The sequence below is a fragment of the Mytilus californianus genome, unplaced genomic scaffold (assembly GCF_021869535.1).
Source record: "Mytilus californianus isolate M0D057914Y unplaced genomic scaffold, xbMytCali1.0.p SCAF_7, whole genome shotgun sequence".
In the NCBI taxonomy this organism is placed as follows: Eukaryota; Metazoa; Mollusca; class Bivalvia; order Mytilida; family Mytilidae; genus Mytilus; species Mytilus californianus.
This window is the reverse complement of record NW_026262723.1, coordinates 77,807,294-77,866,055: the sequence shown is the minus strand read 5'-3', so window position 1 is coordinate 77,866,055 and position 58,762 is coordinate 77,807,294. Positions and strand designations below refer to the sequence as shown.

Here is a 58,762-nt window from a genome sequence, read left to right as displayed (position 1 = left end):
AAGCAATAGAAAAGAGTCTCAAAAAATGGTGAAAGTTAGCGGTATGTATGAAACTGCTTTCATTGTTACTTGTTTCAATATTACTTATTTACCACATTTTATTTTTGCGGTCGTATAATGGTATGACTTGGTCGTTGTCTGAAAACATTTGGTTTCAGACAATAACTTCAGTATAAATGTATGGATCTCTATGAATTTTTACAAGGTTGGGATTGAATTTGGTGGTTATTGTTTTAACTGTTAAGGAATTAGAGGCCAAAAACAAGAATTTTTCTTGTTTAAGGACAATAAATTGAGTATAAGTCTACAGAAATTGTACCACAAGGTTCCAAACCAAAAAAGGAACGTTGGGATCGATTTTGGGGGTTATGGTCCTAACCGTTTATGAATAAAAGAACAGAGTTCCAATGTCCCCCTCATTGCACATATTTTGTCTATCCAAGGTACAAGGGCAATAACTGAAAAAAGCACTTTTTTTGGTTCTTTAAAATTCTTTATTAATATCTTAAGAGAAATGAAGGCTTCAGAGCAAATGCAATGTGATTTCCATTATGATTTATATTTCCAAAAGGGCATAACTCGTTAAAAATATTTGATCAGAACTTATTTTCGAAAGTGTCAAAGACATTGCTGATATAAACCTATGATATAAGTTTCATAAAATTCTGGCAAGAATTGAACACATGAGAGCGATAACTTTGCAATTTTCCATATAATCAATATTTTCAAGGGGCATAACTCTTTTAAAAATAATTGATCGGCACTGATTTTTGAACTCTTCAAGTACATTGATGATATAAACCTATAATATAAATTTCATAAAAATCTGGCAAGAATTGTACACATTAGAGCTCTCATAAGGCAATTTTCCATATAACTAATATTTCCAAGGGGCATAACTCTTTTAAAAATTATTGATCGGCACTGATTTTCAAATTCGTCCAAGACATTGTTAATATAAACCTATGATTTAAGTTTCATTAAATTCTGGGAAGAATTGTACATATGAGAGCGCTAACCATGCAATTTTCCATATAATTTAATTTTCCAAGGGGCATAACTCTTTTAAAAATAATTGATCAGCACTGATTTTCAAACTCGTCAAAGACATTGCTAATATAAACCTATGATATAAGTTTCATAAAATTCTAGCAAGAATTGTACACATGAGAGGGCTAACGATGTAATTTTCCATGAAATTGATGTGTCCAAGGGGCATAACTCTTTTAAAAATAATTGATTGGCATTGATTTTGGAACTAGTCCAAGACATTGCTGATATAAACCTATGATATAAGTTTCATAAAAATCTGGCAAGAATTGTACACATGAGAGCGATTAACAAGACCGGCCAGACGGATGGACGCCCTGTATTTCCATGTCCACCGCAATGCGTTACGCAAGGGACAAAAAGGAGCCAAAAACAATACTTTTCTAATACTTTGTATAAATTGCTTATTTCTTGACCAATTTCAATGGGGTAAATTCAAAGTCTTGAATTCTTGGTGTTCTTTAATATGCTGAATCTACTTGTATTAAGATTTTGGATTTTTTGGGCCTGTTTTTAAATTGGTCCACATTAAGGTCCAAAGGGTCCAAAATGAAACTTTGTTTGATTTCATCAAAAATTGAAAATGTGGGGTTCTTTGATATGCTGAATCTAACCGTGTTTAGATTTTAAAGTTTGTGCACCGTTTTGAAATTGGTCCACATTAAGGTCCAAATTTTTTGAGTTTTGGCCCTGTTTCCAAATTGTCCACATTAAGATCCAAAGGGTCCAAAATTAAACTTAGTTTGATTTTAACAAAAATTGAATTCTTGGGGTTCTTTGGTATGCTGAATCCAGACATGTATTAAGATTTTTGTCTCGCCTTGACGGAGTCAAAAGGCGAGACATAGGTATGCTGTTTCCGGCGTCAACAATGTATTTTTGATTAGGTCTAGTTTATGGGGAACCACTAGTGGTAGGTCAATGATTTTTGGTTTATAGTTGTATAAGCATTGGCATATCTCATTTCCATGGAGATTATTTGGCCTCTGCCCCTCAGTCAGGGTCTGTTGACTTTGAAACTTTTGCTTAGTTTACATGTATTAGTTTGTGATTAGGTAAGTTTAAGGGGAACCATTAGTGGTAGGCCAATGTTAACTGGTATGCAGTTGTATAAGCATTAGCACATCTCATTTCCACAGAGAATACTTGGCCCTGCCCCCTCAGTCTAATCTATTGACTTTGAAACTTTTGCTTAGTTTACATTATATTTCGACAAAAATTAAATTCTTGCAGTTCTTTGATGTGCTGAGTCTGTGTATTTAGATTTTTGAGTTTTGGCCCTGTTTTTAAATTGGTCCACCGTAAGACCCAAAGGGTCCAAAATTAAACCTAGTTTGATTTTAACAAAAAATGAATTCTTGGGGTTCTTTGATATGCTGAATTTATACACCTATTTAGATTTTTGATTTTGGGCCCAGTTTTCAAGTTGGTCCACACTGAGGTCCAAAGGGTCCAAAATTAAAACCTTGTTAAAAGTGTTTGATTTCATTAAAAATTGAATTCTTGGGGTTCTTTGATACGCTGAATCAAACTGAGTATCTAGATTGTGGATTTTTGGCCGTGTCATCAAATTGGTCCACATTGAGGTCCAAAGGGTCCAAAATTAAAATCTTGTTTGATTTCATTAAAAATTGAATTCTTGGGGTTCTTTGATACGCTGAATCAAACTGAGTATCTAGATTGTGGATTTTTGGCCGTGTCATCAAATTGGTCCACATTGAGGTCCAAAGGGTCCAAAATTAAAATCTTGTTTGATTTCATTAAAAATTGAATTCTGATTCTTTGATAAGCTGAATCTAACCCTGTATTTAGATTTTGGATATTGGACCATAATTGGTACATTTCAAATTTTTAAGTTCTTAGACCACATTCATTCTGTGTCAAAATAGAATTGAGAATGGAAATGGGGAATGTGTCAAAGAGACAACAACCCCGACCAAAGAGCAGAATACAGCCGAAGGCCACCAATAGGTCTTTAACACAGCGAGAAAATCCTGCATCCAGAGGCGTGCTTCAGCTGGCCCCTAAACAAAAATGTGTACTAGTTCAGTGTTAATGGACGTCATACTAAACTCCAAAACATATAAATGAACTAAAATTAAAATAACTATGCTGTGTCAAATGCTTTAATCACAATCCAAATTCAGAGCTGTATCAAGCTTGAATGTTGTGTCCACGCTTGCCCCAACTGTAAAAAAAAAAATGGACCTATGCGGCAGTCTGGGATCATATCAAGCTGCACCCTGTGGAGCATTTTATTTCTGGCTGAATTAATTAATATGGTCCTGCAGAGAATTCTAAATATTGAAGAGTTCCATCTGTTAGGATAATTTTTGTAACCAGCTATAGTTTTCCAACCATACACAGGTGAACAGACAGATGTTAAACCATGTCCTCAACTTTTTATTATTTCCACATAAGAACAAAATTCAATAAATCCAGACACAATAAGAGAGAATGGAAAAAATGTCACAGATATCAATTTAATATTGAATGGGGTAAATAATAAGACTATGATAACCATAAAAAAATTAACTGTTCGAATGGGACAAATATTGGGCTGAAGTGATCATTTAAATTAGGAGTTTGGACAAAATGAGTGTCAGGTTCTGAGGATCATTTTACATGTAACTGGTAAGGAAGAGCGGAACAATTATTTCTTTTTTTGTCAATCTTTGATATTGTTTTTTTAATTTACGCACAAAGTTTCAGGTGGACTAAATGTAAGGTTTTAAAATAGCATGGTGATATGGAAAAATATCAGGCCAGCTATTATTTTAAACACCAAATGGTAGGATGAACCAAATATCAGTCTATGATGATTGATGGCTGCATAACGTCCACCGGCAAATTGATATGCATCTTCAAGACGAGAACATGTTAATGTAATATGAATGTTAACCCTGCTTTGTACTAGACCGACACGCTGAGCCAGATATTTCACGTGCTAGTTCACAAGGTAAATGTCTGCAGGAAGACATTTCATCTTACCCGGGCTCATTATTCTGACTCCGAGCCAACCAGTCTTTGCTCTTACTCCTCAATGCTGCGTTCTTAGCGGAGACGCAGCAAATACCAATTTTAAAGTCTTTGGTTTGACCTGGCCGTGGTTCAAACCCACCACCTCTTGAGGCAGTTAAATAAATATCAGTCTATGAGGATCATTTTAATATTAAATGGTACGATAGAACAAATGATTATTTAACCAACTGAATGATAAGATAGAAGAATAAAGCTTGTAGTGACCATATTAACATTAAATTGTTAACACATGGATGGAATAACCATGAATATTGGGTTGGACAAAATTCAGGCATCAGAAATCATTTTAGCACAATGAATGGTAATTTACAGTCAATCAACAGGGTATTTGTGACGAACTCAAATGGGCATTATTCCTTGCAGCAAACATATTCAAAGTAAGAGATTATGCATGAAAATGTTACTACATATTTATACATTACAACTTTGTTCTGGAATATAAGTCTGACAGGTGTTGGTAGGAGTGCTTGAATTATTTCAACGTCCATCTCTTAGTTATAAATGAAGAACACAAATACATCATGAAATTTAATCTGCTATACAACATTTAACATGATGACATTACAAAATATTCTATGATGTAAGAATTAATTGAACTCTTGATAGTTCATAAAGTATTATGTTTATCATTTTTGATTAAGATATGCATTCTTTCCTTAATAGAATATATCAATAGCCATAGCATCAGTAGCAATAGTTTTTTTTTCCTTTTCAACTTCACCACTTATAACCCATATATTTAATTATATGACAGCTTAGTTCTAAGATAGATATTTGAATATTAAAAGTTCAAGTTCTACTTATTTTCTGATGATAAATAGTCACTCATTTTCTTAATAAGGGAGCTACCATTTGATTTTTATGGGGGGGGGGGGGGGGGGGGGGGGGGGGGCTAGGATGTAAAAAAGGCAGGATGACAATTTATGTAAAAAAAGTTAGGATAAACTAATAAAAAAAAAAGCAGGACCAAATAGAGTGAAAAATAAAAAGGCAGGACAGAGATTACAATTAAAAAAAATGCAGGACAACATTTTTTATCCTAGCCCCCCCCCCCCATAAAAATCAAATGGTAGCTCCCTAAAGGATGGCGGCTTGTTTTACTAAATAAGTTTACAATATGTACAAACAATTTACACAAGAATAAAAAGTTCTACAATGAAGGATCCCTGAATCTGGAAGCTTGTTCTTTTACTCGCCTTTCATATTCTGTACTTTTTTGACTAAAAGAAAACATAAGATATCTTATAAAAAAAATTATAGTAATAATTCACCCCTTTTTTTGTTGTTCTTTAAAAAGACCCTATAAACAGTAAATTAGGCTACATTAGAAACAACCCTCAAAACATAAATCTTGACAATATTCAGATTTTATTTTGTAAGTGTATAACATGATGGTATATGATCTAAATACTGTCGGTCAGTAGTGCATACTGCTCAATATAAGCTTGGTCTCTGCTTATCAATTAGAGTAGCTTTTGTCAAAAGCAAGATAAATCTCTATATCATAACATAAGAACATATAATCTTTTGGTCCATAATACTTGGTTTCTTGGTTGTATTAATAAATACAAAGAATTTTTTACTTTTTGTTAGTTTAACTAAGTTTATTTCATTTAGTGACAAAAAATTTAATTTGAAGGTACTTCTATTTTTATGAGTAACCAAACTTATGTCCATTCTGTATTGGACTGTCCTTTTCTGGTCACTATCCATGAAGATTTCCTTTTGGAATTTTGATCCAATCTAGAGACTTCTCTCATGCTTATAAGTCTTTAAGTTTTCTTTGGAAAATGCATGTGTCAAGTCAGGAATATGTTTTTTACTTGTGCTGTTGGTTGACAACATTTGATTTTGTCAGTTTTTATGGACTTCCCCTTTATGAATTTAGTGTTTTTTAGTTCAGTATTTTTGTTTCACTTTTCTTTAAACATCTTCATCAGAATTTTTTTTATACAAAAACATGCCTGACGGTTTTGGTAATTACATGTTATACCCGGGTGTAATGTAATTGAAATATATTTCAATATTGTACATATTTTTGTCATACACAATGTCACTATAATAAAAATATTTGCATTGTATTTATATTGTATACCTACCAATAAATTGTATATGCCTCTGCCTGTGCTGGATCTTTAATGTTAGGTTCATTCAATAATTCCTGTATACCCATTAAAATCTGTCAATCATAAATGTACCATTTATAATAATATTATTTCTCAAAGATTTCTTTCTAGTATTTTTAAGTGTTCAGCGAGCTTAAACACTTGATTTAAAATTGTATTTTGAAGTAATTGAAGTAATTTGGTTAGATACAGAAAGTGTAATACTTGCAAATTCTCACAAGTAAAGATTTTTCATAATAATTTTAAAATATTGATCTATCAAAATTTTATAAATGCCCATGTATGCTGATGACTATTAAGACCAAAAGCAATGTAGTAGTTTCCTGCCTTCCTACCTAACCTAACACATTTCATGCATACCCTAACACATTTGAAGTCATTTCTGGTCAAGCAGTGTTAAAGTCCAGACATTTTTGGTTAAACTTAAAGTCCAGAACATTTCCCTATATAGTCTACATGTATGTAAAGTATAAATAAACAAAAGTGTCTAAACGACACAAATGGCCCCGATCACAAAAAAAGCTTGAAGCCATTTTTAGGAGTGGAAATATGATAATCACATACTAAAAATGAGCTCAAGATGTGAAGGCGTTTAGAAAAAAGCCTGTATAACTCTTATTTTCAAGAAATTTTCAAAGTTCAAAGCCTGTAATTTCAGCAAAAAATCAGCATAATATGTGAAGATGTTTAGAAAAAAGTCTGTATAATTGTTTGTTGCGGAATGACAGGCAATGGTAAAATTATATGGCCCTGACCACTTAGTGGCGGGACTATAAAAATAAAAATCCCTTTACCTACCTTCCCTTTTTATCTGCCAAGTATAATTTTTTTGCCAAATTGCTGTTTAACAAACCTGTTTTATTGTAACTGCAGGCCTCCAATCTTTTTCTTCATCTAGCAGTGAAAGACAAACTGTTCCTGATGGATAAACATTGGGATGGAATAGTGGAGGTTCAAATTTACCTGTAACAGAAAACAATAAATTAAAGAAATAAGCAAGTTAATGTTATGATTATCAGGTTTTTTTGCATATTGATACAGTTATCGCGTAAATGTCATGTGCAAGTCACAATATGAAGCTTTTTGACGAGTGAGTGCAGCAAAGGAGTTCAAAAAGGCTTCATACTAGGTAGAGCAGCTGAAATTTGACAATATCAATATGATGAAAATCTTATAATTGATTTAGGCATTGTTTTTCATGACAGAATCAAGTTTTTCTTAGTTTTACCAGCAAAATGGAAGAGGACTTGATAATTTTGGGTCAAAAACATTCTTATAAAGCCATAATAAGAAATTAAAAGAAGAGCTGAACAGAGTTATATAACATATATAGTCACAATGAAGTTTGATAATCAATTTTTATTAAGTCCAAACTAATGACATTGATAATACAGACCAAAATGTTACCAATTCATCCATGTTAACATTTCAGCAGGAGTAAATCATCTTTTTTGATAAACTGTGATAACTACTGGTATTGTAGTTGTCTGTTTGACTATGGCAATTACGGAATACATGTTGTGTTTAACAGTTTCACTCAATTTTATAAAGAAGGGAAACTTTGTTCATCTGATGATTTAGTCACTAAGGTATTAAACACTCCCCAAAATAACATTGAGTTACCAAATGTTCAATTACAAATGCAACTAGCAGGCAGGGGCGGATTCATGCGGGGGCGTGGCAGACATGCGCCCCCTAAATTTTGCAAAGCATTGGGTTGTCCTCAGCTTAATAAAGAATATTTCGATAATTTTACCCAAAAAAAAATAAGTTGGCGCCTCGCTCAGCTCGGCAAAATTTTAACTTTGCACCCCCTCCCCCCTAACCTAAAATCCTGGACCCACCCGTGGCAGGACATGCATGGTCATTAAATTCACCCATGTCTGAGTGAAATAGTATTACTACATTATAAATACACCAAATCTTACATTTAGGAGGTGAGCTAGGATAGTCTTCTTTAAATAACATTCGTAATCTGTATAATCCTCCTTCCCATGGTGTCTGAAAATAATAATTTCGTAATATAATTTGATGATGATGATGATGAATTGGTGATTAAGGTCCAGTCCCAAATACGGCATGCATATATAAGGAGGAAAACATGTTAATGTGATATAAATATGAAACCTGTATAGTACAAAACTGAGCAGGATTTTTTACAATCTAGTTAACAAGGTATTAGTCAACAGGAAGACCTGTAATCCTACTCGACACATTATTTTTACCTAAAGCCAACCAGTCTTAGCTCTTGCTCCTAAATGCTGTGTGCAAAGCATAGAAGCTACAAATATCAATTTTCAAGTGTTTGGTTTGACCCAGTCTGGGTTAAAAAGACAAAACAAGGCAGTAAATTGACAAAACTAATAACATTCATTCTTAAAAAAAATGCTCTAAAGATGTAAACAAAATTTTTACAGTTCACTTGTGCATATTGACATAGACATGATAAATATTGAGAACTATTTGCCTAAGGACAATAAAAAGCTCCGCTGGGGCACAGCTTGATACGACCGCAGAGGTCGAACTCTGAACAGTTGGGGGAAGTATGGACACAACATTCAAGCTTGATACAGCACTGAATTTGGATTGTAATTAAATATTTGACACATAGGTTTCTGACACAGAATGAATGTGGTCTAAGAACTTAAAATTTTTAATTTACCTATTCAAACCATATCATTATTATTTGCTTTTATATATAAATCAGAAATAACCAATTTAAAATGGAAAATTTTAAAGAAAAAAAAGGAAAAAAAATCCCCCCCCCCCCAATTTTTTGAACCCCCTTATGATTCATCACCCCAAACTCAATCCCAGCCTTTCCTTTGTGGTATGGTACCTTGCAGTACAATTTCAGAAAGATCCATACACTTGAACACAAGTTATTGTCTGGAAATTAGAAAAATGCTTGTTTTTTGGCCCCTTTTTGGCCCCAAATTCCTAAACTTTTAGGGCAATTACCCCTAAACTCAAACCCAGCTTTCCCTTTGTGATATGGAACCTTGTAGTACAACTCATAAAGATCAATACACTTAGACACAAGTTATTGTCCTGAAACTAGAAAAATGCTTGTTTTTTTGCCCCTTTATGGCCCCTAATTCCTAAAATTTTGAGGCAATTACCCCCAAAATTAATCCCAGCCTTCCCTTTGTGGTATGGTACCTTGAAGTACAATTTCAGAGAGATCCATACACTTGAACACAAGTTATTGTCTGGAAACTAGAAAAATGTTTATTTTTAGCACCTTTTTGGCCCCTTATTCCATAACGTTTTGGGCAATTACCCCCAAACTCAATTCCAGCTTTCCCTTTGTGATATGGAACCTTGTAGTACAATTTCATAAAGATCCATACACTTTAACACAAGTTATTGTCATGAAACTAGAAAAATGCTTGTTTTTGGCCCCTTTTTGGCCCCTAATTCCTAAAATTTGGAGGCAATTACCCCCAAAATCAATCACAGCATTCCCTTTGTGATATGGAACCTTGTGTTACAATGTCAGAGAGATCCATACACTTACACACAAGTTATTGTCATGAAACTAGAAAAATGCTTGTTTTTTGCCCCTTTTTTGCCCCTAATTCCTAAAATTTGGAGGCAATTACCCCCAAAATCAATCCCAGCATTCCCTTTGTGATATGGAACCTTATGGTACAATGTCAGAGAGATCCATACACTAACACACAAGTTATGTCTGGAAGTTACAAAAATGCTTATTTTTGGCCCCTTTTTGGCCCCTTATTCCTTAACTGTTGGTACCATAACCCCAAAAATCAATCCCCACCATCCTTTTGTTGTATTGAGATCCATTCACTTAAACTAAAGTTAGAGTGCGAAAACAAATGTGTCTTCGGACTACGACGACGACAACGACGACAATGACGCCAACGTCATACCAATATACGACCGCAAAATTTTTTTGCGGTTGTATAAAAATTGGAACAAAACTTCTAACCTTTCCAAAAAACTATATAAAATCAATATTTACCTCTTTCTTGCCTGGTATTGCACATTCCCAATTCAATAAATTTAATGTTCCATCTGGATTTTTGGTTGGTCTGGCTACAAAACCCTGCAAAGGAAAAGAAAATGAAAACATACTATCTCAAAAAAGTATGTTAATTTGATACAGATTATTCAACTATATTAATTCCTACAGAATATTTGTTGCAGGCATACTAAAATGACAAATACAGCGCACTATTTTTAAATTACAGTACTTCCTGAACAACAAAACACAAAATTTAGTGTCATGAATGTAATTTTTTTAAATCATTTTCTTGATTTTCCATCCATTAATAATTTTACTTACAAATGGGTGATCTTTCCTCCAAGCTTTTCTTTCTTCACTTAGTCTTCCTACAGCTATGCCAGACATCTTACAAGTTCAACTGCAAAAGTACAGTACATACTGATTCATTAATAAATGTTGAAATTGGTTACATAAATTTAAACTTACTGTTGATTTAATCTACTATTTGTGGCGTAACAATTTTTGTAGATGTTGTGGATGTAGGTAAATCATGAATTTGAAGGTTCAAAGAAGAACAAACTTTTTATAGACTTTTTAGCTGACTTTGGCAACCTTGCACTTTGAACTGTAGATAATATTGCAGCAGTTGGTTTAAATTTCTGACCTGTTGAAGTTTGGTTTGATAAAACAAATTGCAATTTGGTCAGAATTTGATTGAACTGCAATAGGTGGAGAGCAACACTTACAGTCAAGTCACAGTAATAAGTTTGTTTACCCAAATTGTTAAATTATTAATAGAAGACATAAATAAACAAGTTGCTTTCTTTAATAAAAGAAATGTACCTGAACATGATTGCTTGTTTGGTTTGAGAGATCCGAGAATTATAATATAAAGATGTGTGGTTTAACCATCATTCTTTATAAACGCCAAACATTAAACAAATTATATTTTGTTGACCATAAGCAGGGGCGGATCCAGCCATTTTAAAAAGGGGGGGTTCCCAACCCAGGGTAAAGGGGTTTCCAACTATATGTCCCCATTCAAATGCATTGATCGTCCAAAAAAAAGGGGGGGTTCCAACCCCCGGAACCCCCCCTCTGGATACGCCACTGATAAGGTTTTAATAAATATAAACTGATCACCTCAATTCCAAGGAATATCAATCAGTCTCTAAAATAGTTCCACAATTTACACACCTAATAGGTCCTTTTAAATTTTATTGAATTTTCTGGGTTTAACTACAGTATGTCTTTCTTTACTTTATTTTCTTTTTATTCCTATTTATACGTTGATAATGATTAAGGATATTTACTGGATTTTTCTATTGAAATGATAATGTATAATCCATAAGGTTAAAAGTTATTCTTTTTGCAGTTTTAAATTATGGAAGAAATGTTGTAGTTTTGAATAAATATTAACCTTAACCTTATTTTTTCTATATAAGATTTTAAATTTTAGAAATTTCTTGTTTGTTGACATCGTGCAATAACATAGAATTTTATGTTTGCTTAAATGGGCTTTGCTCATTTTATTTTTAAATAAGAATAGCTTAAATTCAAAGAAATGCCCTTTTCATTTTTATTTAACCATAGAATAGTATATGTAAAGCAAACTCTACCTTTTTTCTCTTTAAATATCAACCACCTTCAACAGGATCCCTAACATGTGTCTCTAATTTAATTAGTAATGGTATGAGATATTTAAATAAGCACTACAGTCTGACTTTTATTACTCCAACCAACAGTCTTAAAGATTAAATACTCAGAAGCAACACAATGGATTTTAAATCTCTTTACATTACTCTTTCTAAATCTGTGGATAAAGTTTTTTTAATAATGATCAATTAAAAAATGTAGCTCATTAACTGCCAAATAACTACTCTGTCAATTTGAATGAAAAAAAGCATTATTAAATCAAAGGATTGTAAAAATTTGGTTTCATCCCTTTAATGTTCACAATTCACAAGCTACTAAAATAGTGTCTCATATTTTTTTATATATGCCTCCAGTTAGAAGATATACTGTTTTAACTGCTGGGTACCAAACTCCTTTCACCTTTCATCTATGGAGACCTATGCATTCCCTCAGAAACAAATTATCCAATAAATGGGACTTAGTTTTGTAAAGGATGCTCCCTTTAATAACAAATATCAAGGCCAAATCAAAGGGAAAACCATAGTTTCTACATGTATATCAATTTTAATTACAATTCTCATGAAAAATAGGTGTGAAATAATCACCTCAAAACTTAACAAGAGTACACAAGCTGAAATGTCTCACCTGCTTCACTAACCATGATTGATTTTATGTTGACAGTCCTAAAGATAAGCTTTTACTACAAGTATCACATAAACTTAACATTATCAATGATTCATGAATATGAGGTCAAGGTCAGATAAACCAAGCCAGACAGACATGTAGAATGCATGAGCAATATTCTTTACCAGATATCAATTTCAGTGTTTTTCACTTGAGAACTTTTGAAATGTGTGCCATGTGTGTTAATGTATGTTTGAGAGTTGTGGAGCAATTCTTTCTATTACACTATATAACATGAGAAGATAAGTGTCATAGTGTTAATATTATCTTCAGTTTATATTTTTGTAAAAATTTACTTTTCAGCAAAAAAGACCAGGGTGCAAGTTTTGTTCATTACTAAAAACTGTTTACACAATTCACGCATAATTACCATCAACATGACTAATAAATAAGTAACTAACTAGATTATAACAGAAAATTTGTTTATAAAACAATACTTGCCTCAACTGTTCAGGGTTCAACCTCTGCGGTCATATCAAGCTGCATCCAGCGTAGCATTTATCTTGCTTTGTTGGAGATAAACTGTCAACCCAGAGATGTGTCTTGCCTTTATGATATTATGATACATGTATTACAAACCAAATGTTGGGAACAAATGGCAATACTTTAACATGTCAACTATGCAAAATTTTCAAAGTCAGGAACCATGACTTGAAGGTGCAGTGCCAATAAACCTCTGTTGAAATGTTTCAAAGTCAAGGGTTCTTTAATATGCTGAATCTAACTGTGTATTAATATTTTGGATTTTGGGGCCTGTTTTAAAATTGGTCTACATTGAGGTCCAAAGGGTCCAAAATAAGACTTTGTTTGATTTTATCATAAATTGAATGGAGTTCTTTGATATGCTGAATCTAACCGTTTTTATATTTTAAAGTTTAGGCGCTGTTTTGAAATTGGTCCACATTAAGGTCCAAAGGGTCCAAAATTAAACTTTGTTTGATTTCAACAAAATTAAATTCTTAAGAGTTCTTTCATATGCTGAGTCTTAACTGTATTTAGATTTTTGAGTTATGGTCGTTTTCAAATTGTCCACATTAAGATCCAAAGGATCCAAAATTAAAGTTAGTTTGACTTTAACAAAAATTGAATTCTTGGGGTTCTTTGGTATGCTGAATCCAGACATGTATTTAGATTTTTGTCTCGCCTTGACGGAGTCAAAAAGCCAGACACAGGCATGCTGTTTCCAGTTTCAACAACGTATTAGTTTGTGATTAGGTCTAGTTTATGGGGAACCACTAGTGGTAGGTCAATGATGTTTGGTATGCAGTTGTATAAGCATTGGCATATCTTATTTCCATGGAGATTAGTTGGCCTCACCCCCCTCAGTCATGGTCTGTTGACTAAGAAACTTTTGCTTAGTTTACATGTATAGGTTTGTGATTAGGTCAGTTTAAGGGGAACCATTAGTGGTAGGCCAATGTTAACTGGTATGCAGTTGTATAAGCATTAGCACATCTCATTTCCATGGAGATTGTTTAGTCATGTACCTTCAGTCATGGTTCATTGACTTGGAATATTTGCATAACTAACGTGTTCAAGTATTGCTATTTTAATTTCAACATTTGCATTATCAAAATTACAAAAAAGGCGAGACATATCTCTGTGTTAACAGTTTATTGATTTTAGGCCCAGTTTTATAGTTGGTCAAAATTGGGATCCAAAATTAAACTGTTTGATTTCAACAAAAGTTGAATATATTGGGTTCTTTGAAATGCTGAATCTAACTGTATCTAGATTTTGGGCCCTGTTATCAAATTGGTCCACATTGAGGTCCAAAGGGTCCAAAATTAAACTTTATTTGATATCATTAAAAATTGAATTCTTGGGGTGCTTTGATAAGCTGATTCTAATCATGTATTTATATTTTGGATATTGGACCATAATGGGTATTGTCCCATTTCAAATTTTTAAGTTCTTAGACCACATTCATTCTGTGTTAGAAACCTATGCTGTGTCAAATACTTTAATCACAATCCAAATTCATAGCTGTATCAAGCTTCAATGTTGTGTTCACACTTGCCCCAACTGTTCAAGGTTCGACATCTGCAGTCGTATCAAACTGCACCCTGTGGAGCATTTTATTTCTGTCTGAATTAATTAATATGGTCCTGCAGAGAATTCTAAATATTGAAGAGTTCCATCTGTAGGGATAATTTTTGTAACCATCTATAGTTTTCCAACAGACAGATGTTAAACCATGTCCTCAACTTTTTATTATTTTCACATAAGAACGAAATTCAATAAATCCAGACACAATAAGAGAAAATGGAACATATGTCACAGATATCAATTTAATATTGAATGGGATAAATATTAGGCTATGGCTACCATCCAAACAATGACTGTTCGAATGGGACAAATATTGGGCTGAAGTGATCATTTAAAATTTGAATGTTTGGACAAAATTTTGTCAATCTTTGATATTGCTTTTTTAATTTACCCACAAAGTTTCAGGTGGACTAATTGTAAGGTTTTGAAATAGCATGGTGAGATGGAAAAATATCAGCCCAGCTATTACTTTAAACACCAAATGGTATGCATATTCAAGACGAGAACATGTTAATGTAATATGAATATTAACCCTGCTTTGTACTAGACTAACTCGCTGAGCCAGATATTTAACAAGCTAGCTCACAAGGTAACAGTCTGCAGGAAGACACTGCATGTCACCTTACCTTGACACATTATTCTAACTCTGAGCAAACCAGTCTTTGCTCTTACTCCTCAATGCCGTGTGCTTACCGGAGAAGCAGCAATTTCCAATTTTAAAAGTCTTTGGTTTGACCTCGCCGGGGTTTGAACCCAACACCTCCTGCGACAGTTAAATAAATATCAGTCTATGAGGATCATTTTAATATTAAATGGTAGGATAGAACAAATGATAATTTATCCAACTGAATGATAAAATAGAAGAATGGAGTCTCAAAGACCATTTTAACACTAAATTGTTAACACATGGATGGAATAACCATGAATATTGGGTCGCACAAATTTCAGGCATCAGAAATCATTTTAGCACAATGAATGGTAATTTAGAGTCAATCAACAGGGTATTGCTGTCAAACTCAAATGGGCATTATGCCTTGCAGCAAACATATTCAAAGTAAGAGATTATGCATGAAAATGTTACTACATATTACAACTTTGTTCTGGAATGTAAGTCTGACAGGTGTTGGTAGGAGTGCTTGAATTATTTCAATTTCCATCTCTTAGTTATAAATGAAGAACACAAATACATCATGAAATTTAATCTGCTATACAACATTTAACATGATGACATTACAAGAGATTCTATGATGTAAGAATTAATTGAACTCTCGCAGAGTTCATAAAGTATCATGTATATCATTTTTGATTTAAGATATGCATTCTTTCCTTAATAAAATATTTCAATAGTCATAGCTTCAGTAGCAATATAGTTTTTTTTTTCCTTTCCAACTTCATCACTTATAACCCATATATGACAGCTTAGTTCTAAGATAGATATTTGAAGATTAAAAGTTCAAGTTCTACTTATTTTCTGATGATTAATAGTCACTCATTTTCTTAATAAACGATGGAGGCTTGTTTTACAAAATAAGTTTACAATATGTACAAACAATTTACACAAGAATAAAAAGTTCTACAATGAAGGATCCCTGAATCTGGAAGCTTGTTCTTTTACTCGCCTTTCATATTCTGTTCTGTTTTGACTAAAAGAAAACATAAGATATCTTATAAAAAAAATTTTTTTAACAATTCGCCCCTTTTTTTGTTCTTCTTTAAAAAGACCCTAACAGTAAAGCCACATCAGAAACAACCCTCAAAACATAAATCTTGACAATATTCAGATTTTATTTTGTAAGTGTATAACATGATGGTATATGATCTAAATACTGTCAGTCAGTAGTGCATATTGCCCCATATAAGCTTGCTCTCTGCTTCTCAATTTATAGAGTAGCTTTTGTCAAAAGCAAGATAAATCTCTATATGATATAGATATATCATAAGATAAGAACAGATAATCGTTTAATCCATAATACTTGGTTTTTTGGTTGTATTAATAAATACAAAGATTTTTTTTTACTTTTTGCTATCAAAGTTTATTTCATTTAGTGACCAAAAATTTACTTTGAAAGTATTTCTATTTTTATGAGTAACCAAACTTATGTCAATTCTGAATTGGACTGTCCTTTTTCTGGTCACTATCCATAAATATTTCCTTTTGGAATTTTGATCCCATCTTGAGACTTCTCACATGCTTATAAGTCTTTAAGTTTTTTTGGAAAATGCCTGTGTCAAGTCAGGAATATAACAGTTGTTTTTCACTTGTGCCGTTGGTTGATAACATTTGATTTTGTCAGTTTTTATGGACTTCCCTTTTATGAATTTAGTATTTTCTAGTTGAGTATTTTTGTTTTACTTTTCTTTAAACATCTTCATCAGAATTTTTTTTATACAAAAACATGCCTGACGGTTTTGGTAATAACATGTTATACCTACCAATAAATTGTATATGCCTCTGCCTGTGCTGGATCTTTAATGTTAGGTTCATTCAATAATTCCTGTATTCCCAGTAAAATCTGTCAATCATAAATGTACCATTATTAATATTATTTCTCAAAGAATTCTTTTCAGTATTCTTCAGTGTTCAGCGTATTGTATTTTGAAGTAATTTAATTAGTTTGGTTGGATACTAATACAGAAAGTGTAATACTTGCAAATTCTCACAAGTAAAGATTTTTCATAGTAATTTTACATATTGATCTATTAAAATGACGTAAATGCCCATGTATACTGATGACTACTGAGACCAAAAGCAATGTAGTAGTTTCCTGCCTTCCTACCTACCCTATACATTTCATGCATACCCTAACACATTTGAAGGCATTTCTGGTCAAGCAGTGTTAATGTCTAGACATTTGTGGTTAAACAGTAAAAGTTCAGAACATTTCCCTGAATAGTCTATATGTATGTAAAGTATAAATAAACAAAATGTGTCTAAGCGACATGAATGGCCCCGATCACAAAAAAAACTTGAAGCCATTTTTAGGAGTGGAAATTTGATAATCGCATACTAAAATAGAGCTCAAGATGTGAAGGCATTTAGAAAAAAGTCTGTATAACTCTTATTTTCACGAAATTTTCAAAGTCTAAAGCCTGTAATTTCAGCAAAAAATCAGTGCAATATGTGAAGACGTTTAAAAAAAAAGTCTGTATAATTGTTTGTTGCGGAATGACAGACGAGGGTAAAATTATATGGCCCCAACCACTAAGTTGCGGGACTATAAAAATAAAAATCCTTTTACCTACCTACCCTTTTTTTCTGTCAAGTATAATTTTTTTGCCAAATTACTGTTTAACAAACCTGTTTTATTGTAACTGCAGGCCTCCAATCTTTTTCTTCGTCTAGCAGTGAAAGACAAACTGTTCCTGATGGATAAACATTGGGATGGAATAGTGGAGGTTCAAATTTACCTGCAACAGAAAACAATAAATTGAAGAAATAAGCATATTGATATGGTTAAATGTCATTTGCAAATCACAATATGAAGCTTTTTAGTGAGTGCAGCAAAGGAGTTCAATAAGGCTTCATACTAGGTAGAGCAGCTGAAATTTGACAATATCAATATGATGAAAATCTTATAATTGATTTAGGGATTGTTTTTCATGACATAATCAAGTTTTTCTTTGTTTTACCAGCAAAATGGAAGAGGACTTGATAATTTTGGGTCAAACTTATCAATATCAGGTCAAAAACATTATGATGTCATAAAGCCATAATAAGAAATTTAAAGAAGAGCTGAACAGAGTTATATAACATATATAGGCACAATGAAGTTTGATAATCAATCTTTATTAAGTCCAAACTAATGACATTGATAATACAGACCAAAATGTTACCAATTCATCCATGTTAACATTTCAGTCAGGAGTAAATCATCTTTTTTGATAAACAGTGTGATTACTATTTATCATTTGTATCTGGTATTGTAGTGTATTGTAGTTGTCTGTTTGACTATGGCAATTACAGAGTACATGTATTGTGTTTAACAGTTCCATTCAATTTTATAACGAAGAAACTTTATCTGATGATTCACAGTCACATAGGCATTTTAAAAACACTCCCAAAAATAACATTGAGTTTCCAAATGTTCAATTACAAATGCAATCTGCAGGACATGGTCATTAAATTTACCCATGTCTGAGTGAAATAATATTACTACTTTATAAATACACCAAATCTTACATTTAGGAGGTGAGCTAGGATAGTCTTCTTTAAATAACATTCGTAATCTGTATAATCCTCCTTCCCATGGTGTCTGAAAATAATAATATCGTAATATAATTTGATAATGATGATGAATTGGTGATTAAGGTCCAGTCCCAAATAAGACATGCATATAAAGGAGGAAAACATGTTAATGGGATATGAATATGAAACCTGTATAGTACAAAACTGAGCAGAATTTTTTACAATCTAGTTAACAAGGTATTAGTCAACAGGAAGACCAGTAATCCTACTCGACACATTATTCTTGAAATAAAATGCTCTGCAGGGCGCAGCTTGATACGACCGCAGAGGTCGAACCCTGAACAGTTGGGGCAAGTATGGACACAACATTCAAGCTTGATACAGCTCTGAATTTGGATTGTGATTAAATATTTGACACCAGGGATGGGCACGATTACTGACAAATGTAATCGATTAATAATTGATTACTTGAAGGATTTTTGTGTAATCGATTAATAATCGATTACTCTGATTTTTGTATGTAATCGATTGCAATCGATTACTTTAGCAAAAGTAATTACATTACTTTTCGATTACTGTCAATTACATGCTACAAAATTACAAATTAAAAAAAGTAAGTTAAACACAGAGTCAATTATGTTGTTCAATGTATGTATAGTGGAAATTTTGAACTTTACAAAAATAGCATTTAAAGCATTGTTTCCAAATTTTATGTTGACAGTTGTTTTCTAGATGGAAGCTCTTACTGTCTAAGGATCCGAAATATTCAAAAATTCTAGAAATTTTGGTTTTCAATATGACTGATTGGTGATAAAGTTCTTGCAATGGCATCACATTGCATCAATCACTTCTTTATATTTTAGGTTATTATCTCCATATTTTTGCAAATTTTTGCTGTCATACTGACTAAAGTAAAGTTTTTTTGTTTTTACTCATTATTAACAGCTATATTATTTGAATATAGTTCATTACAATGTTGAAAGTTTACTCTGAAAAAAAAACTATAAAAAAGTAGAATAATTAATTAGTTCAGCTAATTTTAGAGATGAAAATTTATAATTTGTAATTACATGCATGAATTAATCCTTTTGTTTTGACAACCCTAATTACAGGCTATAATACTGCCAATGGAGTACAATTATAACCTGGTGCAATATAATGTAAATCTCCTCTTAATTAGACATAATTGAAATCAAAACAACAAAGTGTTCATCTTATTGATTAGAAGTCTTTGTTTATCTGATTAGTAAAGACAAGAAGTTTGTTGAGAATTTTGTATTCTCATTTCAAAATTATAAACATTTTATATTTTTTGTGCAAAAATTGGATACATGTATCTCTATTTCTGAACAAGAATTTTAATGCATAGCCATTGGTTCATTGTCAAAAGGAATCCGTGTACTTTGTAATTTTTATGTCATAACATTATAATGAATCAAATGTTTATCTATTCTAAGCTAAAATTCCAACTATTATTGAAAATTATGCTTTGAGGAATTTTAATACAAATAAGCTTACTACTGCAATATAGTACAGATTTTAACTTAAGACTTATTTTTTATTTAAATCTATTTTCTTATTTTTATATAAAAGGTCTTAAATTATTGACCAGCAAGAAAAGTCATTTGTTTCAAAAGCTAGATATATACAGTATAATTTGATAGATCTGGTTGAAGCAGCTGGAGCCAATAGATAGAAACAAGGCATTTGATAAACTCTTAAGTCATATCAATACATTTTATTTTTATCTGTACTATAAAGTGATGAATACATACATACTTTCATATAAAATAGATTATATTTCATCAAGCTATTTGACCAAAGTAATCGAAATGTAATCGAAAAGTAATCGATGATTACATCATAATTTTTGCTGTAATCGATTAAATTACGATTACATGTAATCGAAAATATCTTCGATTACAGATTACTGTCGATTACTGGAAAAAATGTAATCAATTACAATCGATTACGATTACAGATTACGATTACCCCATCCCTGTTTGACACAGCATAGGTTTCTGACACAGAATGAATGTGGTCTAAGAACTTAAAAATTTTTAATTGGACATTCACCTATTATGGTCCAATATCCAAAATCTAAATACATGGTTAGATTCAGCATTTCAAAGAACCCCAAGAATTAAATTTTTGATGAAATCAAACAAAGTTTAATTTTGGACCCTTTTTGACCTCAATGTGGACAAAGTTGATAATGGGGCCCAAAAATCAAAAATCTAAATACATGGTTATATTCAGCATATCAAAGAACCCCAATAATTCAATTTTTGATGAAATCAAACAAAGTTTAATTTTGGACCCTTTGGACCTCAATGTGGACCAATTTAAAAATGAGGCCCAAAATCCAAAAACTTAATACACGGTTAGAATCAGCATATTAAAGAACCCCAAGAATTCAAGAATAAAACCCCATTGAAATTGGTCAAGAAATAAGCAATTTATACGAAGTATCTTCTTTTGCACAATACTGTGCAATTGAATATTTCTTGCTATTGCGCAATACTGTACAATTGACAATTTCTTGCTATTGCGCAATAATGTGCTATTGGATATTTTTTGCCATTGCACAATACTGTGCAATTGAAGATTTCTTGCTATTGCGCAATACTGTGCAATTGAAGATTTCTTGCTATTGTGCAATACTGTGCAATTGAAAATTTCTTGCTATTGCACAATACTTATTATATAATAATTGACACATCCTGTTTGGTGTGTATCTCCTACCATATCATTATTATTTGCTTTTAAATATAAAACAGAAATAACCAACTTAAAATGGAAAATTTTAAAAGAAAAAAAAAGGAAAAAAAAAAAAATACCCCCCCCCCAAATTTTTTCAACCCCCTTATGATTCATCACCCCCAAACTCAATCCCAGCCTTCCCTTTGTGGTATGGTACCTTGCAGTACAATTTCAGAGAGATCCATATACTTGAACACAAGTTATTGTCTGGAAACTAGAAAAATGCTTATTTTTGGCCCCTTTTTGGCCCCTTATTCCTAAACGTTTTGGGCAATTACCCCCAAACTCAATTCCAGCTTTCCCTTTGTGATATGGAACCTTGTAGTACAATTTCAGAAAGATCCATACACTTACACACAAGTTATTATCATGAAACTAGAAAAATGCTTGTTTTTTGCCCCTTTTTTGGCCCCTAATTCCTAATATTTTGAGGCAATTACCCCCAAAATCAATCCCAGCATTCCCTGTATGATATGGAACCTTGTGGTACAATTTCAGAGAGATCCATACACTTGAACACAAGTTATTGTCTGGAAACTAGAAAAATGCTTATTTTTGGCCCCTTTTTGGCCCCTTATTCCTAAACGTTTTGGGCAATTACCTCCAAACTCAATTCCAGCTTTCCCTTTGTGATATGGAACCTTGTAGTACAATTTCAGAAAGATCCATACACTTACACACAAGTTATTGTCATGAAACTAGAAAATGCTTGTTTTTTGCCCCTTTTTGGCCCCTAATTCCTAATATTTTGAGGCAATTACCCCCAAAATCAATCCCAGCATTCCCTGTGTGATATGGAACCTTGTGGTACAATGTCAGAGAGATCCATACACTAACACACAAGTTATGTCTGGAAGTTACAAAAATGCTTATTTTTGGCCCCTTTTTGGCCCCTAATTCCTTAACTGTTGGTACAATAACCCCCAAAATCAATCCCAACCTTCCTTTTGTGGTATTGAACCTTATGGTAAAATTTCATAGAGATCCATTTACTTAAACTAAAGTTAGAGTGCGAAAACCAATGTGTCTTCGGACGACGCCGGACGACGACGCCATACCAATATACGACCGCAAAAATTTTTTGCGGTCGTATAAAAATGCTCTAAAGATGTACCCGTTTTGGTATTTCATACTGACTTATATGGTTTGTATTAGCTTAAGACCCTTCAAACATTAATGTGATAGATATATTAAAGACTGTTTTACAAAAGGATGGAACTGTTTTACTTTCAAAGTCGTATTATAGTGATATCTGTTATGTACGGATTTCGACTCTCACCGGTTAATTTCTTCTTTTACACGTGCTTTTTAAACTTCCTGTTTAAACATACACAAGTTTCTAAATTGTTTTTTAAGTGAATTAAACTTATTTTAACAATCATGAAGCGTTCTAGAATCATTAACAAGCAGTTTCAGCTTCTGTTTGATGATGGAAAACAGGTTTTTCCAAGAAAATACCGCAAACAACCGCACAGGATTTGAAATTACCGGAGTTTCATTAGACCTTTTCTAACAGTTACAAAAAGTTTTTTTACCTAAAATTTCGTGGGGAGAAGGGGGTGCGGACTATGTACCACTGCGAACTATACAAGCCTTTCTACGGTAAACAAAATTTGTACAGTTCATTTGTGCATATTGACATAGACATGAGAAATATTGGGAACTATGTGCCTAAGGACAAAAATTGGATCAAAACTTCCAATCTTTACAAAATACTATATGAAATCAATATTTACCCCTTTCTTGCCTGGTATTGCACATTCCCAATTCAATAAATTTAATGTTCCATCTGGATTTTTTGTTGGTCTGGCTACAAAACCCTGCAAAGGAAAAGAAAATGAAAACATACTCAGTTGAACAGCAAACGCCTGAATCTGACAGATAAAGGTCAATCTGTCGACACAAAAAGTACCCGTATGTAAAATGTTTACGCCCACAAACAGTGCCATCTATAATTTTTTCTACAGCATCTTTGAGAATGATGTTCCGTTCTGTAGGAAATTAAAACATTAAATTAACTAAAACATAGAATAGTAAGTGTAGAAAACAAATTAAAAGATATATTTGCACATGACTGGTTATGCATGATACGCTGGCAATGTGCGCAATGTCCTTTAATCCAAGATTGAAAATTAGTTTGTTTCCTACGTCAAAATGGCGGATTCCAATGTTTACATTTTTCCATCAATTTGAGAGGTGACACAAATTCGTATCCAATCATTAATTTGCATATTATGTACTGTGTAGGGTAGCTTATCCAATGGCATTTACTGTTATAAAGTGGCTATACGTTACCATCCATAGTTGCAAAAGTGGGATGTGTTTTATGTGTATAGCTGAAGAATGTTTGTGTATTCATTTTTACGGTAAAAAATCAATGTTATCTTCATTATATTTCCATGCATACACAAGTCATGACAGCAAATGCATTTTTTATAGAATTTTAGGTAAACAGACATGTTTAACTGTCTGCTTTAGCAAAAGTTCGTGTAAATAAACCTGATGGGTCGTTATGAATTCAAGCACAGCAGACAAACACGATCATTGATGTTTGTTTACCTAAATTGCACGTTGTTGTTACTTAATACTTAGAAATAACCACTATTGTGTTATTATTGTTTAACAGCAGATAAAATTAATTTTACAATTGTATTTTAATACTTTCAAGAGTTATATAATACACCCCGCCTAAGAAATAGGTCTAGCTAGGTTCAGGCCATCAGGGACTTCCTTTATTAGGTCCTTATTAAAAATGAGGTTGTAATGATGTAAATTACCATATTTACATTACAGCATTTTTTTGCATTTGATATTTTTCATATACATGTATGTACAAAGAGAACAATAGAGTATATGAACATACATGGGTTTAATTCCCACCCTAGACATTAATTTTAATACTCATTATAGGACAGATTGCAATAGTCCATAATGTAGTGTCAAAAATGCTGTTTGATGTGGCCAAGTCCTCAACATCCTTTTTTCTAAGTATACAGCAGCTCCTCTAAGGATAGTAAGGGAACACCTTATATGTTGTCCTGTCTTTTATGTCTCTCTTATTTCCTTATTTATATTATTATATTATTATATTTCTTATATTCTCATGTAGTAAGCTAAAAAGCTACAATTCCTCTTTTTCCTCATCTGCCATAAATGTATTCAGTGTTGATGTCTGTAAAGTGACTTATAACTGCTAACAGACATGACACACACATTATTTGGACTCTGGTGGATAGTTTTTAGTCTGTCATCTCATTGGCAATCATGCCACATCTCTTTATTTTAGTACAGGTTAAGTATTTAAAGTACTAAGTGACTAACAAACATTAAATCATTTGAAAGAAAAATTCTGCAATGATTTCAGTTTACATTTATCAACAATAAAATTTTGTCATTATGTTTATAATGACCACTGTAATTGTGAACTGCCATGACTGTCTTGTGCAAAATTTCATTTTAATAAGTTCCCTAATGAATTCTCTGCTAATGAATAGTATATAGATGTTTAAAAAAACAAATGTATGTACTGATTCCAGATTAATATTTTGGGCTATTAGTTCAAAAATAATTGATGTTTTTTAATTAATTGAATAACAACTTATTGCAATAATCATGATAATCATGATGATAGCATACAAACTAGCATTCTGATATGTGATACATATATAACTTTATGCAGCTTTTTCTGAAATTGTAATGTATGTCATAAAAAAGAGATTTTTGGTAAAAGTTAGCAAAATTGTCAGTATTTCAACCACATTCGTGACATTTAGGCCGAGGAAACTTAAATTTTTAAGCGCAGAGATTGACAAGCTAAGTCATGACTGTAAATTCAGAAATTATTATTTTATTTTATTAAAGTAAATAATGCGATTAAATTGATTATCCCAATAAAAAGAACTTGCATTCAGATTTGATACTATGAGATTTTTCTGATATTAGAATAATAAATATCTCATTGTTGTCTATTCTTCAAAAAATTTCTGAACATACTGTTTTTAAGTCAGCTTTGTTTTTGTCTGAGACTACTATAACATGGGAAGTGACCAATCTCTACATTATAGTAGTCTCAAGTTTTTGTTTTGTAGTTCAATTGACTATGCATTTTAGAGCAGTTAAATATGAATTATGATTAAATTTGAAGTTGATTCAGTATATTTTATGACATAATAACACTGTTTTATTTAAACAAAGCATTTTCAGACTTTATAGACTGATCAGCTTAACTAATCATTCACTATTCAATCAATAATTTAAGTAAAGAGTTAGGACTCAACAGTTGTTTGTAGGACTTTTGAATACAAATTTAAGGAAAAAAATTCAAAAACTTGTAATAATAGGAATGATGTGAACTGCATGATATCAAATTTGCAATACAGCTTTTTGTTCAGTTTTCTTTGTGTTGATTATAATGTTTTAAATCCCTTTCTGGACTTTTGGATGTTCAGATTTTTTCTCTTGATTAAGAGCGAGCAACATAATGTGTACATCTTATATAGTTTCTTATCTTGGGGGCGGATCCAGCCAAATTTAAAGGGGGGGGGGGGATGTTCTTAACCCAGGATAAAGGGGGGGGTTCCAACTATATGTCCTCATTCAAATGCATTGATCGTCCAAAAAAAGAGGGGTTCCTATCCACTGTATCTTAAAGCAGGTATAATATAAAAAAAATTATACTTCTGTCCACTGCAAATTGACTTTTTTTTCATTCAATGTCAATGTTCACAATTTTGAAACATGTATTGTCTACATTTTCTTTTTTTCCATATCGTATTTTAATGTAGTGTAAAGTTAAATTGTAACACAAGTTCTGCTGACAAATGGCTGATAAACCCCTCTTGTATGTAATTTTTTTGGCATGAAATCAAATACATTTTTTCTGTTATATGGAATAAACCCCCTTCTCTTTATAAAAGACCTGCGACTCTTTTCACAAAATAACTTAAGATTAAAATTGATCGTAAGTTATACTGAAATGTGTATGACTTACGAGTATTTTTACTCTTAAGATTTTTTGTGAAAAGAGTCGCTGGATCTGCTGAAAAGTTCTTGCTTTTCTCAGAATTTGCCATTGTTGCATCAGGATAAAAGGCTACCAATAATCATGCCTGACGATCATTGAGGTCACACATAAAGAACCCATCTCTTTGCAGATCATAGTAGAAAAACAAAGATAGTTGGTAACATAGATGTATTGTAGAGAAACAATTCCATACAGAATCTCTGTCAATAAGTTATTTTTCCACTCTTAACAGTGAAATCTTAAATATGTAAATTGATCAGGAAGCCTCGCATCTTGAAAACTAAAATGTCTGAAGGAGAGAACTATTGGTTCACAATTGATGCTGTGTTAGAATTTATAATAGCACTCTTTCTTTCCCCATTATTTATCATGATCAGCATACAAAGGGACAATCTATAAGTTCTACAGTCTAAATAACTTTGTTAAATCTCATTTCTGATGCAACATTTTCAGTGAACCAGATTAAAAACTTTCTATTTTAGATACTTATTTATATATAAAAATTTAATTAATTGAAGTCTTACAGTAGAGTGAAATTTATATTTAAAAAACTGTTCTATTAACAACCAACATGTACAAACACTAAGTTTATTTTCATATCCTTTCTAAGAATATTGATACAAAGAAAATAAAACAAAGACTTGTATCATTCCATTTACCAAAAGGGTGTTTGAAAATATACAATAAGTCCCAAGTTTCAGAGAAAAGCCAGTTGTGTATAATTTTCTCTTTTGCAAGTTTTCAAAAACCTGTAAGTACTTGAAAAATGCCATATTCAACCATTCCATGACTATTTTAATGTTACAATAGTAGAGGATCATGAAATATGGAATAGTTATTCAAGAAAGTGTCGAAATATAACTACAATCATTAATTTTACTTGAATTTACTGTTGTGAACTTGCAATTTCCTACGATGCTTGCATGGAGTTATCTCCCTTTGATCTCCACTTCGCCATGAATAAGCTGACACAAATTCGTGTCCAGTGAATTAACGATCAATTATCATGAAAATTTCAAGTAAAAAATGGTTTTGCTTCATATTTTATACCCCTCAACACGTTACCATACCTATTTAAGGAATAATTAGGAATTTTCCGTGGACCTACGCAAATTTTCAGAAAAAAAGTTTAACTTCACTTGTGAATTTAGAATACTTTAACAACACTTTTTAATAATAATTATAAGGAATAATGAAGCTTATTCACTCAAGAATTGAACACTTTGATTTTTATTAATGTACGAGTACAAATAAGACGATACGAGTAAAAAAAACATGAGGCATGAACGTTTACCAAAAAACCGTAAACTCTGACCTTTTGTTACGTGACCAACGTCTTGACCTTAGAAGCCATTAAATCGTTTGCCGTCCAACTGACTCTCACAAAAAAAATGTTAATTTGATACAGATTAATCTACTATATTAATTCCTACAGATTATTTGTTGCAGGCATACTAAAATGACAAATACAGTGCATTTTTTTTTTAATTACAGTACTTCCTGAACAACAAAACACAAAATTCAGTGTCATGAATGTAATTTTTTGAAATCATTTTCTTGATTTTCAGTCCATTAATAATTTTACTTACAAATGGGTGATCTTTCCTCCAAGCTTTTCTTTCTTCACTTAGTCTTCCTACAGCTATGCCAGACATCTTACAAGTTCAACTGCAAAAGTACAGTACATACTGATTCATTAATAAATGTTGAAATTGGTTACATAAATTTAAACTTACTGTTGATTTAATCTATTATTTGTGGGGTAATAATTTTCGTAGATGTTGTTGATGTACGTACGGTAAATCACGAATTTGAATGTTCAACGAAGAACAGATTTTGTATAGCCTTTTTGGCTGATTTTGGCAACCTTGCACTTTGATGACTTAACTGTACCTATAGTTTATTGCAGCAGTTGGTTTAAGTTTCTGACCAGTTGCAGTTTGGTTTGATAAAACAAATTGCAATTTGGTCAGAATTTTATTGAACTGCAATAGGTGGAGAGCAACACTTACAGTCAAGTCACAGTAATAAGTTTGTTTACTCGAATTGTTAAATTATTAATAGAAGACATAAATAAACAAGTTGCTTTCTTTAATAAAAGAAATGTACCTGAACATGATTGCTTGTTTGGTTTGAGAGATCCGAGAATTATAATATGTGTGGTTTAACCATCATTCTTTATAAATGCCAAACATTAAACAAATTATATTTTGTTGACCATAAGGTTTTAATAAATATAAAGTGATCACCTCAATGCCAAAGAATATCAATCAATCTCTAAAAATAGTTCCACAATTTACACACCTTAAAGGTCCTTTTATATTTCATTGAATTTTCTGGGTTTAACTTCAGTATGTCTTTCTTTACTTTATTTTCTTTTTATTACTATTTCTACTTTGATATTAATCAAGGATATTTACCTGATTTTTCTATTGAAATGATTATGTATAATCCATTAGGTTAAAAGTTATTCTTTTTGCAGTTTTAAATTATGGAAGAAATGTTGCAGCTTTCATGGTTTTGAATAAATATTAACCTAATCCTTATTTTATCTATATAAAATTTGTTTGTTGACCATATTGACATCTTGCATTAACATAGAATTTTATATTTGCTTGAATAGGCTTTGCTCTTTTTATTTTTAAACAAAAATAGCTTAAATTCAAAGAAATGCCCTTTTCATTTTTATTTAACCATAGAATACTAAATGTATTTAAAAGCAAACTCTACCTTTTTTCTCTTTAAATATCTACCACCTTCAACAGGATCCCTAACATGTGTCTCTAATTTAATTAGTAATGGTATGAGATATTTAAACAAGCATTCTATGAGTATTGCCTCGCAATACATAGCCCCCTACCGGTTAAAAATTCATTGTACTGGAACAAAATGCTAACTTGATCTATAACTTGTCATGGTGTAAACTATAAAACAAATATCAAGTCAATATCTTGAAGCATGACGAAATAAATGGGGAATGTGTCCATGGGACACAGATGATGACCCCGCTTGCATATCATATAAAGTTATAAAGGGACATAACTGAAGAACAGTAAAAGTGACACTACCCAAATTTGTACTTGATTGGAGTTTTGTGATAATAAGTATTGTGTATATAAGATTCATAACATTTGGTTGAGGCAAACTAAAGTTAGAGAACGGAAATGAAAAATTCAGCATTTTTTCTGTTTGTAAAGGGGCATAACTCTAGAACAGTAAAAGTGACACCACCAAAATTCAAATTTGATCTGTGTTTTGTGGTACAGTTTTGTAATAAGCATTGTGTATAAGTTTCATAACATTTGATTCAGGCTAACTTAAGTTAGAGAACAGAAACGAAAAATTCAGCAATTTTTCCATTTGTAAACGGGTGTAACTCTAGAACTGTTAAAGTGACAACACCAAAATTCAAACTTGATCTGTATTTTGTGGTAATAAGCATTGTGTATAAGTTTTATAACATTTGGTTGAGGCAAACTAAAGTTTGAGAACGGAAACTGAAAATTCAACAATTTTTTCATTTGTAAAGGGGCATAACTCTAGAACTGTTAATGTGACTCCACCAAAATTCAAACTTGATCTGTGTTTTGTGGTAATAAGCATTGTGTATAAGTTTCATAACATTTGGTTGAGGCAAACTAAAGTTAGAGAACGGAAACCAATTTTGGAACGTACGTACGTACATACATACAGACAAGGGTAAAACTTAATACCCCCACCGCTACGGCGGAGGCATAAAAATTTGACGTCATAGTTAATAGGTGATTGTTGCTTGACGTCAGAAGGTTATTAGGAGACAAAATTCAGCTTAATACCAAAAGTGTAAATACGTTTATTTAGGGGAAGGCAAACCAGGACAAAGGGACTAAGTCTGAATGGATTGTGGCACTGTGCTCTCTGTTTTTTATTAGATGATATAACGTAAAGTTTATAAATCAGCTTCGTATTAAATATAATTTCATTGTTATTATTACTCCACAGATTAGAAAGAAGAATAACTTGGATTTGTATCCTGTTTCCCCATGAACCATTCAACGAACGATAAAACGAAAAATTAGAATCTATTCAAAGATCACAGTTATAAATGTAAAATCGTACATATATGTTAGGGTAGTTCTGCAGTTCTATGTATTTTTCAAAAGAGCAAATGGTTTAAAAGGAAAATCCTTTCTCATTTCACGAAACTTACCGCTGGAAAAACTATGTCACGTGAACGGATCAATTAGACGCTTTGCAATAACGAACACCTTCTCGTCAAGCGTTTGTCTGATGTATGTTTAATAGTTCTTTCCAAGGGAAGCAACTATGTAAACAATCCATCTTTCTTCACAGATGGCAAAACTAGAGAAGAATGTCCACGTTACCGAATACTTGAACCAAAATATAAAGACTCTGTCAGATTTAAGAGATGTTCATAAAAATATAAAGGAAACCGTTGAGTCATTAGGAAAACAAGTAATTGATGCCATAAATATTAGGAAATATATACAGGATGAGAAATTTCATTTTATTTTGTAACATTATTCCTTATTTCTACTGTGTACATTCATAACTAACATTACAGTTGTATATTTTGTGAGACGTTCGTGAAATTTTTTTTTATCATAAGTAATCGAATTGAGGTATCCACAGGCATGACAGATACATTGTACTTATCATGAATCAATGTCTTCAGAACATAGCGTAGTAAAAAAAAAGACCTACAATTTTGTCCAAATATTACATGTTATTGCAATAGACCTATTAGCTATTCGGGAACCTGTGACACTTGAACAATTGACGTCATACACCGAACACTTTTTCATTCTTGCGGCAGATGTTTTCTTTTATGATGTCAACATTTTACGGGAACAATTGCGATGGCTAGTAATCTATGCCAAATAGCGTTAAGGTGTATTTGTCAACTTTTACTAATCTTCACAGACAATCTTGAGGTTGTGAGTTTCAAATCCCTCACATGGCAGGTGTGCTTGACTCCAATTTTAATTGACTAGGATTGTCAGTTTTCCTACCTAAGGACAGTGGTTCTCTCCTGGCACCCTGGCTTCCTCCACAAATAAAAAGTGACCGCCACAAAATAGCACAAAAGTACTGATAGTGGTGTTAAACACCAATTAATCAAGTATAGCAGATTTCCAAAAAACAAATTATAAGGTCTATTATGACACCTTTTCATAATTATTTGGACTTTTGTCTTATAAATATCTAGAACATTAACTAGTTTGGTTACTACACATGCTACATGTATGTTGGTCTTGTCACTCCTATTTAACTTGAATGAATTAATGACACCATATATGTAGTAAGGTCTCAATAATACATTGAATTACACTTTTGAAATCTACAGAGAGGGTGAGATGGATTGAAAAATAATCATAAACTTAACAACATGACAGGGGACTTAAATTTTCCTATTACAATCCTTCCATATTTATGTTACTGCCTTTGGAGGATATACTCCAAGCTTAAACAATGTTCCAGAGCTTGGGTTTCCTATCAGATTTCTTCAAAAGAGAGTTGTGCATTACAAGCTGAAGGAAGCTGTAAAAATAAGGATGATTAACAGCTGATTAAAGTCATCTCTTTTCAAGATTTTGCTCTGGCATCATTACTTGATTTACTGTAAAAGAAAATCTCAGATGAACATGGATATGTTCAATTTGTCTTTTGTGTGCTTTAGTTTATGTCTCATGGTCTAGATTGGCAAAAAGGGAGGTTTTTGCTCATGTAAAACTAGTTTAACTTTAAAGATTTTGTGCTTACATGTATATCAAGTCATGTTACATTGTATCTTAACCATGTGTTGTTAGTATTTGTTCGCATGTCTTTTTTATTTGAGGAGTTGGGTGTTGGTGGTTGATGTCTGTTGTACGGTGCAGTATTGTTTGTGATTCCTGTTTACCAATTTTATGTATTATTGCTTTCCTTGGATAGAGTCTGATGACTTACAAAAAAGAGCCACGATTTACAGAAACAAATTGAAATAGACCGAAAAGAACTGAAAATTAAATAATGATAATTTATTATACAAATATAAAAAAACTATTGCTAATAAACCAAGTAATAATATTTCTTTTTTTGTCCACATATCCCCTATAAAATTTACGATTCAACTTTAATTATCCGTTCCCTTATCACGAGGAATTGTTAACAATATCCAAATATATATATGCTCTTTTTGGCTCCTTTTGGTTCTTTTTGGTCCTTTTATGTTCTATTCTGTAAATCGTCGCTCTTTTTTGTAAATCGTTTGACCACCTTGTTTATGACTATCACTGAATGCAACTTTTTGTTAGATTTTTACTTGTCATGAACAATATGATAGGTACCACTAGTGGAGCTAGAACTGATTAGACAGCTCTTTCTTGTTTTTTTTTTGGGAGTTTGAAGTTCTAAATCTTTGGTTTTATGATTAATTTTGAGTGAACTGCATGTTTGTCTTTTCATTTTATTTTCAATTGGCTTTGACGCTGTCTGTCCTATTTTGACTTACAATTTTGATTGTCCCCTTGGTATCGTTTTATCTAAGGTTATGTTTTGCATCCAAACTCATTTCTAATCTGACACCCACCCACCAATTGATCAATCACACACTCTTTTTTTTGCAACAACCATATATATATATGAACCCTTACAATAGTAATAGTAGACTGAAAGGGATTGGTGATTTAGATGCTAACAACTTAGGCCAGTGGAATTTTGTGTTTAAGAATTCTAATAATAATTCACAAAATGAAATCTTAACTTTATACATGCTCTTTAACTAAGCCTCTGAGTCAATTTCTGAATGTCATAGAAAAAAAACCTATATTTTGCAGTTACATGAAGCCAGTTCAAGTTTGCCTTCTGAAATAGATTATGCTACACAAGGTGCTAACGATACACAGACTGAGGTGACAGATATACAGCATCGAAAAGATAACCTTCATCATCAGGTTGTCGAACATGTCAGAAATCAACAGGATGTTTGTAAAGAACTGGAAAAAGTTACCACAGAAATTCAACAATATCAATATTATCTGGCATACTTACAGCTAATAGAGGAAGTCGACAAAATGAGGTCAGTATTACTACTATTTTTGAGATTTTTAAATGTCGTCTTACTTGTACATTCTGTATATAAAGTATCCATACTAATGATATAACAGCATATAAAGTATATAGTTTTTGAGATGCTGATAGCTTAAATCATAACTTGCTATTTATTTTGAAATTACATAGAACTGCTATAAAATTGATAATTGATGTAAAATGAGAATTAAATACAGATTTTATATGTTTAAAAGCTTTTTAAATGCTAGTGACAAAGTGCCTCCATGCTGAAAGCAAAATGTGCTAAGCCACTTGCATTCAACTCTTTATAATAGATGTTCTCATCAATATTGCACCATTTTTATTCCTGCTTACGATAGAAGGGGGCATAAAATGTTTTTAAGTGTGTGCATTAGTCCGTCATGTATAAGGTTAACGTTTTGGTTCAATATGTTGATTCAGTTAAACATGTTTAAGGTAAAATACAATAGAATTATGGTCACATCAACTTGGAACTGAGTACACATGTTCATTATAATGTGAACTATTCAAAATATATACCTAATTAGGGTTTTGACTTACATATTAATTTTGCAGGTCACTGATTAGATTAAAGTTTTGGTTTGAGGTTGTTGACCATGAACTTGTGGTCACATTCACTTAACACTTAGTACACATGCTCAATAAGATGTGACAATTTTAGAATATATGTCAAATTAAGTGTTTGACCCAGATTCCTCTGTTCACTGAACCTCAAGAGGTGATATAGTGGTGTCCTAAGAGATAAAGAAAATGTATATACTATTAGATTCTTAAAAAGGATTTTATTCTAATTGTTTATATGTTATACTGATATTTTAGTTCTGACATTCAGACAGCTACATGTATGTTAACAGATGTAATGAGTACTGCTGTGCAAAGTTTTCAGACCATGCCACATGTCTTATTGTTATTTTATATTTTAGTTCTGACATTCAGACAGCTATGTTGACAGATGTAATGAGTAATGGTGTGGAAAGTTTTCAGATCATGACACATGTCTTATTGTTAGTTTATATTTTAGTTCTGACATTCAGACAGCTATGTAAACAGATGTAATGAGTAATGGTGTGGAAAGTTTTCAGACCATGACACATGTCTTATTGTTGTATATTTTATTTTTTAGATCTGACATTCAGACAGCTATATTAACAGATGTAATGAGTAATGTTGTGGAAAGTTTTCAGACCATGACACATGTCTTATAATAATTTTATATTTTAGTTCTGACATTCAGACAGCTATGTTAACAGATATAATGAGTAATGCTGTGGAAAGTTTTCAGACCATGACACATGTCTTATTGTTATTTTATATTTTAGTTCTGACATTCAGACAGCTATGTTAAAAGATGTAATGAGTAATGGTGTGGAAAGTTTTCAGACCATGACACATGTCTTATTGTTGTATATTTTATTTTTTAGATCTGACATTCAGACAGCTATATTAACAGATATAATGAGTAATGTTGTGGAAAGTTTTCAGACCATGACACATGTCTTATTGTTATTTTATATTTTAGTTCTGACATTCAGACAGCTATGTTAACAGATGTAATGAGTAATGCTGTGGAAAGTTTTCAGACCATGACACATGTCTATCATAAACACAGTGGATCACATTGTAAACATCTCCTTAAATTCATCAAGGACACGATTCTATTCTGGTATAAGATACTTCATGAAAAACTTGCAAGGTACAATATATTACCCAATTTAGTTGTTCGTTATCATATGAATGTAGATAAGAAAAATGATAGACGTTATCATGTAATTAGGTCTGTGCGTCCGTTCCTTCGTTCGTCCGTCCGTCCTTTCGTCCGTCTATCCTGCTTCAGGTTAAAGTTTTTGGTCAAGGTAGTTTTTGATGAAGGTGAAGTCCAATCAACTTGAAACTTAGTACACATGTTCCCTATGATATGCTCTTTCTAATTTTAATGCCAAATTAGAGTTTTGACCCCAATTTCATGGTCCACTTAACATAGAAAATGATAGTGCGAGTGGGGCATCCGTGTACTATGGACACATTCTTTTTTAAAAGATAAATTAAAAAAATAACAAATAAAACACAGCAAGTTAAAAGAAAAAGATACAAAGTCAAACACATTTGATATAAGGAAATGGAGGGGAAACAATTTTTTCAAAAAAAAGTTTGTTTGTTACAAAATTGGTCCACTGAACATAGAAAATGATAGTGCGAGTGGGGCATCCGTGTACTATGGACACATTCTTGTTTAAAAGATAAATTAAAAAAATAACAAATAAAACACAGCAAGTTAAAAGAAAAAGATACAAAGTCAAACACATTTGATATAAGGAAATGGAGGGGAAACAATTTTTTCAAAAAAAAGTTTGTTTGTTGCAAAATTGGTCAGATAAGCACTGACTTACATTTTTAAGCCCCCACCGCAGCAGAGGGGGCATTTAGTGTTACCCTTGTCCGTCTGTACAAAAGTCCCAAAATTAGTTTCTGGTCTCTAACTTTAGTTTACCTACACCAAATGCTATGAAACTTATAGTTAAACACAATGCTTATTACCACAAAACACATATCAAAATTGAATTTGGGTAGCATCACTTTTTCTGTTTTAGAGTTATGTCCCTTTATAACGTTATATGCAAGGGAGGGAATCATCTGTGTCCCATTTATTGTTTACATAATTTTATGTAGATATTCATAGCAACTGTTATATAATTTTCTTTTATTAAAAATCAGGAAGAACTGGTTGGTTATTACATACTTATCATACCATCTTTTTTGCAGTGATTTTGAAGAAACATTAAAGTCAGTTGGTTGGCCAATGATTGGGAATACAGTTAAATCGCCCCCAGTACACAGCAGTCAACATTATGAATTGCTGGAGAAACTATTTATGTCACTTTTGGCTATACAGCTTCCGTATCCTTTTAATGTCAGTGTGGCAATAAAATTATTAGTAAAAAGGTGAACTGAAATGAAGACTGGGATGCTTGTAAAACTTATCTGACTGTTTTAAATTTTCCCATACTGATTTTTATGTCGTATATTGGTATGACGTTGGCGTTGTCGTCCGAATACACATTGGTTTTCGCACAATAACTTTAGTTTAAGTGAATGGATCTCTATGAAATTTTACCATAAGGTTCAATACCACAAAAGGAAGGTTGGGGTTGATTTTGGGGGTTATGGTACCAACAGTTAAGGAATTAGGGGCCAAAAAGTGGCAAAAAAAAAGCATTTTTCTAGTTTCCAGACAATAACTTGTGGAACGGTGTATGGATCTCTCTGAAATTATACCACAAGTTTCCATACCACAAATGGCTCAAACCGTTTAGGAATTAGGGGCAAAAAAGGGGGAAAAACAAGGGTGTCCTGGTAAATGGACAAATACTTTAGTACAAAACATAATTTAAAGCAGTGTAAGGGAGGTAATTCAAATACATCATTTGAATTACCTCCCTTACACTGCTTTTAAAATATGTATAAAGTAATGGTTAATGAACAATTAAGACAATTTAAAAGCAGTGTAAGGGAGGTAATCCAAATACAACGTTTTGATTACCTCCCTTACACTGCTTTTAAATTATGTTTCAAGAAATGCATATTTATAAGACCAGTAAAAATATCTGCAAATGTTGCATTTTACAAAAAATCCATATGAAAGATTTGACACCATATTTTAAATTCTATTATGAAATAGATTAAGTTAGCACTATGGTAAATTTAAATGGGTAATTATGGTTGCAAACTCCATTGGAAATTTGAATTGAGATTATGACCATATCTTGAGGGAAAGATTTTTTTTGGGGGAAAAAGGGGGTGGGGGGGGGGGGTAAAAAGAAATTGTGGGGGTCAATTTTTTCTCATTTCAGATTTCAGAAATTAAAAAGAAAAATTATTCAAATATTATTTTTTTTGCCAAAAAAAGGTGTGTTTGGGGGGGGGGGGGGGGGGGGGGGGGGTCGGGTTAATACGCAACAGCATAGTGTATTGCACAAAAACAAAAAAAAAAAGGTGGGGTAAATTTTTTATTTTTTTTGTGGGAGGAGGGGGGGTCAATTCGCAACAGCAAAGTGTATTGCACAAAAGCAAAAAATTGAATATAAATTCAAATCATATAACCAATTCTAAGTTCTTTAACTACAGTTATTCTGTATCAGAAACCTTTTATATGTCAAATATTTAATTACAATCCAAATTCAGACCTGTATCAACCGCAAATATTGCGTCCATTTTTGCCCCAACTGTTCAGGGTTAGACCTCTGCGGTCGTATCCAGCTGCGCTTGGCGAAGCAATTTATTTTTATTGAAGCAACATTTTATTAGCACCTGCATATGAAGTACTTTTTAATTATTGGTTTTATATAAAAGCATGTTTTGCATGTTAGTTTTCTCATTAAACGAATCTTTGGAACCTAGGGATCTGAATGGTAAAGTTTGGAATTAAAGAGATGGCATCTAACCTCAGTTGATCACTATTGAATATCTGCGGCACAGATGACAACAGTGATTTGTCATCAGATATTTTTGTTGAGAACAAATTAAAGGTTGCTACTAGTGGAACAGGAAATACTTACCTTTCCCGCTTTCCAACCCCACCCCCTTCCTCCCACTTTTTACTGGGCTTAACTTTTTTGCCTAATGTTTTAGGACTATTAATGTATGTTTTATTTCATAATTTTCTTTTTATACGCCTGTTTACGGGACGTATTATGGTATACCTTTGTACGTCTGTCCGTCCGTCTGTCCGTCCGTCTGTCTGTCCGTCCGTCTTCAACATGTCGGACATTAACTCAAAATCGCTTTAACCAATTTGCTTAAAACTTTGGTGAATTGTTTATATCTATTGACGTGAGCTCCCTTTCGTTTTTTATAAATTTTAGATTTTACGTTTCCGAGTTATGGGGTTTTATTCATTAAGAAAGGGGGGTTTTCCAGTTTTCGGACAATAACTCAAGAATGCTTTCACCAACTTGCACGAAATTTTGGTTAATTGTTTATATCTATTGACATGAGCTCCCTTTGGATTTTTATAAATTTTAGATTTTACGTTTCCGAGTTATGGGGTTTTATTCATAAAAAAAAGGGGGATTTTCCAGTTTTCGGACAATAACTCAAAAATGCTTTCAGCAGTTCTCATGAAACTTTGATGAATTGTTGATATCTATTGATGTAAGCTTCCTTTAGAATTTTATAAATTTTAGATTTTACATTTCCGAATTATGGGGTTTATTCATTAAAAAAGGGGTGATTTTCCATTTTTCAGACAAAAACTCAAAAATGCTTTCAGCAATTCGTATGAAACTTTGGTAAACTGTTTATATCTATTGATGTAAGCTCTCCCTTTAGAATTTTATAAATTTTATTTGTTTATAGTCTGACAACAGATTTACTAAGTATTGCTCAACAGCACAGTGTATTGCACAACAGCAAGAAATCTTTAGTTGAATATAAATTCAATTCATATAACCAACTTCAAGTTCTTTGACTACATTTATTCAGAAACCTATAATAGATGTATGTCAAATATTTAATTACAATCCAAATTCAGACCTGTATCAAGCTTGAATATTGTGTCCATTTTTGCCCCAACTGTTCAGGGTTAGACCTCTGCGGGCGTATCCAGCTGCGCTCAGCGAAGCAGTTTATTGTATCATCTGTCAATCCATGACGTGATTTTTTGGGTTTTTGATATCTTCATTTTTATATAACTCACAATACTTTTGTGATGAATTTGGTCACTATGGTCTACACTGTATTCCTAAACATGAGGGGGCCAATAATGTGTCAGAGAGGTTTGCAACAAAAAATTGTCTTGTCTCCAGAAGGTCAATTTATACAAATCTTGTATCATAATTCACAAATATCTTGTGATTTCTGTTGTCTTGATTGCCTTTTCAGTTATCAGTATTGTTTAGTATAATTGAAAACATGTAATAGTCACAGATGTTTTCCTTAACATATAATAGTCAGTCTGTATCAGATAAACAAGATGAACTTCTTCTTCCTTTACAACTAATGGTGCTACCATTGAAGAAAAGATTTAAATATCATTTCTATGGCAACAGAAAAACAAATAACTTGGAAAAGGTGAGTTATCAAAATAAATAAAAGTATGAATTTTATTTCGCATATTTGGCCACAATTTTACATTTTAACGGACAAAATATGTCTTTATTTCATTTTATTTGTGTGTAGAGTATTGTTTGCCTTCAGAAATATTTTGCCTTAATTGACCAATTTCAACAAAATTTTACATCAGTAAGAATTTGAAAATTAAACATCATTTTGGTCTAAATAAGCCTTTTATTGCACTTTGTCTTTTGTAAATTGGTGCCAATAAAAATAGTTGATCCTTCCCCTACAAACAGATGCTTCCTACGGGAAATGCACATAAAAATCAACATCAAAGTATAGTTTTTATGTGATTGCTCTCTATGAGGCATGATCCCACGCACCTTCCATTACCTCCTCAACCTACCCCTTTATTACATAGTTTGTCTTTATTATTATCAATATGTATGTACAACAAGGTATATTAAACTTAATTATATATTTTGTAAGTAACAAAGATTAGGAGTTTTTTAAAAAGAAGCATAAGGCCTGTTTGTAATGTAAGGTTGTGTATTTTTGAGCCCATGTTACTTATGACTTATATGTTTATTTATATCAGCACAAATAGTATTCATGTCAGGGTTAACATACACTTGTCAGTTTATTTCAGCATCAATGATACTAACGGCAGGTTTTATTTATATAAGTTTATAGGTTTATTTAAGCCCTTAATTGTACTTTAGACAAGTTTTACATGAGATTCTTTGTTTATTTCAGCATGATTGATACTAAGAACAAGTTTTACATAAAGTTTGTTTATTTTGTATCAGCCTGAACTGTACTTTGGACAGGTTTCACATAATTGAATTTGTTTATTTCACCCCAAATGGTACTCGAGACAGGTTTCACATGTTTTATTTTTTTTTTATATATCAGCCTGAATTGTACTTGGGACAGGTTACACATGATTGTGTTTGTTTATTTCAGATTGAATGGAACTTGGGACAGGTTACACATGATTCTGTTTGTTTATTTCAGCCTGAATGGTACTTGAGACAGGTTTCATATACATGTAATTTTTGTCGAGCCTGCGACTTTTGTCGCAGAAAGCTCGACATAGGGATAGTGATCCGGCGGCGGCGGCGTTTGCTAAATTCTTAAAAGCTTAATATTTTAGAAGATGGAAGATCTGGATGCTTCATACTTTGTATATGGATGCCTCATGTTACGAAGTTTCCGTCAGTCACATGTCCAATGTTGTTGACCTCATTTTCATGGTTCAGTGACTACTTGAAAAAAAAGTTAAGATTTTTTTGTAATGTTAAATTCTCTCTTATAATATAATTACTATAAGTAATAGGATAACTATATTTGGTATGTGCGTACCTTGCAAGGTCCTCATGCCCGTCAGACAGTTTTCACTTGACCTCGACCTCATTTCATGGATCAGTGAACAAGGTTAAGTTTTGGTGGTCAAGTCCATATCTCAGATACTATAAGCAAAAGGTCTAGTATATTCGGTGTATGGAAGGACTGTAAGGTGTACATGTCCAACTGGCAGGTGTCATCTGACCTTGACCTCATTTTCATGGTTCAGTGGTTATAGTTAAGTTTTTGTGTTTTGGTCTGTTTTTCTTATACTGTATGCAATAGGTCTACTATATTTGGTGTATGGAATGATTGTAAGGTGTACATGTCTAGCTGGCAGGTGTCATCTGACCTTGGCCTCATTTTCATGGTTCAGTGGTCAAAGTTGAGTTTTTGAGTTTTGGTCTTTTTTTCTAATACTATATGCAATAGTTCAACTATATTTGGTGTATGGAAATATTTTATGATCTATATGTCAGTCACGCAGGTTTTATTTGACCTTGACCTCATTTTCAAGGTTCATTGCTCAGTGTTAAGTTTTTGTGTTTTGGTCTGTTTTACTTAAACTATAAGCAATAGGTCAACTATATTTGTTGTATGAAAGAATTGTTAGCTGTACATGCCTGTCTAGCATGGTTCATCTGACCTTGACCTCATTTTCATGGTTCATTAGTCAATGTTTAGTTTGCTTGGTTTATGTTAAGTTTATGTGACAGTTGTAATAAAACTTTATATTTAGGACTATCAACATAATATCAATGATTAGTAAAGAAGATGAGACATTTCAGCGTGTGCACTCTTGTGTTTGTTTATTACAGCCTTAATCATGTTAATGGTACTTGGGACAGGTTTCACATACATGTAATTTTGTTTGTTTATTTCAGCCTGAATGGTACTTAGGACAGGTTTTAGGATGGATAAGAGACCACTCTACTTTCCTGACTAAAAGAATACAACCACTACTTCACAAATCTGCTTTTAAATCAATTAGCGCAAAGGTCAGTAATTGCTTTATCTAGTAAAGGGATGGAAATACATATAACTCTTAACAAAGTGAAAATATTTGGGACGGATCTCACAAATGTAAGGTGTGATTATAAAGTACCTGGGGAAATCAATTGGTAAGTAACAATTTGATATCATTATGTTATGTAAAGTAAAGTAAAGAGAAGGCCTGTACTGTTCTTGATTACACTGGACAGTTTTGTTCTCACCTGCAATAATGCCAATATTACTTAAATGATAATTTGACCCCTGAAAAGGAGTTATTATCTTTAAAGGACAATTTTCAGCATTTTTGCCTATCATCTTCATACTGTAAAAGACAGAAACTGTTAACAGCAAAAACTAATAAGTTTTTTTTATTAAAATACTAAATGACTGAATGAATGTAGTGTTGAATGTAAAAAAAAAACTTACTCATTAAAGCTGTTTAACACATGTAATAGAAACAGTTAAAATCATGCATTATTTTTCAGTTAAAAGTGCAATCAGAAGTCTACTACATTTATCAGCAGTTGTTCACATTAGATCTTGTTTCTTATTGAATTTTAATTTATTGGAATCTAAAAATGCAAAAGTTCTATGTTATTTTATTTAATTGTAGATGGAATTTATAAGAGGAATGGTCATCTTAGTGACAGATAAAATGAAAACAGATTTACAAAATATTATGAATGATGAACACATATTTTCTCATCTGATTGATGAAGCCATTTTGTTTGATCGAGAGTTGCAGGGTAGCCATGGTTACCCACATGTACTACCATGCTGTCTGGATGTGCTCACTGCTGGCGAGGCTTTTAATGGATGGATCTTGATTGAAGAAAAGTGTTAGTTAATTATTATATATGTTAATTAGAGGGGATTAGTGTATTGGATAGGATGTGTCCTCCCTTCCAGGTCACTGTATTTCACATGTGATTGTTGATTGGAGCAGTTATTGTTTATGTATTATGGTTTACATTCTGTAAACCAACTTATTTTCGTGAATACTTTATTTCACATTCAGGCTGTGAGAGCAAACTTCGCAAAGATTTATAATCATGATTGTATAACAGTGTTGATGTTCTTGATTGAGTTTGTCATATTCGTAATGATTTATTTTATTTTTCTACTAGCAAACATGAATCAAATTTGTGGGTTCACAGTACCTGTCTGTTCAAATAAAAACAGATCTAAATGCATAGGTATCATATTTCGTGCAAATGAATGCTCCAGTCAAAATAAATTTTAAACCTCAGATGAAAAAGTTGAAAACATTTAGATTCGAATAATAAAAACTTGAAAAAGTTCAACTTTTGTGATTTATGAAGACGCTAATTTAGTTTCTTTGATATGAAACTTTGATATTATACAGAAACAACTAACACAGTTAACAATGCTTGTAATTTGGAATCATCTACATTCTTTTTCAGTTGCCAAGGGTAAGATGGATTTAATGTTATCATCAGAAACAGCATGGCAGTCACAGTACCAAGGACTTATGGAAATGGATGAAGCTAACCTGCCTGAATGTGCAGAAAGTTTTATCACTTTAATGTTGACAATAACTGGTGAATAAATTTATACATATACATATTATTTGTCTATCTGTTAATGAAAGTAAAAGAAACAACATGCTGTTTTCAGGGTCAGTATTGTTAACAGTTGATACAGTTTGTGATTAATCCACACAGACATATCAATGTGTTAACAGTCCATTAATTTCTATGTATTGTTGGGTTTCTGTGTCAAATGTTTGATATTGTGGTTATTACTATTTGTTGATTTTTTCAACCTTTTCCTTCAATTAGATATACATGTACTTTAATAACTTTTCAAGGGTTTCAACAAAAAACTCTTTTATATTGCAGACAGATACAAGAGTTTAAGCAACCCAGAGAACCAACTACGATTTGTTGATTTACAACTAGAACTGTTAGAGGAGTTTAGAATACGTCTTGTACAGGTGATGGACAAACATGATCCACTTGGAGAACAGTCGTGTGCCATATTTAATGCTATTTATTATTTGACAGAGGTTTTACAGGAATGGAATAACTCTGCAGTATGTATTGTTAACATATAGTCTGACACATTTATTTTTTTGCAATAGGACACATGTTTGTAGATACTGTGGATTCATTCATTTTGGTGGGTACCAACTGTTATTGATTTAGGAGAAAAAGAATTTTGGTGGATATTTGATTTCATAGTTTTTGTCAAAGTCTTAATGCAAGTCTATAGACTATTTTTTACTTTTTTGGACATTTAATTTTCGCGATTCTGCTATACACATGAAATTCATGAAAAATTGATATCCCAAGAATAATAATGAATCCACGGTAATATTTCTTGTACATCATCTTGTTATTTACACCACTAATACCAGCTACAATGATCATTCATAAATTGGATTTTTGAACCTTTTCATTTTAATTTTTCAAAATCATTGTTCAGATGAAATGAACAAACATTACATTGCTACATATATAATGATTTTGAATTTTGGAGATCCAATTGAAAATCCAACATTGCTAGATATTATTAAAATTAAGTAAATATGATAAACTTTGAAACATGCAAGTAATGAGGGGTATGCAACCAAAAAGGGTGATAAGACTTTTCACACATTCTTTTGCTTAAATTAGGTAGTTGAATCAGGTAGTCTATGAATATATCGATGATTTTTTTTAATGGATTCTAATTCCCAAAATAAACATCATTGTTTAGAAATTTAAACCAAATTTACCAATGTTCAGAAACTTAATATACATACTGCATACCATTAAACAGAAACAAAAAAATATTAAATCAAGTTAAATAGTTGCTTGTAGAACATAAAACTATTTGTATCCCCATACTTAATAAGTCTAATCCTAGCTAAAAAAATAAGTGAATCCATGATTGGCAAAATAATGATACCTAAACACACACCTAAAAGTTTACTATAATCAGCAGATTTATGATTCAAAACTTTAAAACAGTAAGCAAATCATTTAACATTCCAGCATTTTGTACAGCTACAATACTTCAGGAAACAGACACAGCCACCTGAAGATTCTGCTACAGATGAGGTTAGTAGTTATCTCCCCTTATATTCAAGGCTTCCAAAACGGTCATATATGCCGGACATTTGTATGATGTCCGGTAAAAGTCCGGCTGGGCAAAGCATGAAACGGTCATCTACTTTTTAGTTTTCATGACTTTAAGAGATGGTCATTTTAACAGAATTCGCGATCTTTTTGACCCAACGTTTTGCCTTTAACAGCCACACATTTCCGGTCATAAAAGTGACATGATCATTAAGTACTATCAAAACAACCCCTACTTTAATACCTTATCATTTTAATCAAGGCTAATTAGTTGTCGAACAGCTGAAATTTACCTGTTCAGGTGACAGGTAAACTATTTTGAACCGGACATTGATCGGTCTATTCAAAGTTATTTTCTTACATTTCAGCGGTTTGCATCTAATTAATTAAGTCAAAAAGATTTAAATTATCAGAAATACGTTTACAATTATGATTTGATGAAAAAATTAAAAAGGTGAAAATGAAACATCGTCATAACCACGTTGTTTGAACTAGTACACGTGTGCGCATGTGCCCAGGTGTGAAATTTAATTATGCATCCTAATTTCTTCAAAAAAATGCTTAAATTGTCATTGATACCTTTATCTCATGTTTATTTCGAATATTTTCTTGAAGAAATAACGTAGAAGGAGCTACTTCCACTCATTCATGCTTTGCAAATGTACACGGAATTTACGTATCCGTCTCTGGTCCATGTTTTACCATTGTCAAGATAACATCCGGTAGATTAAAAACGAAAGTAAAGTTTTTGACAACGTTATTTTGCACAAATAAAGAGTCTAAGGCAAATATAAGTACGCTGATGTAATTTATTGTTGCACACTTTGAATGATGCACTGCCAATTTAACTGTTTACGTCAGAACTTCGAATTTGAATCAAAGAAAGTTTAATATCGTTTTTTTCATGTCAATCATTGGGATGGCCAACTCGGCAACTGATAACCATAATTGCCCTTTGTTTATTTACTCTTAAGGGATTAAAATCGGGATAATATATAAAATGTCCGGCTGGCTAAAAAAAATTTTGAAAGCCCTGCTTATATTACTGTTGATGGATGGATGTCTTATGTTCAGTGACAAATATTACATGCATTCTCTATGACAATATTATGTTAATATGATATTATTGTAAACCCTGCTTTGTATCAGAGTAACATGCAACACATAATTTTTATTGTGTTAGCTTACCAGATACTGTTCTTGAAGAAATATCACTTAATTGGGACAGATTAACTTGACTCATCCTTAACCAGTCTGCTCCTACTCCAATAGATGGCCTGTTATTTGAAGAGAAGTCGGAAATGCCTGTGTTAAAGTTTTGGTTTGATCCAGACAGGAATTGAGCCTACAATCTCCCACAACTAAGGATTTGCTTCCAAGCCATCAAGGAAGTTTTAAGGATATTGATATGTAGTCTGTGATATGTGGCTTCATTGCATACAATTAAACAGCATTTTGTTAAGAAAATTATACTGCAGCTAGAACATTTCCTGTGTCTACCAAACATAGTAACAAAGAGATACTTCTTGCTATGTCAATTTCAAGTCATATCAATTTTCTTCTCAATTTGGGGTTTGTTTAGGAATGAGAAATTCATTTTATTTTTATGTTTAACATTTTGAACTCATTTCCATAAATATAATTGTGGCCATTTTTAGCTGCAGTATAAAAACAATTTTCGGCACGAAACAGTTGAATGGTTTGTTAAACATCGCCATACCCCAGTTTTTAAGTCTTATACAAAAAATGATATTTTTTTTACATTTACCAAACATTGTATATCGCCCTGTCAATGTTTTTTCAACTATATTTTGAAGAGGTTGAGTGGTTGACATTATCAAAATATTGACGCCTGCCATTTCAAGAAGAAAACTGTCCTTGTTCATTGATTTTGTAACTATTTTTATACGACTGCAAAAAAATTTTGTGGTCGTATATTGGTATGACGTTGGCGTCATCGTCGTTGTCCAAAGACACATTGGTTTTCGCACTCTAACTATAGTTTTAGTGAATGGATCTCTATGAAATTTTACCATAAGGTTCAATACCACAAAAGGAAGGTGGGGATATATTTTGGGGGTTATGGTACCAACAGTTAAGGAATTAGGGGCCAAAAAGGGGCCAAAAATAAGCACTTTTTGTTACTTCCAGACATAACTTGTGTGTTAGTGTATGGATCTCTCTGACATTGTACTACAAAGTTCCATATCACAAAGGGAATGCTGGGATTGATTTTGGGGATAATTGCCTCAAAATTTTAGGAATGAGGGGCAAAAAAAGGGGCAAAATATAAGCATGTTTCTAGTTTCCAGACAATAACTTGTGTTCAAGTGTATGGATCTCTCTGAAATTGTACTGCAAGGTACCATACCTCAAAGGGAAGGCTTGGATTGAGTTTGGGGGTAATTGCCTCAAAATTTTAGGAATTAGGGGCCAAAAAGGGGCAAAAAACATGCATTTTTCTAGTTTCATGACAATAACTTGTGTGTAAGTGTATGGATCTTTCTGAAATTGTACTACAAGGTTCCATATCACAAAAGGAAAGCTGGGTTTGAGTTTGGGGTAATTGCCCTAAACGTTTCAGAATTTGGGGCCAAGAAGGGGCCAAAAAACAAATATTTTTCTAGTTTCCAGACAATAACTTGTGTTCAAGTTTATGGATCTCTCTGAAATTGTAATGCAAGATACCATACAACAAAGGGAAGGCTGGGATTGAGTTTGGGGGTGATGAATCATAAGGAGGTTCAAAAAATTTGGAGGGGAATTTTTTTCCGTTTTTTTCCTTTTTTTTCTTAAAAATTTTCAATTTTAAATTGGTTATTTCTGATTTATATATAAAAGCAAATAATAATGATATGGTTTGAATAGGTAAATTAAAATTTTTTAAGTTCTTAGACCACATTCATTCTGTGTCAGAAACCTATGCTGTGTCAAATATTTAATCACAATCCAAATTCAGTGCTGTATCAAGCTTGAATGTTGTGTCCATACTTGCCCCAACTGTTCAGGGTTTCGACCTCTGCGGTCGTATCAAGCTGCGCCCAGCGGAGCATTTTATTATTGTCTGTAATCTACAAAATTGGGTTTTTTTTATTTAGAAGTCTGAATCTCAATTCACCAACAAGATTATCTTGGCAGGTCAAAATTATAACTCTGAAAGGTTGAAAGTGAAATTATTGAAAACTGAAGTTTACTGTGATAATTCAATGTCCATAACATTCCTCTGTTTTGTCCTCTGGATCTATATTATGATTATGATAACAGAGTTGAACATGTTGAAAGATTGGTAAATAATATTCATCTCCTTTTTTATAGGTCAGTGGAATGCTGGAAGGAATTTTTGATTCATCCATTTTCCTCCTTGATAAACTGACTGAACAGATGCTGAAGAATTTAGTACATTATATCTATACAGATATACATGCACACAGTCATTTGTACAGAAAACAAAGGTAACAAAATAATTAAAATTTACTTTAGTATCTTCTTTAATTATAGGAATAAGTAGCAACAGGTGAGTTGTAGTAGAATGAAACTACTTGATACAATACACAACTGAATACAGAATTAATTTCTACTTTATAAAATAAGATGTGGAATGATTACCAATGAGACAACTCTCCACCAGAGACCAAATGATGTAGAAGTAAGCAACTATAATTCACTCTACAGCAATGAGCAAAACCCATACCCATATTGTTTTCTTTCAAATTTTAAAGTGTGATTCCAAACCACAAACTTTTATAGACACTAAAAAATTGGCAGTTTAAAATTAGATCATGATCAACCTGTGATTTATTTAGTCATTAGAAATAGGGTTATCTGTGACCATGACAAGGAAGCAGGTCAACATTGAAGTGTGAAGATCACTTCTTTGATTACTGTGTTACTCAGTCAGTCTTGCTCTATTGATTTGCCAAAAATGACAAGGTACTGCTAATTTATAGGTAGAGTTTGTGTGTTGATGGTTCAAGGTCAATGGTTTACCCTAAGAGCACTCCAGTTTGCTTAACCAATCTGATGCCCTTGCCAATGGACTGCTATTAAATTTCACAAACATGTAATAAAACTTATAACTAGCCATCAGATGCCAGTAAAAAGTGAAGTGGGAAATTAGGTATATAACAACAGCAAAGAACAGGATTTTGTATGTGGTTCAAAACAAAAATAGATCAAACATTTATGAATTGATATATTTAAATATTATTTGCCCGTTGTGTTCTTATTACTGAAAGACTATAAGAGTGACATTTCATCTTCCCAGGTGGAATATTTTACCAACAACAAAGGACTCATTAGGTCTGTCAATTAATGCTTGTGAAATGTTATTGGTGCTAAAAGATCATTTACTGAGAGTGGAGTCGTTGCTGAATAAACCAATCTTTACAAAAATATGGCACAGATTAGCTGTACAGCTGAATAAAATGGTTGTTAGTGAGGTAATTATTTTTATATGTAATTTTCATTCAAATAAGTAGCAATAAGACGTCTCATAAAAAATAAATTTGATACAGTGTTTTATAATTAAACAGGAATTACTTTTCTGCCAAAATTTCAGTCTATAAAAGTCTTTAGGATTAAAATTTTGCATGCCAGATGCACATTGTTTTCTACAAAAGACTTATCAGTGACCCTCAAATAAAAAAAGTTAATTTTGAGGTCACTATGTCCAAGGTCAAGGTCATATCTACTCAAAATAGACAAATTTATGCAGTTAAGTGATTTCCTGTTGCTGATTTATGTCATTATTCTAAAAAAAAATTCAGATTGATGCCCTTGATAAACTCTGTTCATGTGATATTTTGTACAAAAGTGGCAGAGCATAAGCTCCAAGTTGACAAAAATAATTTAATCAGTAATATAGTTTTACTTTCTGTTGACAGATAATTATACCAAACCAATTCAACGAAACTGGTGCTAGTCAAATGGAGTTTGATATGTGTAGAAATCTGTTTCCATTGTTTGGTGAATATACACAGAAACCAGAAAATTATTTTAGAGAGTAAGTTATTAAATTGTTGTGCAGGACTCCACAATAAGTATATATAACATATCAGATTCTAATCGCTCTTGCTTGAGCAATTGAAGGAATTAAACCACATACTTCATTATCTGAGCGATTCAAAATACACTTATGGTAGTACATAACACTACAGGGAGATAACTCTGTAAAAATCAGCTGAACTTTTTCATCAGTTCTATTGTTAAGGAAATATTAAGCTTCTCAATGATCAAAATTAGTGTTTGTCAAACTGCTATATATCCAATGAAATTTTTCCGATAAAAGTGTGTGGTTCAAATTTTTTGAAATTTTTATATTTTTGTCAAAGGGTCAAAGTAAATATTTTGTCAAAATTTTATGGAAATTAAACGAGCCGAATTAATTTTAGTCAAGGTGTTTGGTACCACCTTATATGCCTTATATATAAACAAGCATATCAACTCAAAAGGAGAGTGAGACAGATAAAACATGTTTAATGTGGACAGTTAAAAAGAATGATAATTTTCTTTTCACTCTTGTGTTATACTGCTTAGTGTGTCATCAGTAACAAATTATGGTCTCCTGGCAAATTGATACCTGTTTTAGGACGTACCTTTTTAGTCTGTAACTGCAAATATATTGTTGGTGAAAATCTTGTAATGATTTAAATATCTTGTGTAATTGGCATTCATATTGTCATTTATTTCCAGTATGACAGCATTAAGAGCGCTTAAATTTACTGACACTGAAGGGGATACATCATAGATCCATATCTTAAAAGCAACATTCTCTTGAAAATAATAGATAAAACCAGTTATTACTAAGGACAAGTTGCTGAAAGATTAAATTAGGGATTGACAACAGTATATATATATATATGTATATATATATATATATATACATATATATATAAATATACCCAATCTTCGTGATTATCTTCTTATGCAATATGGCGGAACAATTATTATTGATTAAAGATTGGGCATATAGCAGCATTTGTCTATTTATTATGCATGTACTGTTTTCTATGCCATGTGACTCACATTATAAAAACAACCTTTTCCAATCTGGAAAAGTGAAAACAAATAAAGTACATTCTAATATTTTTCTTTGCAGGATAAAAGAGGCCTGCATACTTTTGACATTGAACAAAGGATCAGCCAGTTTATTGAAAGAACTTTTATGTGAAGAAAAAGAAGCAGTGAAAAAACAAAATGCCTTACACGAGCAGCAAATATATAAACTGAATCCAACAAAAGCATTAGATGTGTTAAATACTAGATTTAATTTACCCAAAACTCATTAAAATATGATATTAATATTTTCATAGTTTGCATATGTATTACATTTGCCTGAAGAGTGTTAATTTTCCTGAACAAAGTTCAGTTTAGCTGTATAATTTGGGTTCACCCTTTTAATTCTGGTTGCAAAATTGAAGTAACATGACCTGTATTTCGTTGGCTGTAAGAAGAGTTGAACTGGGAGCTACTGCTCACTGATAATACCCCTGCTATAAGTATTCGGTAAACAGGAAGTTGAAGAGCATTTGTATGTGACAATGTTTCACATGGTATAACATTCCAACTTGAATATTGACACTCAATTTTAGGGTGCTCTTATTCATAGTTCCTGAGAAAAATGCAACTGAAATTTCCTACATGGTCATCATACTTAAGAATATATGGTTATTTGGTTAACAGGAAATTGATGAGTGATGAATGTAAAAATGCTTCACACAGTATAGCATATTCACATGAAGCCTGATAACAAATATCAGAAAGCTCCAATTTGAAGTAGAAAAATATGACAAAAATTTCATAAATGCCTATTATGTGTAAGAAAATATAAGTACATGTATTCGGTTAACATGAAGTTAAGCCATGAATCCAAAAATGCATCATACAGTATAGCAATGGAAACAAAGGTCGTATTTTTTCCTCAGATCCGTAAAGCTCCTCAGGAAGATATATTTAATACCAATGTTGGGTGGCCATCTCATTGACATATACCCAACATCTCCTTTACTTAATACTATAATAGCCTAAAGGTGCATAACTAAGTCATTCATTTGCTTCAGCTATTTTTTTTTTTGTGATTGATTCAGCCAGTCCCACATTGAAATACAAGATGTCCACATTGAATGGCTTGCAACAATTCAAAGAGAAATGATCTAAAGGATAATTTCTATTATTATACTTCACGTCAAAAAGCTGGATTTTGATTGCTTAATACGAGTGAGACAATTTACTCTATCCCATGGCAAATACTCTATTACCCATCACGGAGACGCTTGCTCAAGTGTTCGCTTTAATAAATACGGATGATTGTTATGTACAAGACGTCATAGTTTATTACTTTGAATTTGTTATTTAATAGACAGTAATAACAATACATTCAGTATAATAAATCAAATAACACATATCTGAGAGGTTGATAGAGCAGATTGTTACCCCTCGAAAAGACATTGTCAACTTTGGCTTTGCCTCAGTTGACAATGTTTTCTCGGGGTAACAATCTGCTCTATCACCCTCTCAGCTATGTGTTATTTTGTGATGTATTTTCTGCCTAGAACTTAAAGCTGGTATAACTCTGTGTTCTGTTTACATTAACGAAGGCTGTTTTGCTGAAAAATGTGGCTAAGATGGGACATACCTCTTTAAGTCTGCCAGTCCCAGCATTAACAATTTGAACAAAGCTGGATATTACAGAAATTAGAACAGCTACATAATCCATATTAAACCAAGGGTGCTGAACATTTTTGTCGAGCCTTTGACTTTAGTCGAAAAAGCGAGACATAGCGATCCTACATTCCGTCGACGGCGGCGTCCACAAATATTCACTCTGTGGTTAAAGTTTTTGAAATTTTAATTACTTTCTTAAACTATCCTGGATTTCTACCAAACTTGGACAGAAGCTTGTTTATGATCATAAGATAGTATCCAGAAGTAAATTTTGTAAAAATAAAATTTCATTTTTTCCGTATTTTACTTATAAATGGACTTAGTTTTTCTGCCGGGAAATATTACATTCACTCTGTGGTTAAAATTTTTAAAATTTTAATAACTTTCTTAAACTATCCTGGGTTTGTACCAAACTTGGACAGAACCTTGTTTATGATCATAAGATAGTATCTAGAAGTAAATTTTGTAAAAAAACAAAATCCATTTTTTCCTTATTTTACTTTTAAATGGACTTAGATTTTCTGCTGGGAAACAACATATTCACTCTGTGGTTAAAGTTTTTATACGACCGCAAAAATTTTTGCGGTCGTATATTGGTATGACGTTGGCGTCGTCGTCGTCGTCTGGCGTCGTCCGGCGTCATCCGAAGACACATTGGTTTTCGCACTCTAACTTTAGTTTAAGTGATTGGATCTCTATGAAATTTTACCATAAGGTTCAATACCACAAAAGGAAGGTTGGGATTGATTTTGGAGGTTATGGTACCAACAGTTAAGGAATTAGGGGCCAAAAAGGGGCCAAAAATAAGCATTTTTGTAACTCCAAGACATAACTTGTGTGTTAGTGTATGGATCTCTCTGACATTGTACCTCAAGGTTCCATATCACAAAGGGAATGCTGGGATTGATTTTGGGGGTAATTGCCTCAAAATATTAGGAATTAGGGGCCAAAAAAGGGGCAAAAAACAAGCATTTTTCTAGTTTCAAGACAATAACTTGTGTGAAAGTGCATGGATCTTTCTAAAATTGTACTACAAGGTTTCATATCACAAAGGGAAAGCTGGAATTGAGTTTGGGGGTAATTGCCCGAAACGTTTAGGAATAAGGGGCCAAAAAGGGGCCAAAAATAAGCATTTTTCTAGTTTCCAGACAATAACTTGTGTTCAAGTGTATGGATCTCTCTGACATTGTACCACAAGGATCCATATCACACAGGGAATGCTGGGATTGATTTTGGGGGTAATTGCCTCAAAATTTTAGGAATTAGGGGCCAAAAAAGGGGCAAAAAACAAGCATTTTTCTAGTTTCATGATAATAACTTGTGTGTAAGTGTTTGGATCTTTCTGAAATTGTACTGCAAGGTTCCATATCACAAAGGGAAAGCTGGAATTGAGTTTGGGGGTAATTGCCCGAAACGTTTAGGAATTGGGGGCCAAAAAGGGGCCAAAAAACACATTTTTCTAGTTTCCAGACAATAACTTGTGTTCAAGTGTATGGATCTCTCTGAAATTGTACTGCAAGGTACCATACCACAAAGGGAAGGCTGGGATTGAGTTTGGGGGTGATGAATCATAAGGGGTTCAAAAAATTTGGGGGGGGGATTTTTTTTTTTTTTCATTTTTTTTCTTTTTTTCTTTTTTTTTTCTTTTAAAATTTTCCATTTTAAGTTGGTTATTTCTGATTTATATTTAAAAGCAAAGCATAATGATATGGTAGGAGATACACACCAAACAGGATGTGTAAATTATTATATAATAAGTATTGTGCAATAGCAAGAAATTTTCAATTGCACAGTATTGCACAATAGCAAGAAATATCCAATAGCACAATATTGCGCAATAGCAAGAAATTGTCAATTGTGCAGTATTGCGCAATAGCAAGAAATATTCAATTGCACAGTATTGCGCAATAGCAAGAAATATCCAATAGCACAATATTGCGCAATAGCAAGAAATTGTCAATTGTGCAGTATTGCGCAATAGCAAGAAATATTCAATTGCACAGTATTGCGCAATAGCAAGAAATATCCAATAGCACAATATTGCGCAATAGCAAGAAATTGTCAATTGTGCAGTATTGCGCAATAGCAAGAAATATTCAATTGCACAGTATTGTGCAAAAGAAGATACTTCGTATAAATTGCTTATTTCTTGACCAATTTCAATGGGGTTTTATTCTTGAATTCTTGGGGTTCTTTAATATGCTGAATCTAACCGTGTATTAAGTTTTTGGATTTTGGGCCCCGTTTTTAAATTGGTCCACATTGAGGTCCAAAGGGTCCAAAATTAAACTTTCTTTGATTTCATCAAAAATTGAATTATTGGGGTTCTTTGATATGCCGAATCTAACCGTGTATTTAGATTCTTAATTTTTGGTTCCGTTTTCAAATTGGTCTACATTAAGGTCCAAAGGGTCCAAAATTAAACTAAGTTTGATTTTAACAAAAATTGAATTCTTAGGGTTCTATGATATGCTGAATCTAAACATGTATTTAGATTTTTGATTATGGGCCCAGTTTTCAAGTTGGTCCGAATCGGGGTCCAAAATTAAACTTTGTTTGATTTCAACAAAAATTGAATATATGGGGTTCTTTGATATGCTGAATCTAACCATGTATTTAGATTTTTGATTTTTGGGCCCCGTTATCAACTTTGTCCACATTGAGGTCAAAAGGGTCCAAAATTAACTTTGTTTGATTTCATCAAAAATTGAATTCTTGGGGTTCTATGATATGCTGAATCTAACCATGTATTTAGATTTTGGATATTGGACCATAATAGGTGAATGTCCAATTTAAAATTTTCAAGTTCTTAGACCACATTCATTCTGTGTCAGAAACCTATGCTGTGTCAAATATTTAATCACAATCCAAATTCAGAGCTGTATCAAGCTTGAATGTTGTGTCCATACTTGCCCCAACTGTTCAGGGTTTGACCTCTGCGGTCGTATCAAGCTGCGCCCTGCGGAGCATTTTATTCTAGTTTCCAGACAATTACTTGTGTTCAAGTGTATGGATCTCTCTGAAATTGTACTGCAAGGTACCATACCACAAAGGGAAGGCTGGGATTGATGATGGGAGTAATTGCCTCAATATTTTAGGAATTTGGGGCCAAAAAGGGGCCAAAAAACACATTTTTCTAGTTTCCAGACAATAACTTGTGTGTAAGTGTATGGATCTCTCTGAAATTGTACTGCAAGGTACCATACCACAAAGGGAAGGCTGGGATTGAGTTTGGGTGTGATGAATCATAAGGGGGTTCAAAAAAATTGGGGAGGGGGGGGGATTTTTTTTTTTCCTTTTTTTTCTTTTTTTCCTATATTTTCTTTTAAAATTTTCCATTTTAAGTTGGTTATTTCTGATTTTTATTTAAAAGCAAATAATAATGATATGGTAGGAGATACACACCAAACAGGATGTGTAAATTATTATATAATAAGTATTGTGCAATAGCAAGAAATTTTCAATTGCACAGTATTGCACAATAGCAAGTAATCTTCAATTGCACAGTATTGCACAATAGCAAGAAATCTTCAATTGCACAGTATTGCGCAATAGCAAGAAATATCCAATAGCACAATATTGCGCAATAGCAAGAAATTGTCAATTGTACAGTATTACGCAATAGCAAGAAATATTTAATTGCACAGTATTGTGCAAATGAAGATACTTCATATAAATTGCTTATTTCTTGACCAATTTCAATGGGGTTTTATTCTTGAATTCTTTGGGTTCTTTAATATGCTGAATCTAACCGTGTATTTAGTTTTTGGATTTTGGGCCAAGTTTTTAAATTGGTCCACATTGAGGTCCAAAGGGTCCAAAATTAATCTTTGTTTGATTTCATCAAAAATTGAATTATTGGGGTTCTTTGATATGCCGAATCTAACCGTGTATTTAGATTCTTAATTTTTGGTTCCGTTTTCAAATAAGTCTACATTAAGGTCCAAAGGGTCCAAAATTAAACTTAGTTTCATTTTAACAAAAATTGAATTCGTAGGGTTCTTTGATTTACAGAATCTAAACATGTATTTAGATTTTTTATTATGGGCCCAGTTTTCAAGTTGGTCCAAATCGGGGTCCAAAATTAAACTTTGTTTGATTTCAACAAAAATTGAATATATGGGGTTCTTTGATATGCTGAATCTAACCATGTATTTAGATTTTTGATTTTTGGGCCCCTTTATTAACTTTGTCCACATTGAGGTCGAAAGGGTCCAAAATTAAACTTTGTTTGATTTCATCAAAAATTGAATTCTTGGGGTTCTTTGATATGCTGAATCTAACCATGTATTTAGATTTTGGATATTGGACCATAATAGGTGAATGTCCAATTTAAAATTTTTAAGTTCTTAGACCACATTCATTCTGTGTCAGAAACCTATGATGTGTCAAATATTTAATCACAATCCAAATGCAAAGCTGTATCAAGCTTGAATGTTGTGTCCATACCTTGCCCCAACTGTTCAGGGTTCGACCTCTGCGGTCGTTTCAAGCTGCGCCCTGCGGAGCATTTTATTAAAATTTTAATAACTTTCTTATACTATTTTGGATTTGTACCAAACTTGGACAGAAGCTTGTTTATGATCAAATGCTAGTATCTAGAAGGATATTTTGTTTTTTTCCAGTTAACATTACATTCAGTCTACAGTTAAAGTTTTTAAACATTTATTAGATTCATAAACTATCCTAGGTTTTTACCAAACTTGGACAGAAGCTTCTTACAATCAAAAGATACTATCAAGAGGAATATTTTTATTGATTTACTTCCTCATTTTTGTTGAGCCTGCGATTAACAGAAAAAGTAGGCGAGACACTGGGTTCCACGGAACCCTTACGAATTTTTCTTGTTATTACAGTATTCCTAATATCAAACATGTTTAATCTTGCCACATTCTGTATGTGCCTGTCCCAAGCCAGGAGCATGTAATTCCGTGGTTGTGTCGTTGCTGTTTATCTTATTTGTTTTTCGTCTATTGTAAACATAAAATCGGGCCTTTAGTTTTTGTCGAGCCTGCAACTTTTGTCGCAGAAAGCTCAGCATAGGGATAGTGATCCGGCGGTGGCGGTGGCGTTAAATAACTACTTAAAAGCTTAATATTTCAGAAGGTAGAAGACCTGGATGCTTCATACTTTGTATATAGATGCCTTATGATGTGAAGTTTGCGTCTGTCATATGTCCGTTGTCCTTGACCTCAATTTCATGGTTCAGTGACTACTTGAAAACAAAATTCAGATTTTTTGTAATGTTAATTTCTCTCTTATTATGAGCAATAGGATAACTATATTTGGTATGTGCGTACCTTGCAAGGTCCTCGTGCCTGTCAGACATTTTTCACTTGACCTCGACCTCATTTCATGGATCAGTGAACAAGGTTAAGTTTTTTTGTGGTCAAGTCCATATCTCAGATACTATAAGCAATAGGTCTACTATATTTGGTGTATGTAATGATTGTAAGGTGAACATGTCCAACTGACAGGTGGCATCTGACCTTGACATCATTTTCATGGTTCAGTGGTAACAGTTTAGTGTTTGTGTTTTGGTCTGTTTTTCTAATACTGTATGCAATAGGTCAACTTTATTTGCTGTATGGAAATATTTTATGATGTACATGTCAGTTTGGCAGGTTTTATTTGACCTTGACCTCATTTTCACGGTTCATTGCTCAATGTTAAGTTTTTGTGTTTTGGTCAACTATATTTGGTGTATGGAATGATTGTAAGGTGTATATGTCTGTCTGGCAGGTATCATCTGACCTTCACCTCATTTTCATTGTTCATTGGTCAATGTTCAGTTTTCCAGATTGACTTTGTTTCTTAGATACTATAAGTAATAGGTCAACTATATTTTATCCATGGAATGATTTTAAGGTGTACATGTCTGTCTGGCAGGGTTCATCTGACCTTGACTCCATTCTCATGGTTCATTGGTCAATATAGAAATTCTATGGTTTGGTCTGTTTCTTTTATACTATAAGCAATAGGTCATCTATATTCTGTGTATAGAATGATTGTATTAAAGGT

The 58,762-nt window shown here is 32.5% G+C and overlaps 2 protein-coding genes across 10 annotated transcripts; one reads left to right on the top strand and one right to left on the bottom strand.

Annotated features, from left to right (window-relative positions):
- Positions 1-5,159: 5,159 nt before the first annotated feature.
- Positions 5,160-30,796, bottom strand: LOC127709060 (SUMO-conjugating enzyme UBC9-B). 9 transcript variants are annotated; one of them, XM_052214401.1, is made up of 7 exons: positions 30,630-30,729; positions 28,121-28,199; positions 10,207-10,290; positions 8,147-8,219; positions 7,072-7,181; positions 6,192-6,271; positions 5,160-5,312 (listed from the first exon to the last, which is right to left on the bottom strand). In XM_052214401.1, the coding sequence occupies exons 2-7, from the start codon at positions 28,184-28,186 to the stop codon at positions 5,243-5,245; spliced, it is 483 nt and encodes a 160-aa protein (XP_052070361.1). In that variant the 5' UTR covers positions 28,187-28,199; positions 30,630-30,729; the 3' UTR covers positions 5,160-5,242. The 9 variants fall into 9 exon arrangements, with proteins under 9 accessions (XP_052070361.1, XP_052070360.1, XP_052070356.1 ...); XM_052214400.1 differs by having other exon boundaries at positions 5,161-5,312; positions 30,721-30,796; XM_052214396.1 differs by lacking the exon at positions 28,121-28,199 and adding an exon at positions 10,531-10,609 and having other exon boundaries at positions 5,161-5,312; positions 30,721-30,790.
- Positions 30,797-30,812: 16 nt separating this feature from the next.
- On the top strand, positions 30,813-51,381 carry LOC127709030 (RAD50-interacting protein 1-like). Its single transcript, XM_052214316.1, has 14 exons — positions 30,813-30,986; positions 33,350-33,591; positions 35,125-35,298; positions 36,366-36,500; positions 39,551-39,671; positions 41,888-42,001; positions 42,610-42,835; positions 43,421-43,558; positions 43,859-44,052; positions 44,996-45,061; positions 48,395-48,531; positions 49,344-49,518; positions 49,963-50,081; positions 51,177-51,381. Exons 1-14 carry the CDS (start codon positions 30,864-30,866, stop codon positions 51,364-51,366), a joined length of 2,154 nt encoding a protein of 717 aa, XP_052070276.1. The 5' UTR covers positions 30,813-30,863; the 3' UTR covers positions 51,367-51,381.
- The last annotated feature ends 7,381 nt before the right edge of the window (positions 51,382-58,762 follow it).

Excerpts from the sequence above, each read along its gene's own strand:
- LOC127709060 (XM_052214400.1), bottom strand. The coding sequence starts at position 28,186 with ATGTCTGGCATAGCTGTAGGAAGACTAAGTGAAGAAAGAAAAGCTTGG. Across the intron at positions 10,291-28,120 it reads GGAGGAAAGATCACCCATTT|GGTTTTGTAGCCAGACCAAC; the intron begins GTAAGTAAAATT and ends TTTCCTTTGCAG. Across the intron at positions 8,220-10,206 it reads CAATACCAGGCAAGAAAGAG|ACACCATGGGAAGGAGGATT; the intron begins GTAAATATTGAT and ends TATTATTTTCAG.
- LOC127709030 (XM_052214316.1), top strand. The coding sequence starts at position 30,864 with ATGGCAAAACTAGAGAAGAATGTCCACGTTACCGAATACTTGAACCAA. Across the intron at positions 42,836-43,420 it reads GATCTTGATTGAAGAAAAGT|TTGCCAAGGGTAAGATGGAT; the intron begins GTTAGTTAATTA and ends ATTCTTTTTCAG. Across the intron at positions 49,519-49,962 it reads ATAAAATGGTTGTTAGTGAG|ATAATTATACCAAACCAATT; the intron begins GTAATTATTTTT and ends TTCTGTTGACAG.